The 72,089-nt window shown below is 24.8% G+C and overlaps 4 protein-coding genes across 4 annotated transcripts; all 4 read right to left on the reverse strand.

Moving 5' to 3' along the window:
* Positions 1-6,778: 6,778 nt before the first annotated feature.
* LOC145831783 (uncharacterized) lies at positions 6,779-8,618 on the reverse strand. The gene is made up of 2 exons (XM_082939119.1): positions 8,469-8,618; positions 6,779-7,690 (listed from the first exon to the last, which is right to left on the reverse strand). The coding sequence occupies exons 1-2, from the start codon at positions 8,537-8,539 to the stop codon at positions 7,273-7,275; spliced, it is 489 nt and encodes a 162-aa protein (XP_082795245.1). The 5' UTR covers positions 8,540-8,618; the 3' UTR covers positions 6,779-7,272.
* A 12,134-nt stretch (positions 8,619-20,752) lies between these two features.
* Positions 20,753-36,620, reverse strand: LOC145831506 (putative tRNA(His) guanylyltransferase). The gene is made up of 6 exons (XM_082938783.1): positions 36,454-36,620; positions 32,097-32,231; positions 31,690-31,862; positions 27,302-27,387; positions 25,292-25,405; positions 20,753-20,954 (listed from the first exon to the last, which is right to left on the reverse strand). Exons 1-6 carry the CDS (start codon positions 36,606-36,608, stop codon positions 20,862-20,864), a joined length of 756 nt encoding a protein of 251 aa, XP_082794909.1. The 5' UTR covers positions 36,609-36,620; the 3' UTR covers positions 20,753-20,861.
* Positions 36,621-36,650: 30 nt separating this feature from the next.
* Positions 36,651-39,947, reverse strand: LOC145832727 (elongator complex protein 3-like). Its single transcript, XM_082940050.1, has 2 exons — positions 38,842-39,947; positions 36,651-38,207 (listed from the first exon to the last, which is right to left on the reverse strand). Exons 1-2 carry the CDS (start codon positions 39,933-39,935, stop codon positions 37,652-37,654), a joined length of 1,650 nt encoding a protein of 549 aa, XP_082796176.1. The 5' UTR covers positions 39,936-39,947; the 3' UTR covers positions 36,651-37,651.
* A 19,788-nt stretch (positions 39,948-59,735) lies between these two features.
* Positions 59,736-60,921, reverse strand: LOC145831995 (uncharacterized). Its single transcript, XM_082939352.1, has 3 exons — positions 60,778-60,921; positions 60,295-60,556; positions 59,736-60,110 (listed from the first exon to the last, which is right to left on the reverse strand). The coding sequence occupies exons 1-3, from the start codon at positions 60,867-60,869 to the stop codon at positions 59,967-59,969; spliced, it is 498 nt and encodes a 165-aa protein (XP_082795478.1). The 5' UTR covers positions 60,870-60,921; the 3' UTR covers positions 59,736-59,966.
* Between the last annotated feature and the right edge of the window lie 11,168 nt (positions 60,922-72,089).

Here is a 72,089-nt window from a genome sequence, read left to right on the forward strand (position 1 = left end):
TTTTTGACTTTTTAAAATTAACACAAAAGAAAAAACCTTATGAAAAAGTTGTATAAAAACGTTTAAGGTATCTTTTAACAGTAGCTGTAGGCCTTAATTTTTACATAATTTATAAGTTTTTATTGACTTATTTTAAACTTCAAAATATCAAAAATTTGTTACATTTAAGCTTACATAACTTTTTAATACATTTAGAGCAGATTAGAGCCAAACCCTGTTTTAAAAAAATAAATCCCATCTTTAAACAATTAAACTAAACACTCCGTTTAATTTTTAGTCACTACAATGGATAATAGCCCCTTGCCAGCCCACTGCGTACAAGTAACATATTTTAAACATTTAAAACGTCATCAATATTTTATGACTATGTAAAAATATTATTTTGACCACAACTTTTCGTAAAAATTTTTAATAATATAAACAATGGTTTTCTAAACTTATAACTAAGTCACCTACTTTTCAATTAAGAAAATAAAATTCTCTTTATGATCACAAGTGTTTTTAGCTAATAATTTCAAATTCAGTTATACCTTCTACAGTTTTTCATCAAATATTAAAGTTATTGTCCTGGACAAGACATTAAACTGTATCAATGGTGTATGACTCGATAACCAAAAGGTTTTTTCATATACCAAGTCCTTCAATTAAACTTTTGAGAGGCTATATTTTGTCGCTCATTGTTATGTCGAAACACTCAATTTTGTTACACAGAACAATGTAAAATAGCTTTACTACTAAAAAGCTTTTAAAGTAAGAATGGGAAACGTGCTGGATTCGGACTTCTAAGCAAATTTATCTGTCCTGCAATGTTTTTTATTGTATGTTGAAAAAAAATTGTAAAATAATAATATTGATATATTTTGAATCTATTCTTTTAAAATAGGCTGTTATAAGTTTTTTTTATACAACAAATGTAAGCTAGAATTAGATATTACAGATTTTAATTTCTAAAAAATATAACTTTTGATTACACTGTCATCGAAGTCTTCTTTATTAACAAAAAATAAACCTTGTGAACCTGTTTCTGCGACAAAAAAAGGTCGCCCACACTTGTTCTAAAATTATCAATTAGGGCAACAAAAATGAGTTTAAAGAAGTTTAAAATATTAAACAAAACTTTTTTTTTGTTAGCTATTAGTTTTATGTACTGTAAAACAACATTTATGCACAAAACTTTTAAATATCATACTACCTGATTAGCCTAGATAGCCAGAGTTATTGGCTATCTTATTATTAAAAAGTACCTTTTTTATTGATATTTATAATTCTTACTATTTATTACTATGAGTATTACAACAAAACTACAAAAAATTTAGTATGACTTTTGTTCGAACTTATTCTAATGAGTTTAGGAAAATTGAAAAGTTTAAAAAATTGTTTAAACTTCTAATTAGCTGATTTAAGTTAGTGATAACTAATTTCAAAGTACTAAACCATTTACTTTCAAAAACATCTAGAAACGTCAAACCAAAAACTTGGTTTTCTGTTGAAAATTTACAATATTTTAATATTATTTACGTGTATAATAAAACGTTTTTTTTTTATTTGTTTTCAAATTTTACTTAAGAAATATATAAAAGAATAGCTAGCTAAGATTAATTAACAAACAAAATTCATGATAATATTAATTTAACTAAATCAGTCAGAATTTTAACCAGTAAAATTATTAGAATATAAAATTAAAATAAACGAGTACGCTTAACTAAAATTAAAAAAAGTTTTGAGGTCCAAAACTATAACATTATTTTAAGTAGTCTGATACTTGTATATTACTTCTAGCTCACAATATATTTAGAGTGTGTCTATTGTTATCTTATATATTTTATTGAAGAAACAAGAAAGATTCATAAAAAATATGATTCAAAACTGCACAATAAGTTTTTTATGTTAATATTTTGATAAAAACTGTATTTTTTGTTTGAACGTAAGAAAAGACTACAGAAATATGTTTAGAAATTATGTGGCTATAAATAAAAAAGTAAATTTTTCCCGATAACTTTAACTGTAACAATTTTAAAAACTACCTAGTAAGGTTATTTAGTTTAAACTTTTTTTTTTAATTCTTAAAATTTTACGCTACCTTAAACTATAAAACTAGCCGTTTTATTCACTAACTACAGCAATTTCACATAAAAAATTCAAACTCTTAGGTAAATTACTTTACATAAGGCAAATTTAAAAGAGTGTCTTGCTAAAACTAAGTTGTCAAGTACTTTTGGAGAGCAATAAAAGTCAATGACAGATATGACACAAGTTATAAAAAATAAAAACACTACACAAAACCCGATGTAATCGTAGTTTAAAATATACAAACATAAAAAATCTTTAAGCTAGTTACAAACTATAAGCTTTGCAACCAATGTTTCTTTAGTAAAAGAATCTAACGTTTTTAAATGTATGCAAATTTAACTTTTAGTAAAGTATTGAAATAAGTTTATTGAATAAAAATAAAGATGTTCAAAAAAATTTTGGTCCAAGAACTTAGGTGTAAGAAAAGACGTACATCACACTTATACTATAACGAGCTATAAAAAACCAAACAGTCACAATTAAAACTAAAATAAATTGTATAAAAGAATTGTATAAAAGTAGTTTTAATAAAAAAACTAAACTGAATGCAACAACTCATTATAAATAAATTTAAATGAGTAAAATAGTTCTAACTAAAAAAATCGAAAAATAGAAACCAAGTTATATTAATTTTTAAAAGTTTCTGAAAAAAACAGCTAAATTATGAATAGCAACAGTTAAAACTATGTTCAAGGAAAATGAAATAAAAAAACATAAAAACGATTTTAACGACTTTTTCCAAATTGTAAATTTTAGAATTGTAAATTCATATCTATAAATCAAAATGTAGTTTTTTTACGGCCCTAAAAATAAATTTCAATAAATGACCAAACTTACTAGGCAATTTTTTTAACAACTCTAACTTGTATTTTTATTATCATGTTTTAAGAAGTTTATGAAGTTAATACTTTACAACTTCACAAACCAAAAAAAAAATCTTTTTAAACTTTCAGTTTTTAGACTGATGACCATGAAACAATATTGTATAAAAAAAACTTTACAAACAAAACAATCAATCAACAAAAATCTAAAATTTTCTAACATGTAATTGTTTAAGGATTTCAAAAAATAAGGTTTTAAACAGACCACCGTAAGCAAGTAAATGCAAGTTATAATTAGGTGGCATGTTGATGTGTAAAAACTGGGAACGGATCAAAATTGCACGATGACAAAATTGCACGAAGATACTTTTGCACGAGGGCACAAAATTGCACAAGGGAACAAAATTGCACGAAAACAATTTTGCACTAAGGGTCAATTTTGCACGAGAGTAAAAAAATAATAAAATAAAATAAAAATGGTTTAATAAAAAAAAATACTGACCGAGAGTAAGGGATAGGGGTAACAGTGATAGTAAAAAAATAAATAGAAATAAATAAATAAAAAGTTACCGACCGAGGGAAAGGGTTAGGGGTAACAGTGATATTAAAAAAAAGTAAAAGAAAAAAATATTAAAATTGATAAATGAAATAATAAATACAACTCTTGCAAAATTTTCTGCTCGTGCAAAAGTGTTTTCATGCAATTTTATCCCCTCGTGCAAAAGTATATTCGTGCAATTTTGTACGCTCGTGCAAATTTGACAGCTCCTCGTAAAAACTAGTTACAAAATGTAAGTATAAAAAAATTTTAGCACGAAATTTGTATTAGAGTTTAGAATTGACGTTTTTGGAGTATACAAAATGAAATCAAAATATATGCTAAGTTCAACCAAATAATTCTATTTGTATTATGTTCAAAAGTTTTAATTTTTAATTTCTTGCTAAAACTAATTAACCTCAATATTCATTACTTTAATAAAAATACTTCAATTGTTAGTTTTTTATATTAAGATAAACGCACAAATTTAAGTACTTTATTTTTTGCCTACTAAGCAAAACTACAAACTCAACAAAAATAATAATTTTGCCTATTAGTTCAAGTTTTAAAGATTACTTTTAATACTAAATTTGATAATGTTAAACTAGTTTGAAATATGTTTCGTTTATAAAATGACAAAATACACAATCTTTTATAACCAATAAATTTTGCTTGAAAAAGAAAAATCACAAGCAATCTTAATATTTTTTTTCCAATTTTTTCTGATATAGAATCGTAATACACATAACTATTGCTAAAACTTTTTATTTTCCTGTTTAAAAAATAAAATAGTTTTGCAGCATTAAACTTTAAAAATGCTTGCCTTGTAAATTTTCAATGTGTCTTATTTTACTTTTTACTAAAAAAAATTATTTTGCGTTTTGAGGTAAAAGAAAAACACAAATCATGAATTTATTGTTTGTTTAAATTACAAATTTAAAATCTAAAATAATACGTTTACATGTTTCTTTAATAAAGTGGTACGAAATGTTTATACAACTAAATTGATAAAGCAATAAGAATACTATAAAATTGTTACGCTAATATAAAAAAAAAGATTAATTTTTGTTTAATTTTTTTACATATATTTTTTGTCACTAGCCATACCGATTTTTTTAAAACGAAAAATACAAAATAAACTTTCGTAAACAAAGATTCAAAGTTAGAGCAAAACCGTGTTCTGAAAAACACAAATTCCTGTAAAAACGTTTTATAAAGTTTGACTATAATTTAGTTGTTATTTAATCTGATTTTAAACAAAAAGCCATTTAATTTATGTTTGATAACTCTGGTAAACTGTAGTCGAAATTTGTTTAAAGTTTATAATAAAATTACTAATAGTTTAAATGATAATTTTGTAACTACTCGATAAACTTTGTTTTTTTTTTGTTCAAAATAATAAGTATATTGATAATACTTACAAAATTATCTTAGAATTGAACTAAATGTTTGAAGAAATTTTATTTTATGAAAGGTCAAGAAAATATAGTTGGTTTTTTAAAGTCAATCTAGTACTCGAAGTTTTCCTTAGAAATAATACCAAAATGTGAAAACTTTAATTGAATTTTCATTACTGTGCGAAAGTTCTTGTTTTTAAATAATAAAAAAAAAATTATGCCTTTTAAAAATCTTATTTAAAATTACATTATAACATACCTTACTCACTTCTAATGTGCTACAAACTTTTAAAAATAATCAAGACTTGTGCTAGTTTTTGAGAAAAAAAAAGTTTTATCAAAACTTTTGAAAGTTTTAAAACAAATATTATACATTTTTATGAACATGTATTATTTCAAATTATAAGCTCAAAAAAATCAAAAACATTGTGTTTTAAAACTATTAAGCTTTTTTTTTAGTATTTGGTTGGTACAAGATTTATAATTTTTTTAATCAAAAAAAAAGTTCATTTAAACAAACCCTTTAGGGGTTAAACACAAATAGAGACTGATAATGTTATTTAATTTAAACAAATACTTCTTAAATTTTAGCTCAATTAAAATATTTATATTTTCATAAACTCCAAAATTGTATGTAATAATTTTTTAAAAAGTCACGAAATTATTATTACAGTTTGAAAGGTTGTGTCATGGAAATACAGCCTTAACTGAGAAATTTTTTCTGTTGTTTACTTACTTAATTATCAAGTTTAGTATTTAAAACTAAAAACTATTTATTATCGAACCTATTTTAACAATTCTGCAGTAACCTTAAATGTTGTATATATTTTTATTATGTAGTTACTATTTAAGAAGCTAGCTTTTGAAAAATAAGTAGAAACAAATAAAGTTTTTGTTCAAAATTATTTTTATTTAATTAACTTTGAACTGATTAGTTAAGCCTTTAAAAGTATATAAACAAAACGAAGTGATGAAATTTATAGAGCAGAAAACAAAAACTTCCATGAAAAACTCCTGTTTTTGCAAAGCATAATGTTCATAACATGTCAATCACTCGGCATTCGTGATTGCATTCAACATCAAAGCAAAACTCCGCCCCTCTCATTGTTGCTTCACACTCGCTTGATTGCAAAAAGCCGGCCGATGCGAGCAAACAAAAAACAAAAATAAGACCAAAACTAAGAAACGGCGGGCTTCAGATGTGGCTTTGGGCGGTTTTTCGCGGGAAGCTGGCTTGAATGGATGTAATCGTATTAAATTCCCATGGATGAGTTTTATTTCATAACAAAGAGCGATTAAGTATTTTTTATCATCTTACTCAATAGCTTTACCACCCGTGTGCAAGTATTACACGAGTGAACTTTTAATATTTATTAACCTATAAGTTTATGTAATTTTTATTAAAAAAATAATTTCACAACCTTATTTGATTGAGTTTAAATAGTTTCAGTTGATTTTTAACTTAGCATAACTTTCCAGCTAAGCAAATTTGCTAAATTTTAAACTAGTATACAATGCAATTCATTAAAAAAAATTTTAACTCATTTCATAATAGTTATGTTAGGTTCACAACTTCGTAAATTCCTTCACGAACAAAATAAAAGCTTGACTGGATAGCAAATGTAATTTTTAAACTACTTTTACAATAAAAGCTTTTCAATTATGTCTCTTAAAGAAGCTAAACTGTGTACTTTGAGCATGTTTCTTTCAAGTTGATTATCAGTAATTTGATTATGGTTAACGTTACGATCGATTTTCATACAACTCAAACAAGTGCTGGATAGTTTTGCAATCCACATGACTGCTTGGAATGCGACCAAAATTTATTGAACTATCTTTGTTCTGGCACATCTAGGTAGGTTAAGTTTTATTACTTCAACCTTTTACTTAATGTTTTTTAAAAGACAGGAGTACTTTAAATAGTTCTCTATATGTACAATAAACATAGCTAGTAGATAAACAAATTTTTATTTATTTTTAAAAACTTATTTAAAGTACACAAACACAAAAAAGAAACAGTAATAGTGTCACAATATTAAATTAATAAATAGCTCTAAAGTTGAGGAGAAGCCAACTATTCTTGTTACTTTTTTAACAAAGATATAAAAATATTCTTTTGAGGCTTTAAACGAGTTGTAAGATTTTAAAGCTTAAAAATGTATCAAATGACAGAAAAAAAGGCAATGTAAAAACTTAAATTTAAACGACAAAATAAGATTGACAAAGAGCATCAGAAGTATTTAAAAGGTTTTCTATAACTTAAACGTTTCAGCTCATAATAGAAAACAACTATGACAAAAACAAGAAAACAAGATACAACCACACTTTAAAAGTATTTATGAAAAAATTCAAATTTAAAGATGCTGTCTCGTAACACATTCACTTTAGGCTAGTAAGTAGCGAGTGTATATTTTTTAATTTTTTTAATATGAGGTTGATTCGACCTTTAATTCATTCCAGGGTAGTTGCATTCGATTTCGAGACGCATTTTAGCCAATTGCCTTTTGATTTGTCTGCACACTTCAATTGTCCTTCTGTACGCGAGTCTCTTCTCCATTTCGCTCATGTACCTCCTTCTCACTGGAAATTTAAACTGTACCTGTGCGTTGAAGCCCTGATCTTCAATTTGAAATGGTTGCAGAGACTTGATACCGGAGTTGATCTTTTCATCGGGCAGCGGGTACGGGTTGACAACTTCGAAGCCGGTTCCGAGAGCTGACTTGACCGTTTTCACGTCATTTGGGTTTCCACCGGTGGCTTTGACGAAGCTGGCTCCGGATCCCAACGTGCCGAGTTGGTAGTTGAGCAAGATCTGGTCGGTCGACGGTGAAGTCATTCTGCGATACTGTTTCCTGTTCCATCTTCTATTAAAAAGTTTTCATGTTAATTATTTAAGTGTGTAAACGAAATACCAAATAACTTATAAACAGTACTTTTATTACGCGACCTTAGTTTAAAACAATTTGAAAAAATAAATAAGTATTTATTTTGTTTTGTGTCGATCTGTAGTACTGGTAATGTAGACCCAAGTAGCATATTTCTAAATACAAAAACTTTATTAGTTGGACTTAATACTACTAATAGTTGATTTAGAATTAAATATTCATTTTCTGTTTTTTTAAAAACAATTAGAAGTAAAATCAACTATAACTTTACATTTAAAAAACGATTAGTATTTCTTATGAATAAAGTTTAATAAAACAGTTGTCGACATTAGACTACAAAAAAGTAAAGCTTTTGAAAGTAAAAATTTGTTAAAACTATATAATATTTATAATTAAATCAATTATTGTTATAAAGCTTCTGTTTTGATAACAAATATAGTATGTATTGTTTTTTTGACTAGATAGATAAATTTGTTAAAACACATAGTATAGTGACTTTTAAGTAGTTAATAACTAATATTACCTAAAGTTACACCGAAAGAAATTTCACGTTTTAAACTATTGAATTGGTTAAACCTTCAAAAAAAAAAGCACAAGAGATCATTTTGAAGTGACACAAAACACTATATTTGAATATAATAAATGAAAAAGAACTTTTTGTTATTAAAGTAAAAACCCTTAGTGAACAGTGATATAGGACTATTGATTTTTTTTCTTAATTATATTGTTTCTTAAAGTAAAATCAACAAAAACAAACCTTCGGTGTCTAGCATCACTGAATGAGAACGCAAACAAAACTAGTAGAGCAATGCAAGCAAGACGAGCCATCCTGTAAACTGGTAATTAGGAAGTAGTGCTTGAAATTTACTTGGTAAACTTGTAACTTCAAGTAGTGAGCTTGTTAATGTTAAGACAGCGCCCTGAGCCAATCGCTCTCCTTTATATGCGCTTTGGATTTTCGCGCGGTGCAAAAAACAGAAAAAGGCAGTTTTTTTGTAAAAAGTTTGGTGGTAGATTTTTTTCTAAGGTGGAAGCAAACTTTAAGTGAATTGTTTGTTGGTCTTGCTGGGTTTAGTGACGTCATTATGCGTAAAAGTTCGTAAGCTTGATTTTTATGTTTATTACGAATTTTTGTTCATCTTTAGAACTAGGATGCCAAAAATTGAGTGTAAACTGCCTGCTTAAAAAGTATATTTTATAGTTAATAATTATTGTTACTTAATCATTACAATGAAATTAATTCAAAACTTTAAGTGTATTATTTAACTATTTTTGATTTAATATCAAACAAAATATATTATTCAAAATTCAAGCTTCATATGGGCTATAAAATTAAATAAGTATGGGCTAAAGTTGTATAAATGTCGAGTTTATAAAAAACATAAAACTTTAATGACTCTAAATATTATTACATAAACATTTTTTTATTAAACTTAGCTTTATATCTATTACAAAGTTATACATACTTGGAACTAATACAAAACTTTATTCACACGTAAAAGTTTTATACTTATTAAAATAGTTATAAATGTTTAAAAACATAGCTTTTTTTGCAAATTTAGAATGTTTAAAAAGTTTATAAGTATGGTAACTTATTTTGTGTTTTTTATAAAATTAAAGAAAAATAAAAGGTTCAATCTCTATATATAAAAAAAAATTAAAAGTTTTACTCCTTTAAAAGAGGAGCAAGTATTGTGTTTAGAATAAATGATTTAATTTTCAAAAACCCTTCAAATATGCTTTTCTTTTATATCTTAATTGCATTTACATAGCACATAAAATATTAAACTATTGTTCTTGTAATTATAAAGTACAATAAATTAGTTTATTTAGTTTTTATTTTTATTTGTACGTTTAATTTTTGTATTTTTTTGTATATAAAAGTTAGTTCTAAAAAATATTTGGTTTTACTTATGTTTTTAGTTTTTTTTTTAATTTATCGTTTTTAATCTAAGTTTAAAAACCACTAAGATTGAATATTAAAGCAAATATATGTTATTTTCAGTGTTATATTATCAATAAGTGTTAAAGCTGTAAATTTTATTTTTAAAAGGTTTACAAAATAAACAAAATACTGCAACTTTTAACGAGAATAAACTTTTTACATCTTAATGCAAATTATTCATACTTCAATAATCCTTGCAAAACTATAAATTTGGCAAATGAAATATACATTATTTAATTTACAACAAAAAGAAAAAAATTTAAAACGGCACTTTTAAAATTTTGCTCTTTTGTCTTAAATTTAAAAAAAATAAAAACACATATAAAGGTTTCATCAACAAACATTTCTCGAAAATTAAACAAGTTGTGATTTTTTTAAATAGTGTTTTTGAAGCTCTTGATTTGTAAAAGCAAAACTCTAATTTTATTTAGACTACCTAAAAGTTGTTAATTAAATGAAAATACTTAAAAAAATGTTAAAGTGTAGTTGTAAAAGTTGTTATAAAAAATAGCGAAAATAAAAATGACTAGTGATTTATTTATTTTAATCTTGAGCTTGAATTAATATAATTATTTTGAGTAATATATTGTTTTTGTCTAAACTAAGTAAATAAAACCAATAAAAAAATTATCACAATGCCAACTTTCAACCTTGAGATTATTTCTATAAACATAAACAACATAAATTAAGCTATTAATGACTAACGCACTATAGAACATACCCTAAAAAATCCATTGTGTTAGTTTGTTTAAAACTTATTATTACGGTCATTTTTACTCATTAACTAAATGGCTAATTAAAAATAAATCAAATATAATTTAAACAAGAAAAAACTTTTATTTAAGTTTAGTAAAGACCCAAGGTATTTTTATTGCAAAAAAATATATAAAATCAGGACAAAGATTGACTCAGTAATTTAAGTTATATTTTAAAAATACTGTTAATGAACTGTGTTTTTGAATATATGTAGAAAACTTTGCTAACAATTTTTATATTTAATTAAAGTTTATGGGAGTTTCATTTAATATAAGTAAAAGCTTTACTAATACAGTAGGTATTTTTAAAAGTTTATTGAATCTAAAAAAAAAAAAAATTTTGTAACTTATGACAAGTTATAGCACAACTTACAAGTTTTGTGTACATTAACGTTTTAATATCATTTAAAGGCGTTGTCCGAAAACTACTTTGAATAAGCTGATTTAGGGATAAAAATTGTAAAAGCAATTTTCTTAGGGATTATGCTCTCTAACTTAAAGCTTTGTGGGTCGTCAAACAACAATGGAAATTGAAGTAATAATATCTCACTGTGGTCGTAACCACTTTAAAAGAAGTAATTTAAAAATATACGAAAGTTTTAAACCGTACGTAATCTTTTTATACTTTGCATCATAAATCTAATAGTAAAACTTTAAACTTAGTTTCTTCATTTGTTTAGAAACCAAATTCTTGTTGACTAAACAGTCATTTGGTTTAGATTTTAGATGCAACCTAATTTTTAACCGGGTCATGTTTTTAAAATATGTTTTATGTGTAAAAAAACTTATAGAAAATTTACTGATACTTTAGTTATTTAAAAAAAGGAAGCTTTTTGTATTTTACGAAAACTTTTACGAAAACTTAAACTAGTTACTTGTTTAAACTTTAAAAACGAGTTATATCTAATTTTAGATACACAGTATAATTAATTCAGAATATACATTAAAAAAGTATCCAATTATTCTAACAATAAAAATGTTCTTGGTAAAATTTAACATTAATTTCATTTACAATTACATTTGTTCTGTTGATAAGAGTCCTATACAGGATAGACATCAAGTCAAGAGTACCAAAATATTGCAGACCAAAAAATAACTGACATAACAATGCAATATAGACTGTTTATTTAGTTGTGAACGCTGCTACAGCTCGGGTGTTAAATCAATTTTATAGTTTTAAAACGATGCGAGCAAAATCTATCTCTACAGTTAAGAACTAGTGACATAAAAAAGTGCATTAACTACTTAAAAGATTCACAATAATATCAATGTACAGACACTAAAAAAAATTATAAATTTCAAAAATACCTAAAATAAGTTAGTTTTAAGTTTAGAATTGATGTTGATCGAAGAGCAGAAACAAAAACTGAACACTAATATCGCTTCAGATGCAAAAGAAACTTTTTTTACTAAATAATATTTTTTTAATTCTAGTTTAGTTATTAAACTTTCTGTTTTTTGTACTAAGACATAATATAGCCCAAGCTAATTATTTTTTTTAGCTCAGAGCCATTTCATTTATTCCAGAGATCGGCTGACTTAAACGACAAAACAAACATGCTTGAAAAGGACTTTCGCAGGATAATTTATTTAAAAAACAACTTTTACGGCACACTGTAAGTTTTCTTACCAAAATTTTCTAAAAAATGTTTAAAGACTTTAAAGGTGCGAATTTTATTTTAGCTGAACTTTTGAAACTATAATATAATCCCTTACAAAGTAAAATTTAGTACTAAAATCCTTTAAGTAAGAAAAAAGTATATAGGTCCTTTATAGATACTGTTAGTAAAAAGTGATATATAAGTAAGTTAGATTTAGTTTCTTATGAAATATTTTTGATAAAAAAACACAAAAACTATAAGGTTTTATAGAATAGGTAATGTTAACTTAGATACTTTTTATAGATAAATAATTCGAACTGTTGAGAAGAACAACTAAATATATAAAAAAAACATGTATTATAAAGTTCGTTTAGTTTCGCCTATAACTGGTTGAGTGAAAAAAAAGGCAAACAGTTGTTTCGGTAGCTTTAGTACTTTTCAAAATTTCGACTTATTCTCAGATATTTATTGTACTAAGTTATCTTTTTTTATCCTATATAATAAATTAATATTTACACACACTTTTTATAAAATTTTTCATTTTAATTAGAATGTACATTTGCTAAAGTTCTTTTATTAAAAAATTTATTCGTTACAATAATTGTGAAGAAAAGAATTGTATAAAACCTCATATATTTATGTAACTTTGCATAAATACGTTGAAAATTTATAAAACAATTTCAAAAATCACTAATTTTAAACCAAAGTGTTACTGATAAAGCTTTTTTTATTTTTATACTCAAGTTTTCTATAAAGTTTAACTTATTTATAATCTGAAAATTTAACATGTGTTTTAGTTAAATCAGTGTATTTTTATCAAATGTGTACCGTAAGATTAGTAATTGAACAGTTTAGAACATGCTATCTAGGCTAAAACTTACTTTAAAGGTTTTGTAATCTAAAATAATTCTTTTTTATCTAACTTTAAAAACATTGATGCGCAAAATAAAAATATATAACCTATAAAAAAATAAATTATAAAGTTAGACTTTTAGACCTAAAAACAAAACTAACTTTCCTACATTACAAATAAATATATAACGTACACACGTACGAATTGAATTATGTTTAAACAAAAATTACATCATTCAAACTAAATTATTTTAGTAAATAAAAAAAAGAAGCTTAAATATAAGTGTTATATACATAAATTTAAAGGTGTATCAAACTTGTGGTGTTTAATCAAAGTAATTTTCAATAGCAATTTCCGTTACGATTTCACGCACACTTAATCTGATTAGTGGAAAATTTTTACAATATTATTCAGTTAAAGTTAAACAAAAAACTAAATTTGCACTCAATGAGAAAATGCGGTAAACAAGTTGTAATTCTAAGTGTTTTTACTAGATTAAACTTATTTTTTTAAACATTATATGATGTTCAAAAAGTATTGTTTTGCCTACTACAGTTGAGAGTTTTGTAAAAATATCAGTATATATTAAGTTCTTCTTATTAAGAATGATTTTTGCATATATAGTACAGTAATTTGAGCACGTTTAGTTTTAACGGAATTTTCAGCAGAGTAATTTTTTACATATATAAGTAGGGACTCAATAGATTAAAACTTTTTTATAATTAAAAAAACTATCCGTATTTTACAAGGTTTTAAAACTTCTTTTAAACTTATTTAAAAAATAAATCAATAAAAAAATATTCATGAAGGCCTAGTTAATAAGAGTACAATAGTAGTAGAAATTATTATAAACGTAGAGTATATTATCTACAAAAACTAAAATTTATTAGAATTTGAACAGGCGAAACTTAAATTGTTAGACTTAAGTGGTCGTGCAACCATCTAAATATAATGTATGTGGTTTTTTAAGCTAATATATAGATACATGTTTCTATAGTTTTAGATGTTGAGTTAAACATACCTTTAAGATTTAAAAGCTATATGTTTTAAGACCAAAGAAAACATCGGCGAAAGTCTAACAAAGGCTAAGCCTGGAATTACATTTACCGTGTGTATGCATATTCTAATATAAATAAATTTTCTATAAATATATTAGCAAAATTTATAATAGTTTGGATAAAAGTTTGTATCTTTTAACATAAATTAAAAAATGCTTGACATTTACTAGACTTCGTACGTTTACAGTTAATAATCTTAACAGCCGGTTTTCTTTTTTTTCTAAAATTAAATTTTTAAGTAGTTCAAGATGTTATTTGTAGTCTCTAAAAGTAACACACTTCAAACGAGTGTTTAAGATAGTAATGTCCTTTAGCTTCAAGTGCCGTTATGTCTGCTACATTGCTGCAAACATTTTACTTCCGTTTGGTCCTTTTGTTTATTGAATACAGCTTAAGGTTACAACTTAACGTGAGTAGGTATTATTGTTTAAATTAATAAGTTCTTAAGCTTAATAAGTTTTACAGTGCGGATTAATAACGTATACAAAGGTTATTTCTTCTAAAATATGTTTACTAGGTTAATTAAATCCTTCTAAAGTAATTTACCAGTAGAGGAATTTTTTTAAACTATAATATAGTTTACAGACACGAATTTAAAGCTCAAATAACCTAGCTTGCGTATACGGCTTTTTTATTTGTACATAAAACAGTAATAAAATTTCATAAAGTTCCAGTTTTTAAATAGCAGCTCAGCTAATAATATATGATACAATAAGTTTTAAGTAAAATGTTCATTCAAAATTTCTTCTTTGTACACTTTTCAGTTTAAATAATAAATTAGCATGAAACTAAACCGTAAGATAATCAACAACGATACATGTGAGGATCTGCGACCTGATTTTGTCATTATCGGGTGAAAATTTTTACGACAAATCGTTATATCAGTTAAACTAAACTTTATTATAAAATTTCGCACTGAAGCGTCAATTTTTGGGTTTACGTCAGAAAGAAAAATGAAGCAGCTAAACCAACAAAATTCAGCTTACTTAAAAGTTAATAAAATGTTAATAGTCGTAATTGTAAACATTAAAAGTGAAAAGCTCACTTAAACTTCTTTATTTTGCAAATAAATTACGATTATACAAATGAATAACTTATGCAGTATTTGATTGTTGTGAAGTAAAATCTACAAGGACTTAACTATTGTCATTACTTGGGTATCAATGTTGTTTTTGAAGTAAGAAAAACTAGATTTGTTATGTACTTTTTATAACTAAATTAAAGAATAACGCATTGTACCAAAAATTAAAAATTTTGAGCATATAGTTTACCTTTTCATTATTTTAAATAAAAAGTTGTTTAGTGGACACACAATGTTATGATATTATTAACTTTAAGGAGAGTTTTTACTATTTTAAAAAATGTAAACTGTTCAATCAATACTTCAATAAAAGTCGTAACTATTAAAAGTTTTTTTTAAACGTTCTTATAAATGTCTAGGGTCAAACTACGAACTTCGTTTAACAGATATAAATGTAAGTGACTTTTTGTACTGTCATTTTATTTACTTAGTAAATTGTCTTGTCCTGAACAAGACATTAAATTGTATCCATAGTGGTGTATGACTGGAAAAACGAAAGGATTTTTCGTACACCAGGTCCTTAGACTAAATTCTTTAAGCGATTTTTTCCGTTCAGTAATCAACAACATAAGTTTCACTTTTGTATGATTAAGCTGGAGAATAATTAATCTAGTTATTGTTTCTTGTTAACAAACAAGCCTTTTTTTTGTCAAGAAATGTTCATAAAATAATTTAAATTGCGATGATAACAACCTTAATCAGGTTTGCAGAAAATAGTTCATATAGTTCATTAATAATATATATATATTTATTTATTTATTAAAAATATAGTAACAACAGTTTAAATAGCTGTTTCATATATGAGATATTTTTATCCCATTTAGTCCTTAGTAAAACTTTATTGAAAACTAAATGAGATATAAATATTTATATAATTAGATACCACAGATGTTTTTGTGTCAAAACTTTATTCCGACTAACGGCGTTTCACTGCTCTCAAATAAATTTAAGAACAGATCTACGGAGTCTCAAAAAAGCTCTAAGAATAGCATTTCTATTCTAAGAATAGCATCTAAACTTAGAGCTTTTTTGAGACTCCGTAGATCTGTTCTTAAATTTATTTGAGAGCAGTGAAACGCCGTTAATCGGAATAAAGTTTTGACAGAAAAACATCTGTGGTATATATTCCAATAAGCTTCGCTTATCAGGATCTCCAGGATTTAACGCCTTTAAACGTTACATCTTATGTAATTAAATAAATATTTTGCTCCATTTAAGTAGTTTTAAAAAAAAAACTATCAATATATATATATTCATAAATATTGAAATAAGTTGCTTAACTTAATAAATTAAACTTTTCAACACAGAACCCACCTTAAGGGCTTTTTGAATAAAAAATTATTTCAAGATGCAAAAATTTGCAGGACTCGAGTTTCGTGCACTCCTCAACTGTAAAAAATTACGTCATAATCTAGTTATGCTCAAATTCTAAACTTTCAATTGTATGTTTTGTTGTGTGCTTTATTTTGAACTTTGCAGTTAAGGTATGCACAGGCACAAAACTCAAGTCCTGCAAGTTTTTGCATCTTGAAATAAACTTTTTATCATATATATATATTGAAGAAGATCTAATCAAAATGTTGCAAGACGTGGAGTTCAGAACAAGTAGAAACCGTTTCCAAAATTAAGTGTTGAATATTGTGCGGGACACAAGTAAGTGCAAAAATTTGGTTGTACCTTCTGATAAAACTTCAAACTTTTACGAAATTTCAGTAAATGACTATAAAAAATTATTAAATAACAATATTACTAAAGATTACGAAAAATGTACTGATATAACTTTAAATGATATTAATGTAGAGGCTAAAAATTTAACTAAAAACTTAGAAATAAATGATAGGATTAATAAACTTCCGTTAAAAAACGCATACATAAAGGTCAAAGGCCATAAAGAAAACTTCTTGACACATCTCAAGTGTAGATTAATCAATACTTCTAAGTCCGATGTAGGTCGCGTAGTTAAGGTTAAGATTGATTGCATCAATAAGGCTGTGCGTTTAAAATCTAAAGTTATGCAGGGGACTGATACAGACCAAGTTTTAAACTGGTTAACTGGTTTGGAAAAACAAACATACAGCTTTTTTAATTTTGATGTAGTCGATTTTTATCCTTCTACCAGCGAAGAATTTGTAATAAAATCACTAAAATTTGCTGGTAATTATACTAGCGTACCTATTGAAGACTTAAGTCTAATAAAAAACGCATGTAAATCAGTACTTTATGAACAGGGAAACCTGTGGCGAAAGAAAAGAGCAAGTAACACCAGCTCTTTTTTTGATGTAGTGCAGGGATCGTTCATGGGTGCAGAGTTATGTGAATTAGTAGGACTATTTTTGTTGGACGGGTTGAAAAATATTTTTGGTCTAGAAAGAGTTGGGTACAACAGGGACGATGGTCTAGCTGTGCTACCTAATTCTTCTGGCTTTAAAGTTGAAAGGCTTAAAAAACAAACGCACGCCTTCTTCAAGTCTATGGGGTTACGAGTCACTGTTGAATCACCAATGTTGACGACTGACTACCTGGATGTGAAGCTCAACTTGTATGATCTCTCCTATATGCCTTATAAAAAGCAAAACGCAAAAGTTGTGTATATGAATAAGTGTTCTAGCCACCCAAAAAATATTATAAAACAAATACCAAATTTAATTAATCAACGTTTAAATAAAAGATCAAGTAACGAAGAAAACTTTTTAAAGACAAAGCACGATTACGAATCAATAATGAAAAAATGCGGTTACAATGATAAACTTAATTTTGAAACAAAGAAGCAAAACTAAAACGAACAATAAAAATAAAAGTAGCAAAATATAATTTAGTAAAATCCCCCATTCTGTAGTTCAGTCAAAACAAATATCGGCAGAGAATTTATAAATCTAGTAAAACATATTTCAACAAAAATAACACATTATCAAAGATCTTCAACAAACATAATATGTAAATTAGTTATCCATGTGAAGCGAAATCGGAGAGATAACCTAAGTCACATAATCAAAAGATTTTAAACAATAGTAATTTGATAAATAATCGGTGTAAATCCGCTAGTGGTTGCAAATATGATTTGAAAGGGGGCAATTGCCGTTCGGAGAACATTATTTACAAAGCTACAGTTAACTCTGACCTTGAAAAGAAGTTCTACATCAGCTTAAGCTCAACTCAGTTTTGATTCAGGTATTCTAACCATAAAAAAAACTTTTAAAGGTGGTGTATACGAAAACGAGATTTTGAAGTATGTTTCCGGCCTAAAGCGCAAAGATGTTGATTTTAAATTAACTTGGAAGGTGATAAAAAGAGCACAGCCAATAGCAGATGGTAACAATCCTGTTTGTAGGCTGTGCTTAAAAGAGTCAATAGCCGTTGTGTATGCGTTGAAAAAGGAAGGTTGTTTAAATAAGAGGAGTAAATTCATATCGTCTTGTCGACATATGAAAAAGCTCTTCTTAAAATACAATAAGTTTTAAAGTATTTTATGGTCGCTTAACGGTGGTTTTTGTGAATTTTAGTTGTTTGTTTAGTTAGATGGAAGATCAATTTTTGCACCGAACATTTGTAATGTACAATATTCAATTCTTACGTCATATTGTTTTTTTTTTTTATTTAACTTTTGCATCTTTGTTGACCAAAGTGCTTTTTATTTTAAAATAGAACTAGCTGAAGATTAAAGACAATCTTTTTTGTCTTTATGAAACATATGTTCTAGAATTTTTAAAATCGCATTTTACTAATAAATTATTTAAAAGCCCTCTGTAGAAAGTGATTAAGTGTAAACAATCACTTTCTACATATATATGTATATATATTTAATTTAATATTAAGTATTAACTCAAATAAAAACAATATTAATTAAATATTAAGCTTAAAAAATAGATTAGTTTCAAAGTTAGCCATAAATAATATGACTAGTTTATACTTATGTGAATTTAAACTAAAGTTTTTAATATTAATTTTATAACAAAGACTTAACTTTTGATTATCATTTGAACAGTGTAAGATAAAGACTTGCTTCTAAGTTTTTAGCTTTCGTTAAGTTAAAAAGTTCTAAAACAAAAAAAATCTGGTTTTAATAAAAAATTTAGCCATCGGTATCAAAGTAAATCAGTCAAAGCTTTTGTAACAAAAATACTTAATACTACATTACATTATTTTCGTAACATAAGATATAACAAAAATAAATTTCACTAAAACATAATTCCAAGGGTATTATACTAAATATTTTCTCATAGAGAAAAAAGTAACTTTTAAATTCATACCTTAAAAATACGCAGATTAAAACCATTAATTTTTAGAGTGAAACTAGATTTATGTTTTGTCTGTAGGTTCAAAGAATTTAACTGTATTGCGATATAATGTTAGTTGTAAAAATATTTAGTAAAAATGACATAACTTGTAAGGAGCGATGCGAAACTTAACCACTTAAAAGTAGATAATACCGGCTAAAAATTCCACAGTATCTTGATTGATTGCTGCGATTAAATAATAGTTATTTTGGCTCTTAAATGTATTTTTATTAATTTTCCAAGAAATATATGTGAATATAACTTTAAACTATAACTTAGTTGAACACAATGTCTTTTACATCTTTATAAAAAATAGAAGTATTAATTTTTACAATTATAAAGTGATTATATAATCTTATTAAGTTTAGTTTCCTTATACAAACACTATTAACCTTGAATTTTAAATAAATTATTTTTACATTTTAACTGCGTTTTATAAAAATCTTAGCTTTTTCTCTTTTGGAAAAAAAATACAGTTTAAAATGGTCATTTTTATTCATCATAAAACTTTTTTTAAAGCTTGTTAATTATCACATTTGATTCAGTTAGTGAAACAAGACCAATGATAACTATGAGGATGTGTAAAAATTAAAAGACTTTATTACTAATTTTTGTATAAAGTAGAGAAAACTTTGAATGCTCAGTACCTAATTATTAACGGTTCGGACCTTTGAAAAGTTTAAAAACTAATAACTATAGAATTTAAATATACTTATTTCAGCTAATTTCAAATAAATCTAACAAGTTTTTACTCACAATATTTTCTAGTTTCAAATCCAAACTCATTTTCATACTCGGGCCCTTAGTGGAAAAAAAAAATCGCCTCATTACTTGTTCATTACCAATTTAATTTTTCCATTCCTTACTAGTTAAAGCCCCCTGACAGCCAAAATCGCCCCAAAATGAAACAAAGTTTTAACGTTTTCCACATTTACATAAATTTTATAACACTTCAGTGTAGAATGTTATTAGAAAACAAATAGATACCAAAGATAAGTTTTTTATTAAAACAATGTGATGATCAAAAAACTGATTTACATGTAGAAAATTTTAAACAAGGCTTTTGAATTAAATGCTACAGCTAATTAAAAATACTAAAAAAAAAATGTTTTATAATATTTTAGTTGTTATTTATCTTATTAGTAATAACATTTTTATATTAAAAAAAAGATCAAAAAACGAACCATGGAAACTTTATTTTATTTTCATAAGACACTAAAAAAATTACTGAATTAACGTTACTTCAAAACTAAAAGATTATAAGTTATATTCAAATATTGATTTTTTTTTATATACAAAAAATAATGCTATTTCGCTAAGTTAAAAAGTTTTATCTTTGTTTCGTTAACGGAATGAACATTTTAATTTTCAGTATTGTAACTGTCTTAAACATTAAAAAAAAGTTTTTTAAGCATAATAAAAAACCAACAAAACAATCCATTAAAAATTAACTAGGCTAAAACAATACTCTTGATCTATATAAGTAAAATGTTCTATAAAAAATAAAAAGTTTTAAATGTTTAGAATTGCTGAAAACTAAACACTTAAAAAAACTATTAAAAATTTCCTAATAAAAACGTTAATTATTTTTCTAGCAAGTAACTATTTTCTTCCCAAAACTTTTTACCAATTATATCTTCGTGAATTGTTGAAAAAACACCCGATTTGCTTTCATCCTGTTATTTTAATTAACTAGTTTTACTAAAACACACTTTAAGTTTATAGAACTTTGTTTTAATCTACTAAGCTACTAATGAATATATTTCTGCTAGCTTAAATTGATATTAACATACGATAACTTACAGTTTTCGTATTATATAAAATGTTCAGAAATCTGATTTTTCAAAGTGAAAAGATAAAAATTAGAGAGGTTTTTAATAAACAAATTAGTAATTAAAATGTAGTTGTGATTTTTTTTTGGAAACTGATTAAATAGGATGAAGTAATCTTCCATAAATAATATCGTTATCATTAAAGTATCTAAAATTGGAAAATTTTGTGGCGTCAAAATGACAGTAAGACGACACAACTGCTCAACACTGTGGAGAATTTTTCGGTCGAGCTAATTGTGTTGGGGGTAAACACTTGGATGGCATCAGCAAACAATAGACAGACCCTCTATTAACACGAGAGTAACTAGATTAGCGCGTAAGTTCGTATAGTTTGCTGTTTTGCACTTTTCGTCGAGGATTAATAAACGGTAGCAAGCATTAACCGAGTGGAAAATAAATACCAGAACTTTTCCATGTGACCATTCGTGACTTTAGCTAAAGTTTTTTCGTTTTGTTAACTTCTTAAGTTAACAAGATTATGAGGGTTTAGAAGTAAGAGATGTCTAACATGCAAAATATGGTTAAAACTACGTGCTGCTACTTTTGATGTAATTCAATAATCTAGTATATAACAAAATATAACAAAGAAAAAAAATTAAAAGTTAGTAAATTTACTTAACAATGAATTTTTTTTAACAACCATATTTAGAAACTTAAAAACAGTTTTTTAACACATCAAATATAGTAGAATTATATCTTAAGTTTGATGATTACATACAAAGCAAAATTTGTAAGAAGCTTTACTTGAAATTAGTACGAGTACGTAATAACCGTACATTAACAAATATTTATCAGTTTATAAATATAAAAAAATTTGAAAACTAAGGTCAGTAGTTATCAATCATATTTATATAAAGTTTTTTTTTAGCAAAAACACAACGAACTTTAAAATGAAACGATATTTATACAAAAAGGTAGTAGTTAGTAGTTCAAAACTTTATGATATTAACTTACTAACTACTTAATCTTTTTTGGTAACATAACTTTAAATGTATCAAAATAAAAGTATCACAATAGTAAAGTATATTTTTTTCAAAAACTACTAATTATTTTTCTAAAAGTTAACTATTTTTATTTTTTCATAATGTATCCTTTTAAATTTTAAATCGCAGATTATATAAAGTGCTTATCAACTTTGGTACAGATTGATGATTGTTATACTTTTACTTAGTATTTATTCTAATTTTTATTAATAGGTAATTTTAAATGACCTATAAAAAATAACAAAATTCAAAAATCCAGCTTGTGCAACATTAAAAAACTTATTTATAACGTAAAAAATAGTAAAAGCAGAATGGATTATGAGCTTATTACTTATAAGATTAAAACATTAAATTTTGATACTTTTAGACAACTTAAGATATAAGTTTATAAACTTAACAAATATATTTCGTGCTTTCGTATACAGATTAAAACTTTCTTATCAGTTTGTTAAAAATTTATACAAAACTTGAAAAGCAAAGATTTAAAGTAGAGATATATACTTATTGGAATACAATATTTGTAATTTTTTCAAAGAAGTTAATAAGATATTTTTAAGTTAAACTACAATCTACAAACCGTGCCTTTATACATAACAACTTTATGCAAAACATATTTTAAATTTTACCCGTAAAAAATAGTGCACAATACATTGTCCACAGTTGTGGTATATTGAACTTTGTTTTTTTTTTCTTTTGTCGTATATGTAAATTTTAAGGTCAAGTATAATTTCAGAAAGTTGTGATAAAATTCATAGAAATAGTAAAAGTTTAAAAAATTAATTTTTGCATTATTATTAATTTATTATTGCAATATTACAATTAATAAGAAAATGTTTTGCCATTGATGTTGTCCGGAGTATAACTTCTCCTTTTGATGAGTTTTGTTAACATTAAAAAATAACTTTGATTATGACAAGTTTATTAAGGTAGAACAAAAAATCTATTTTAACAACCAGTTGTTTAAAAGTTTACCCTCTAAAAAATTACTATCTGTAACAAACATAATCGCTAGTATTCAAGTCTAAAGCTTTCAAAGCTTGTAAATGCACATCTCTTCACTGGAAGTGGCGATGAAATTTCACCGCTGATATTTCGCGGTGCGATCAGCTTCCGATCAAGTCCACGTGACACGGCTCGAAGTGTGATGTCATAATCGAGAAGCATTGCGTGCCGCTTCCACATTCGCAGCGCAAAACGAGTTTTACAAAGTTTAAAACCAAACAGTGGTGAGGGGTTATAGCAAAACCTTTTAAAAGCCCACCACAACAAGAACAAAGTGTCAGATGATAACAGATTTAACACTTAACTTTTAATTTCTGATATGTGCCGTTTCGCAGGCATGGCATTGAACAAAAGAAAATTTGTTTTAGATCATCAAGCCCTCGCACAAAAGCCCGCTTGTTTGAAGCGCTCTGGGATTGGGCAAGCCAAAACAAAAAGCCAGCGCCGAATTCGAGCGAATAATCAATTGATTACGTCGTTTCATTTTTGGAACATCACGTTTGATACGAAAACCCCAAAAAGTTTTTTTTAGCAGCGGTTAGAAAGCGAAGGTCCAAAGAGAGAGTTGCCATTGTAATAAACAGCGAGGGTTTATGTAATCCGTAGTAGCATCTGATGGTGAGAGCTGCTAAAAGGCACTGCCAAACACGGAATTCGCCATCAAAGGCGTTTCGACTTCCGAGGCAAAATAATTTTCGCGAGGTGCGTAAATTGCACTGCACTTGGGCACTAATCCCGCCGCACGCTTTAACGGTGACCTAACTGCTCGTTGTTGTTTCAAGTTTTAATGCCGTCATTTGATTTTGCACTTTTTTATGACGTCATGCCCACACGCCTCTGTCACTTGCTTTCCTGTATACTTGGAAATAACAGGTTTTTTTACAAGCCTTGTAGTGCTTTCGACACGTTTTGGAAAGTTTTAATTGTTTTAAGCGGTTAATACGCTTGTTAATTTTCGTAAATTATGCAACTAGTTTAACTATAAGTACCATTGTCAAAAAAGTAGTTTAAGCATGACTTCAGAGCAGTAGAAGTATTTAAGGGTAGAAAAATATACATATTAATTTTACAAAAAACTATCTTTTTTTTCTGACTTTCTTTTAAATTAAGTTTATGATTAGTACGAATCTAAATAGTCCAGATAAAACTCGTTATTAGTTTTATATAATTGTAAAAGTATATATAAGATAAAACAGACAATACTTTTCAACCGTTTTAAACTTGATGCTTTATGTGGTCTTACTGAAGACACGTATTAAACGCAGAAGTTTCAAAACTCTACTCTCACGTTTATAAAACTTTTTGAAGTGTACAAATCTGATATATAACTTAAATACAATAATCTTACAGTTTTATCTATTATTTCAGTGTTGCTATAGAAATTGTACTATTTTTTTAGATCTACTTAAAAAGTTTTATGTCAGTTTTATTTATAAAAATGTATATATAAGAAATAAATATATATATAAAATTATTTTAAGAAATATTTTTTTTAATTTATTCTTTTAATAAAATTAAAATAATTATATTTTAGTTTGTGTTTGAACTTTAATACTTATCATTAAGCAACAGATCAATGACTTTTTACACTTACAACTACCAAGTTAAGCAAATAAGACTTAAGCTTAATAAATTTTTCTAGATCTTAAAACCCAAGGTGACATTTATAAATGATTATAATGATTTAAAAGGTTTAAATTAAAACACAAAATCTAATTTTAATAGTACTAATTTAGCTCTACAAGCAATATGTTTTAGCAAACTTTTTAAAGCGTCTAGGACAACCAGTGTCAAAACTTTAATAGCAACATTTTACGCTTAATTTTTGAATTTATAGTTGTTTTTTGCCATAAACGTTTAAAATTTTTCAAGAAATACTTTACTTAAAAGATAAACATTTAAGCAGTTGCCTACATTTTATAATTCTACAGTTGAGCTAAATATGTTATTTTTCTCGTATTTACTTTGGCATAACATCACACTTTATATAAGCCTGAAAATATTAACAATAAAGAATAGTTTTTATATTCTACTTGAACTTGAATATTTTGGAAATATATATGGTACCTAAAACACAACTCAATAAAACTTGAAAATGTTTCAAGCAACCGTATCTTACTTTTAATTTTTTAAGTGACATTGAAAAATATTAGCTATACCATAAAAACAAAAATACCAAAATAATAAAAAACTAACTTTTTTGTCGTTTCGAACGATGACCGTGCCTTTCCTGAATATTTGTGGCAGATCGTTGTAGTTGATGTTGAATTGCGAAAACATCAACTCATTTTTATCAGCCGAAGATGTGCCCTGCATTGCAGATAGCTTGAATTTATACTTAATACAAAACTGTAGATAGATTTTATGGTTACAGTAACCTCTCGCTTATTTACGTACATTGTGTCCACAGAAAAAAGATGCGTAAATATAAGAGAGATCGTAAAGATACGAGAGGTACCAAATATACTTACTATAATGGTTGTTTTTTGATATTGCTTCTAGTTAAAAGCAGACTGTGGACTTTCCCACTTTTAACACTTTGTTCATTTTATTTTTAAATATTAAAACAAAAGATAAAACTATACATATATTAAAACAAAGGATTTAAATTCATATAAAATAATAATACTTGTAAATTTTTTTTACTAATTTTAGTAGTAAGTAGATTTTATCTTCATTTTTATTTATATGTGACTTATTTGATACTTAACATTCATATTCTATTGTACTTAGCAAAATCAATTTATAGTTAAGCATTTGCTTACAATTAAGAAATAGTGTGGTGTCTATATTAAAAAATTTTTCTATACCCTTTTACAAAAATATGCATTTGGTGCTGTAATGGATTTCTTCTTCTAAAATGCGTAACTAAACGAGAGTGCGTAACGTCACGAGTGCGTAAAGATGCGAGAGGTTACTGTACATGATAATTCAAATTCGGACAATTCAAGTTCCGATAATTCAAATTCTTAAAAAATATTTAAAAGACCATACCTCAAAAAGTAAAATATATTTAAAAAAAATAAAAACAGGTATTTAGATCCTAAATAATATTGATAAGTCATGTTTTCTTGTTTGCGAAATTTCGAATATTAAAAAAAAATATAAAACTATTAGAAATAACTATATTTTTAAACAAATTATGCAGTATCCTTCTTTTATTACACTGACATATGTTTCCGCGTTTAAACGAGTCAACACACTTCTAATTGTTTAACACGCAGAAACAATGTCAGTGTAATAAAAGAAGGATACTGTATAACTTGTTATTATAAATATTCCAGTGAACTTGTTTCGCTAGGTTCTTTTGTTAACAAACGATTAAATTTATATTTTGAATAGTTATATTTCAAAACTTATTTTAACCGTATCACAAAAATATTCAAAACTTTGCAAAAAAAAAAAAAGGCTTATAGATATTATTGAGATCTAAATAACTATTTATAATTTTTTTTAAATATAATTTACTTTTTAAGTTGTGGCCCTTTAAGTTTTTTTAAAGATTTTGAATTTTCCGAATTTTAATAGTCGTGCACCCATATTTTATAGTTAGTACTCAGTTTAAACATGTAAAATTATTCATGTGTATGAATTTTTTTTATGAAAAATCTTATTTTTACTACTGAATATAAATACTAAACAGAAGATTAGGATTCAAAGAAAAATGTAAACATTTAAAATTACTTTGAACTTGTTATGTCACTGCATGATCTAAAACGATAAGTTATACAACATAAAATCAAAAAATATCAAAAGACTAAAATGCATTTTAATTATGCTGCACTTTAGAAAAAATAACTCTGTTGCTCCAGCAAACGGATAAAGTAGCTGTCAGTAGTTATTTTTACATATTTTTTGTAAAAATCATTTAATTGTTTTCTTTATTATAAACTATTCATCGTTAATCCTTTTAGTCTAATAACTTTGAAAACATTAACTTCTGTAGCCAAATTTTGTTTAAGTTTCCTACTGTATGAAATGCAACTTGATGGTTTTAGTTAAGGTGAAAGCTAAAATAAGTACATGAAAGTATTTATTATTGAAACTTATCTAGATTTACTGCTTAATCAGAGCTCTATAAATTAGAGTTTTTATATAATTACTAAAACAATAGTAAGATTTAAAAAGTACATATTCAAAACAACACGTAAAAAGAATAAAAATATTTTTTTTTCCAGAAACATAAATTAAAAAATCTTGTTTAACCTTCAAAACAAGTTGGGCTTCTTTTGGAGTTTTACCAGATTTTACAAGACACCAAAACGGAGTGTTGTACTGATTGTTGATATGACCTGCAACATATAACTTTTAATAGAATATTAACGTAAATAATAATAGTATTTAAGAGTAAAATCAACCAATTAAACAGAATATAGTTAAAGTATTAAAAATATAGTACAGTAGTTGGATTGGTTTCAACAAAAATATTGTAACTAAATGAATTATATAAGTCAACAAGTACTAAGTTCAAATAATAAACACAAAACGAAATAGTCCTAATGTTTAAAATAAAAAACTAACTGTAGCATGTAAAATGTTTGTACCTTAACATTAAGATAAGTTTAAAATGTAAAGACGACTAAAAAGTTTTACTTAACAAATTACTTTTTATTAAAAAAACTTCAAATTACTAACATTACGTTTTATAGTTTAAATCAGGGGTTGGGAACCTTGTTCGGCCAACTCGGATCTAGTTAGTAAAAAAGAGCATACAGAAAAGTATTTTTTCAAAAACAAACCCTGTGTACATTAGAAAGAGTCATTTTCGTCAGAAAATACGTTCGAAAATTAAACACCTACCGCAATTGGCTCATTTTGTACACGTGAATAATTTACATTTAAACTATGAAACAAACATTTCAGAAATGCAACTCTTTACCTATGTTGTAAAATTAAAACTTTACTACCAAATTGTCAACCTTATGGCTAGCTGTTCTACTGATCATTAGATTAAAGTAATTTTAGACTCAGGCTAGTTTATACTCACTCTAGCTAGTTTTTTTGACTTAAACAGTGGCAACCCTGCTAGTTTGAAAATTTTTGAAAATCTAAGGCTGCCTCAGGCTAGTTTAGTTTTTTATAAAAACTCAGACTAGTTTTAAGATTATTTGAAAAACTCAGGCTAGTTTTCTTTTAGATTTTGAATGAGTTTGAGATGATCCAGTTTTCAATATTTTGTGATTTTCTAGTTAGTTTTGTTCAAGAACTTGATTTTAATTGATTTTAGATTGGTAAGGCTATAGGGGGGTCCACCTTGATTTTTACAAGTTGATCTTATTTGATAGATTTTATTCTTAGCTACCAGATACTTTTTACAGCTTAATAAAATTCAAAGTAGTTTTCGAGATACAAGGGGTCAAAGCCGGTCAGCTCAATAGCTTCCTTATAGAAGGTGTAAACTAAAAAGGCGAAAAAAAAAACATTTCATTAAAAATCTATCTCCTCCTACAGTTTTTAAGCAATCTTATTCAAATTTTCAGTTTACTCTTTACTAAATTTTAAGTCATTTGAGTGTAGGAAACTTTTTTATTTTGAGAAAAAGTCCCCTCTTTTCAAAAAAAGGTGTTTTTTTTTTGAATTTTAGACCTTAAATTTGTAAATTTCAATTATTTGAAATTACAACACTTAAAAGCTTTTAAACTGTGTAAGGAATTTTTTTTTTTAATTTGAGGTACCTAGCTTAAAAAACCTAGGAGGAAATAGATTTTTAGTGAAATGGATATTTCCGCGTTTTTAGCTTGCGCCTTCCATTAGGTCCCTGTGGAACTCTTCGGCTTTGACCGCTTATATCTCAAAAACTACTTTGAATTTTGTAAAGCTATAAAAAGCATCTGGTAGCTAAGATAGTATACTATTAAATAAGATCAACTTGTAAAAAAAAATTCACCCCCCTATAGCCTTAATTGTAAACATTACTTAAAATGTTCAACCTTGTGGCTAGCTGTTCTACTGATTATTAGTTTAAAGTAATTTTTTTTTGTCTTTCTAAAACCTCATTCTGACTCATAAAAGTTTATAATCACTCAGGTTAGTTTTTTTGAATCAAAGAGTGGCAAACCTTATAATAGCTAAAATTAGGTGATATTCTGGTTGCCAAAAATCATGGAAAGTTTATAAGTTTAGCAAAAAAGATATTTTAGTGTTTTTTATTGTTCTTTCAATTTGAAGTTTATTTTACTGTTCTTTCAATTTCAAGTTTTTCTTTTGTTCTTTCAATTTTAATAAAATTTAAATGTAAATATTGTTCAAAAAATTAGCAAAAATTTCAGCTACTATTTTTAACTGTTAACCTTAACTAGACCTTAACAACATATCATAAACTTTCTTATTATTTAAGTATTTTAGCAGCAGATTAATAATTTTAGTCTAAATTTTTTTTTAAACTATAATTTTTCAAAATTCAAAAGTATATAGTTAGATATAACACATAAAAGATAAACTTCACACAATTATACTTAGTTAGTAGTTAGTTATATAAAATTGCATTATCGTACATAGTAGTTTTTATACTACTTACATTACTAATAACTTAGAGTATTAAGAATCCGGTTCCGGATCCGGACGGATTTTAATTTGAAAAAAATATCCGTGTCCGGTTCCGGCCGGATCTTAATTAAAAAAAAAAATCCGGATCAGGTTCCGGCCGGATTCTAATTTGAAAAAAAAATCCGGATCCGGGTCCGGCCGGATTCTAATTTGAAAAAAAACCGAAATTATGGGTCCGGTACATCACTAGGTGAAACTGACTCAGGTTAGCCTTTGGTTTACATTGTTAAATAAACTAACTGATAATCTGTTATAAGTCACACTTGTAAATCTTATTTTTATTGAAATCCATGATATTATACTTATTAAAACTATTTGTACTTTTTTATAAACGAACATAAAAGTTGGTAAAAAATCTTTTTTATACTATTTATTAAAATGTAAATGTTTTGAAAATCTTAGAAAACAAGACCAAAATACGATTAGTTTCGTATTAAATTTTATACAATTTATATTAACATATAGCAAAAATACAAAAACCACACAACCAAAAAAGCTCACAGTTTTGCAGGATTTCAAAAACAAAAATAAAAAAGTAAAACATTTTTATCAAAAACAAGTCTATTCAAAATATATAATTTCGTTCTTATTGAATTTAAATTATAGGTACCTTTAAAACTTTTTTCCAATACATTGGAAAAAATTATATTTTCTTTAATCTATTTTAATTTTCAGATGTAAAGACTGTGAAAGAAACACACAATATTAGCGAATGTTTATTTAATGGTACAATTGTAAATGTAGAGCTGTAAGTTGCAGCGAAACAATTGTGATACGATATGTAAACATTTACTATTATGAGTCTTTATATATACCTTAATAAGTGTTTTTCATACAATTATTTGTTATTGATGTCTTAAAGTATATGATCATTTGTTTAAAATGATGCTATACATGTGAAAACTAAGTATAATGTTATAATAAGTACAATATTTTTCAAATTAAACAGGTAATATAATTGTTTTAATTCGGAATAGTTTTTAACAACTAAAACTTCGGTGGTAAAAAGGTATCTAGATAAATCATGCGTTGTAATTTGTTTTCGTTTAACTAATTTTGTTATCTCTTAAAAAATAAAGAAGTATTTTAACTATTGAAAGTTTTAAAAAACATATATAGGAGAAGTTTTTTAAAAATAAAATGAAAATTTTTGAATATATTTATTAGATATATTAGAAATTAGATAGAACAATTTATAAAAATATTAATAATAGAAATTCCAACTAACCTGCTCTTTTAAATCTTTTATCATTATACATCGTCAATAAAAATTATTTCTAATAATATATACAATTATGTAATGTTGCATAAATATGATCTTCAATGATCAACTATGCACAGTTTCTAAACGTTTTTTGATCATTTTATTAAAAATATTGGCAAACATTATTTACAATAAGGTGTAAACCAGGGCGATTTTAGTAAGTAGTGATGCAATAACTCTTAGGGGTCAAAAGGATTGCGATAATTTATAATGCGGCAACAACTAACATACACTAGTTATTCTGAGGTTTGTAATAAAAAGGTCTTACGAATAACTGACGGGAGATTTAAAACTTACACTAGTTATTCTTTTTTTTTAACTAGATTTTTTTTTATATTTATACTTTATATTCTAAGGTTTGTAATGAAGAGTAAAAAAAAGGTCTGAAGTATAATTCACATTTTTAAACTTACACTACATATTCTGGGTTAGTAATAAAGAGTGAATAAAACAATAGCGATACAAACCCTTTGGGCGATAACTAGTAAGACAACAACACTAACTTACACTAGATATTCGAGGAGAATTTGTAATGAATAGGAACGGTTAATTTTAATTTTTTGAAAAGTAGACAACTGTGGAAATGAGTTTGGGAAAACCTGGTGTTAAGACACTTCTTTCACAATATATACTATCATAAAGACAAATTGCTAGAACTTAGAGTTTTAAAATTTTACTTATATGCTTTTTGTTAATAGAAAAGTAAAAAGTTCAAACAAGAACTTGTACTCTAATTAACTTGTATACAAATAAAAGAAACTAAAAGATAAAATAATCAACGAACAATCAACTTGTCTCCAGCTCCAGTAATGCCTCATAACTTCATGTGGGTAAGAAATTGCCCTGCTATCAAACACTGGTGGGTACTGCAGCTTTTTCCCGTCTTCACTGAAGAAATCTTCCCAGTAATAAACGAATGAAGATGTAAACAAAGATACTATCGTTGATGACAGTTTGCTGTACGTACAGAATAAAACATCAAAACTTCAACTTTTTATTAATATAATTAGAACGTTTGAAAGTTTAAAAGAGTTGTAGTTTGTAAAAGTTTCAAAGGTGGGCTACAAGTAGCTACAAACTATATCCTAATCCTAATTTTTAATATTTTAAAACTACAAAACTATTTAACAGAGCTCAAAACCAAAGTACTTGAATGAAACTAGCCTTGATTTTAATAAAATCAACCCAAACCTGGCTCTACGGTTGTAAGCATTCGTTTTCTTTCTAAACATAAATGAATATTCATCAGATTGGCCAAAAGCAAGCACTAAGTCGTCAAATTTTTCCATCACCTTTAATGCTGCGTGGTTCATTAGTTTCAATAACCTATAATTAAAATATCATCTTACTTTATCTGTATCTTTTATTAGGATAAACTATCTAATTTTACCTTACTTATAATAGTATAGTTTGTAAAGTTAACTTTTTTTATTAAGTATTAAGAATAGGAAAGTATATTCAACTTATCCTATTTACTTTTATATGCAACTACTCCCAATATTTTTGAAAAAAAATTCAAAGCTCTAATAGACCCGCAGGACTAAATTAATTATAACTCGTAAAAATTTTGGTGATTTGTTCCACAAAAGGGATCTGCAAACTACGATCCTGGTTGTCAAGCAAAAATCTCCGACCATTGAATTATTGTTAACTTTAAAATGTTTTACAGAATAAAATTTTAGGTATAAAATTAATTTTAACTTTACAGTTACTCTGTTGATTAAACTTTGAGTAACCAATACTACTAATTTCATGACTACTTTAACATATTTTCCATGTGGAACACAATTTTTTATTTGTTTTTCTAAATTTACACAGATACAGTGCCTGCATTTTTTGTGTATTTTACACAGAGTTTAATAATAATAAATGAAATAAGTGGTTAGCTGTCAAATTTGCACAAGCGTACAAAGTTGCACGTGTGCACAAAGTTGCACGAAGACACAATTTCACGAGGGTATAAAATTGCACGAAGACGGGTTTCCACACAATATTTTGCAATTTTAAACAGACAGGCTCAACTTAAATGTTCCCTAATGTTGGTGGTTGGCACCCAATTGGGCTCATAACCAGATGAAACTGTGTAGCCTATTAGTTTAGTTGTAACGGCTAGCCTATGACTATTAGGACTTTTTTTTCAATTTCTAATTATTTAATTAGATATAGTCCTGAAAATATAATAAAAAATTTCAGTTGTCTGAATTGAATTGTCATGTAACTGCCACTAACAGTTTAAAAATTTATAGGTTTCTTATAGAAGGTACCAAAAATAAAAATGTAAAAAAAGACTATTTGACTAAAAATCTATCTCCTGCTACAACTTTATAGAATTTTTTTTTTAACTTTCCTAGTCTAATATTTATAAAACTTAAAAAAATCTACAGGAGGGATTTTTTTAATTTTTAAGTTTATCAGAAATAAACAAAAAAAAAACTTTTTTTTGGTCAGAAAAATTGTCATTTATTTTTTTTCTAAAATTTGTTCAACATATTTTTCTTAGATATTACAAAAAAATTTCATTGAAACTTGAAATATTTTTCTCACGAAAACGTGGGAAAAAATATTTTCCTGGTTTTTATTTATTCATTCACTCCTTTAGTTTTCCTTCCCATAAGAAATTTATTGTACACTCCAACTTTAATAGGCTATATGTTAAAAAAATTGTTTTCAATACTAAAAAACTCTAAAAAGCAATTTGTACTTAAAACACTACAAAATAAAATCAAATGTTATAAAAAGTGACCAACTCGCTCAACTATGCCCTTAATCATTTATTCCAAAATAAAAACTCAATTTCTTTTAGAAATTCAAAAATGTTTAGATCATTTGTACTGAAAAATTTGATACTGATAATGATATTTTCCAACATTGCCTTCATTTTAGTAAAATAATAGTACAGTAGACTACCGCTTAAGTACGCAAATTGAACCCGACCAAAAAGTGCGTACTTAGCACGAGTAGTGCGTACTTTTTGACGACATAGTGTATATAATATAAAATTTAGTTGTTTGTTTTCTTTCTTACAACTAGCCACCAAATAATTAAGCCAAATAAAGAAGTTAACATCTAATGCATAATTCTAATCTGCAATTTTTTTTAATAGATTTTAAAATGATTTATTTTTTCTATAAAAAGTTTCTACATGACTAATACATACGATAAGATGCTCATAAACTTTTTTTTTAACTTTAGTTTTTTGTTGTTTCTTTTTATATGTTTATTTTGACTTTATAAAGCTTTTAACTATTTTTTGTGGTTAACTAGTTTTATTTTATGTCACATTAAAATTTAAAAAAATTGCACCACCAAAGCCAACATATGTCTTCCGTGATAATATGAGGGAACATCTTAGGATTTTCAATGATAAAATGAGAATTGATTCTCGCAACAAATCTGAGAAAACAATTATTCAGGTTATTTTTTTATTTAAGTTTGATATAAATATATAAAAAAATTATAAAAAATATATAAAAAACTTAGAACTTTTTTGTCTTTCTGGATAAGTGCGTACTTAAGACGGGGTGCGTACCAAAAAAAGTGCGTACTTAAGCGGTAGTCTACTGTACAACATCCAAATGCTTTTTTCGAAAATAGTTTACAATTTAACAATGTTGAAAAGAATTGTTTCAAAACTTTTACTATAAATTTAATACTTAGAGGAAATTTTGTCAATATTTCAATAAAAAAGATTTAGACTGATATTGTCTGATGCATAAAAACCCTTTACATATATAAAACAGTACTAAACATAACAAAAATAAATACAGAACAATCAAATGAGATAAATTACCTATTTAGACCTAAGATATAAACTATTAGTTAGCAACTTAAGACCCTTGGGTCAGATCCGGTTAAAACATCTGGTCTGAGATCTAGTTTTTAGCATAAAAGCAATTTGTAATACGAAATTATAATAAAGCTTTTTTTTATGCTATATGAATGCTCAAAACTTGATTTACAGTAAACTAAGTATTAACTAATTCAAGAACAGTAACTTATTAAACGATCATAGTATTACAGTTTTGCTAAGAAATTTTTTTTTAATTTACAGAAAACAAAGTTTTCTAAATTAAGCGTCTTGCCAAGACTTTTTTTTACAGATCCAGCTGTAAAAGATTTTTCCCAATATTTATGGCCTGACGAAAATAAAAATTTCAAACCCCTAGTATAAACAATATTTAAACAGCCTGTTTTTAGTGTATAAAAAGCCAGAAGGAGCATTTTTAAATACTATCGATATAAAGAAAAAAAAATACAAGTATTTTTTGAAGAAAAAGATAGTTTTAAAAACATTTTTGACTTTTTTTATACACTAAAAACAGGCTGTTTAAATATTGTTTAAACTAGGGGTTTGCAATTTTTATTTTCGTCAGTGATAAATATTAAGAAAAATCTTTTACAGCTGGATCTGTAAAAAAAAGTTTTGGCAAGACGCTTAATTTAGAAAATTTTGTTATATGTAGCTTAAAAAACAAACTCTTTCAAAACAAAACTATAATACTATGATTGTTTAATAAGTTACTGTGCTTGAATTAGTCTGAGGTTATTTATCTTTAACGACCTCAGTTTTTTTAAGTTTCTTGTAAAACAAACTTTTTTAAGCTTATTTTAAATATATTTTCACTCTTAAAAGGTAAAATACAAATTCAAGAACTTAATTAAACTTAAAATAAATTTGCATCAGGCATTTTTTTACATTAAAAAAATTAATACTATATACAGGGTTGCCACTCGTTTTTTCAAAATTTTTTCCAGGTTTTCCATATTTCTTCAAGATTTTTAAAAGTACACATTTTTAAGTCTATTTTCAGTTTTAAGTTAATTTTTATATAATAAACTGTGTTAAATAGTATAAAAACATTGAAAAGATACTGTAAAGTTACTTTAAATGTATTTTTTAATAAAAAAAAATTTGATGATGGCAAAAAAATCTTTTTTATATGATAGATTTTTTGTTTCAAATCAAAATTTTACCACTGAAAATGTTAAAATTAATTAAAATTCTAGGTGTTTCCAGGATTTTTGATCAATATTCCAGGTTTTTCCAGGCTACTTTTACCTAAAATGCCGAATTCCAGGTTATTCCAGGTTTTCAAGTAAAGTGGCAACCCTATATATAATAATTATTAAGTACAAAATTATTAATTTTTGATTTATTTTACAATAAACTTAGAAAACTGAAGTTGTTAAAGATAAATAACTTTAAGGTGTGAGGGTAAATAAATTTTTGCTCCGTCTTTCAATAGTACTAATACCTTCTTAACTAGTAAACAATACCAATTTTGAAACTTTTTATTATTCGGACCTAAAACTTTGACCTAAACAAACATAAGTTTAGTGCTACGTCGTACTAGTTCTAAGCTAAAAAACAGACTAATAAAAAAATTATGTAAACTTAAATTTAGTAAGTTAACTAAAGCAAAACATTTTTTAACCAGATAATGTAGTTGAAATGATTTGTTTTTATACCTAAAACACGATTTTAAATATTTATAATCACCTTAACAAAAAATCAAGTTTCTAATATTTTTTACATAAGGAAGTTCACCTAATGTCATTGGGCTTATCCATTTCATGATCCTGAGTAAACTTATGAAAGTTTTTGCCATCCACTCTAACAATAGGCCAACAGTGTGCCATTAATTTGTCATCGAAATGGTCTTGCTCAAATTTCTTCACATATTCGTATCGAGAGTTTGCCATTTTCTTCAAGCATATATTTTGTAATTTGTTATATAGATTCACCTAGTATATGCTTAAAATAGATAAAAACAAAAGCAATCAAGACAAAATTTATTTATAAAATAAAAGCGAGTTCGCTAAATAAATTTTAAGCACACTTTTACTTCACCTAAAATCGCTATAAAAATATTAGTTTAGTTAATTAACAAATGCAATTAAGATATGCATATCGGATTAGAGTTTTCCTGCGCAATATCTGAAGATTACTACTAAATATAATTAAGTCTTTACAATATGTATCACTTTTAGACAAAATTCTTTTATGAACTTGCTGATTAACAAAATGTAAAAATTTTATGCCATTTAAAAAAATATTTTTGTTTTTAAAGTACAAATTGAAACACAAGTTTATAAATACAAAATTTGTTTCTTCATTCGAGTTTTTGTAATAGATGTTTCTCATAAAAAAAAGAAAGTTTAAAAATTTATATTGTAAAAGCAATTGAAATTTCTATATTTTACACTCAGCTTTAGTCGTAACTTTGCAAAATTGTTTATGAGACTCAAACATAGTAGCAGATTAAACTCAGGAAAAACTAATTTTAAACAAAAAGCTATAAAAAATATAAGTTATGTAAAACTTTTATTTTTAGTGTATAGAATAACCTTACAAAGATAACCAAAACTAAAAATATATAAACACAATCAAGATTAAATGTTAAGCACTATTCTATAACTATTAAAAGTTTTACTTAAAATTCACTAAGTGCAAGTATTAAGTGAAATTGTTTTATAAGTTTATATAACTAGCTTTAACAAAAGGATTTAAAGTCATTATAACCTTTGTTTCAAGTAAGTATTTTAATTAAAATTAAACTAAATAGTAGTTAAAAGGTTTTTTCTTACAATAAAACAAAGACTTCATAGCCTGTAAACAACCATAACTTTATTAAGGTGATAACTGACACATAAAATTTACAAATAGATACAATTTAACTATATTATCATTACACTAAAAGTTTTGTAAAAAAAAAATTAAATAAATTCAACCATAAACCAAAGTTTTAAAAAAGCATTTTAGACATATAAGGTCCATCTAGTTCATATCCAAGCTTACTGTAGTAATTTCTAGTACCAACGCCTGATATTACAGCAATTTTTTCAGACCCATGCTCTTCCAAAGCGATTCTCGCAGCTTCTTCCATTAGAAGAGTTCCAAAACCTTGATGCTGAAACTTTCCAGGGTCCTTGTGATCAACAGGAACAACTGATCCGTAGACGTGAAGCTCCCTAACAATAGAAGTTGGTTGCCCGGTTAGCTCAGGTTTAAAAGTTTCAGACGAGCATTTTCTAAGGCGCAAAAGACCAATCAGGATGTCCTGTTTGGGATCTTCATACGAGAGGAATGTTTCCCAGCCCCCATTTGCAGTGTAATCTCTCCTGATCAACTCAACTTCATTAGGTCTGATTTTGTGATGGATTTCCTGAATTCCAGCCTCCCTTGTTCTGACATCACGGCAAGTTGTTCCAAGATCTTTCATTCTCTGAAGCGCTAGTTCTCTTAGGTTTCCATGCTCAACACCAGAAGAAACAAGGGGCATTGGAATATCCCGTTGTACTCTATAAAAATATATGTTTGCATAAAAAAGTTTTAAATTCACTTTAAATAACTATAGCACTTGATTTTTAATTATTTACATTTTTGTAACTCAAAGGTAAATAAATAAAATAGCTATACACTATAACTTACCAAAAAAAAGCTTAAAACTTTTTAATCCATTTTAAATATATCATTGATAAAGTTTTTACTATATTTGAAAAACAAAACTCTTTGAAAAGTCTTTTTTTTTTGTTTTTTTAACAAAATACATTAAAAAAAAATTTTTAATGTACTTAAAAAACATATAAACATTAAAATAAAAAAGTTTTTTTTTACTCAATATAAAACAATAAAATTATTACTCAGTCATTGGGTCATGATAAATCTAAAAACTATAACTTCGTAAAAAACTTTATAAAAAATAGCAAAAAAAATATCTTTTGTCTACATATTAGTATAAAAATCCTTAAATTTTTTTTTGTTAATTAAGTATTTATGACTATGTGCAAAAATAAAGTAACTTATAATTTTAAGTAAAATTAGTAAAACTTAAATTATAAATAGGTTTTATATTGTTTTTACTTATTTTCAGCTCAAAGATTTTCTGACAAAAATTATTTTTAAATAGTTTTAAAGAAATATAAAGTAACTAACCTATAAACCCTAGTCCATGGTGGTACAAGTGCTAAGATTTTAGCAACAAGATCAATAAGTATTGTTGGAGAGTAACTGTTGTACTTCTTTGCTTTCCACAGCTCATACAAACCAGTTCCTCTTATTACAAGTGTAGGGTAAATTTTCAAACCATCTGGCCTAAAGTTAGGGTTTTCAAAAAACTCAACAAACTGCTGAATATCTCTTTCAAGGGGCACATTTGGTAAGTTTGGCATCATATGGGTGACAACTTTAAATCCAGCATCTTTTGACATTTGAAAGGACTCACTCACCGCACGCACAGTGTGTCCACGATTTGTGTCTCTTGCAACATCTTCATACACGCTCTGGACACCAATTTCTAGTCTTGTGCAGCCATATGACAGCATTTCACAAAGATGTTTTTTTAAACAATAATCAGGACGAGTTTCAATTGTAATTCCAATGCATTTTGTCCGACTCCTTTCAGAATACTTAACAGCTTCTTCAACACTTTTACTTCGGTGACCAGACAAAGCATCATGCAAATTTCTAATAAAATAATCTTTGTATGAATCTGTCAAAGCCATGAAAGTACCTCCCATAACAATAAACTCAACCTTGTCTACAGAATGACCAAGCTGACGAAGTTGTTCAACTCTATGAACTGTTTGTAACAATGGATCATATCTTGCACGAATTGCTCTCATTGAAGTAGGTTCAAACCCTGTGTAAGATTGAGTTGAATACTCAAAGTCTGAATCAGGGCCACCAGGGCAATATACACAAATGTTTCCAGTCATGTTTATGTGAGGGCATCTGTGTGGCTTACACATTACTGCTACAACTGCTATTCCACTTGCTGTTCGTATTGGCTTTGCTTTTAGTTTTGGTAGCAATGCTTTCTTGTACTTGTTTGGCACTGCAGCAATAATATCAGTAAGTCTTGGTTGGTTCTTTAAACCATATTTACAGGATATTGATCCTTTAAGTTTATTAAGATTGACATCTTTTCTACATTCATGAGCTGCAATAAGCTCCTTTATAATTTCTTTTGTTGAAATTGCTAACAACTCCTCTTGTGATTTCAAAGGTGCTTTTCTAGACTTCCCCATATTTAAAAATTATTAAGCTAAAAATTTTGAATATATCAATTTAATTTTTTAGTTACAAATACTATTTCTAAACATAACATTATGCTTATACAATATCTCATTTGTTAAGTTTAGTTTTTGTAAAAATTTTTATATACAGTGGCAACCAGGCAATTTTTAAAAACTACTCAAAAAATTTAAAATACAAATCTTCTTGCTATTTTAGAAAAAAAAAATTTAAGCTCAGCTTTAAAAAGTTAATATAAATACTTAAATCCAGTAAGATATATAAATATATAGTATATATTAAATTTAAAATTTACTACATGTAGTATTCATATGCATTAAGTTTAAACAAAGAGACAATTTGTTACTAGTATATTTAAAGTGAAATTTTAAAGGTAAGATAAAACAGCTTTACTTCAGGGGTTTGAGGATTATTTTAAAGAGTTAATTTTAATTAGAATGAACTAAAATAACTAACTTTTAAAGTCAAAAAGTTGCAAAATTACTACTTGAGATTAATAAACAATATAAGGATACTTACTTAAAAGAAAACCTGTAATAAAAATGACTAATTCATCATGATTATGTCAAAAAAAAACTAGTAAAAACTATATTAACATTATACTTGTTTTTTTTTACTTTAAAAATTAAGTTAAATACAAAGGTTACAACAGAAGTATTTCCAATTAGCAAGAGAAAAATTGATAAATACTTCTATAGACTAAATATTGATGTCTTTAAAAAATAAAAACATCGAACAAAGAAACATCTTTAAAACATTACTTCTTTAACAGTTTAAAAATATATTTCAAAGTTTTGCAAAAGTAAAACTAGAAAGTAAAACTAGTAGTTTTGTTTTACTTTTTTTTATGTTAGTTCTAATAATACTTCAAAGACTAATAACTTTGTTAACAAATATATTTGTATATATTTCTAAAAACCATAGATTTAGTAAAATTTAAAAGGTAACTTTAAATATCTGAAAAAAACTGCTTAATATTTTTTCTCTCTTTAGACAGTTTTAGCCAAAATATTTATCAGAAAAACACAATAAAATATCACTTTTTAAAACTTAATTGAATAGTTGTATTTTAAAAAATCATTTTCAAAATCTAGTATTTAAATTTAGTAATAATTTTAAGCTGATACAAAACAACAAACTAATGAAATCTGTGTTTAACTAGATTATTTAAAATTTTAATGATTTCATTTTCAAATATAAAAAGCATAAAGTAAGAAAATTTTAGGAAGTTTCTACTTTAAGGCCATGGGGAGGGGTAAAACACAAAAATTAACTATGTTTTTATATGAAAGCTTAAAATACAAACTACAAGCCAGTTTTTATAAAATTCAAAAATATCATTAAACTTTTAAGATATTTAATTTTTTGTAAAATGTTTCTGATACAAACAGATGGACCGCAAATTTTTTGGAATCAAATTTTAAAATTCACTAAAAATCTATCTCCTCCTTCATTTTTCAAGCAATCTTCTTCAAATTTTCAGGAAATGTTCTTTATATTAAAAGAAAAAAATGTAACTTATAAATTTTAATAATTTAAAAACATAAAAACTCTATGTAAAAAATAAAATAAAAATTTAAGTGCAAAGTAACGTTTTATTTTGATATTGTATAAAGATTAGACTGTTAAAGTTTGAAGAAGATTGCTTGAAAAATGTAGGAGATAGATTTTAAATAAAATAGTCTTTTTTTGTTGTTTTAGTTTTCCCTTCCCATAGGGAGTTTGCTAAGCTAGTGTGCATATAATTTATTTGAGTTGGTACAAAAATTCTGGTAATTAAAAAAATTATAATTTGAATACTGTACAATATCACAATAAAAACAAAATGACTTAATAAATTGAACTAGAAGTAATAAAAAAGAGCCAGAGGCTTTACAAACTCAGTTTTTAAGTGACTGAAAAATACAAAACTTTAACTAATATTCCACACATAAAATGCAAAATATTTTTCAATTCTCAAATTTGTAAAACTATTATGACACAAAACATATCTGACAAAGTATAGTAACCTGCCAAATAGGTAAGCATATTGAACACATCACAAAAGTGCGAACATAGGATATTTGGGTCTTTAATTACCTACATTAAGTCTAATACAAACATATTAAAAGACACAAAATTTAAAAATTACTTTTAAAGCAAAAACTTTTCCACCTTAAAAATTAAACATGTTTGCTGGAAATATTTTAAATTCTTGAATATTTATTTAATATATGAATTTAGATTTCAGTATTTATTTATGTATCAGGGTTGCCACTTGTTTTTTTTTTAAATTTTCAAGTTTTCCAAATTTCTTTCAGGTTTTTAAAAGTACACCTGTTTGGGTTTATTTTTAATTTAAAGTTAAGTTTAAGGTAAAAAGCTGTGTTAAATAGTATAAAAACATTGATAAGATACTGTAAAGCTACTTTAAATATGTTTTGAAATAAATAAAAATTTTGATGACAAAACTTTTTTACTTATATGATAGATTTTTTGAGTCAAATTGAAATTTTACTACTGAACATGTGAAAATTGTTAAAATTCAGGGTTTTTCCAGGTTTTTTAAGTGACTTTTGTTCAAAATTTCAGTTTTTTCCAGCTTTTTTTTTAATTTCTCAAATTCCAGGATTTTTAAGAATTTTCCAGGTTTCTAGGTAAAGTGGCAACCTTGATGTATGTATATATACAGGGTTGCCACTGACTTTTGGCGAATTTTCTCCAGGTTTTCAAAATTTCTTCCAGGTTTTCAAAATTACTTGTTTTTGGGTCTATTTTTAGTTAAAACTTAAGTTTAAGGTAAAAAACTGTGTAAAATAGTATAAAAACATTGAAAAGATACTGTAGAGCTACTTCAGATGTGTTTTCTAATAAAATTAATTTGATGATGACAAAAAAATTTTATCTATGTGGTAGATTTTTTATGTCAGATCAAAAGTTTTCTATATAACATGTAAAAATTGTTTAAAATTACAGGTTTTTCAGAATTTTAATAAATTTTTGTTCAAAATTTAAGGTTTTTCCAGGTTTTTTTATACTATTTTACACAGGTTTAACCCTGTATTTATAATTTTTTTAAAAACAAAGTTTTTTAATCTACCTTGTGTTTCCTTATATCTTAAAATTTACATAATACACAAGTTGTATATATTCAATGAAGCTGGTTTAAAGTTAAAAATTTTACTCCTACTTAATTATTATTTAGCACTTTTTTTCTTTTTAATAAACTTTTAATGTTTATCTTTCAATCATTGGGTACGTAAATGTTGGTTGCACTGTTCTTTTCTTAATTTAATTTTTGTATGATTTTTTTTTTGGTTTATGTTTTAATCATAAGTTAATCAAATTTAAATTGCACTATTCATTATTTTTGTTGAAAAATAAACTTAAATGTTTATTTTATATTAGATTTGATATAAAACTTTTAAGTTAAAAACTTATATTCTGGTTCCTTTAATTTTAATTTATTTATGATATTTTAATTTATTTAAAATTAAGACAGTATAGATTATATTAAATGTAATACTTTTGTCTTACTACTTTCAGGTTTCTTTTTTAAATTTCAAAGTTAAAAAAACTGTATATTAAACACAGAGTTTTTCAGCTAAAAAGTGTGTACCATAAGGGCAGTTTGTACCTAGGAAGTGCGTACCTAATTGGCAGGTTACTTTACTATAAACAACTAATGATGTCAACAAACTTTTCTTATCCTTACCTTATACTCAGGTTCTTTTATTAACAGGTAAGAAAGGTAAAACGAATTTTAAATTGCAAACTAATAATGTAAAATTAAAAATATTAATGAAATATAGTATCTAAAACTATAAGTACTGTTCTTAAAACATCATCATCATAGTTACATAAAAATAACTTGTATTTAAATTCATCAAAACAACTTATTTGGAAAGTGTACTTTTTGTTTTAGATAGAACTGATTTTATCAGGGTAACTTGTGAAAAAAATATCCAGGTTTTCTAATTTTCTTTCAGATTTTAAAATCTAAAATTCTTCTTGTCTCTTTTTAGTAATAAAATAAAATTATAGTAAAAACATAATTTAACAGTTTGAAATTACTGAAAAGGCACTGTAATGTGTTTTAATTGTGTTTTCTATTAAAAAATATCTGAATAATATATAATTGCTCTATTTTATTAAATAATTATTTCTATCCTATGTAAAATTTTTTGAACTTCCAGGTTTTTCTCAGAGTGCCTCTAATTTTTCTATAACTTTTCTCCAGATTTTAAAAAGTACAGCTTTTTCTTTCTATTTAGAAAAAAAATTAAGTTGAAAGGTTAAAACCGGTATTAAAATTACTGAAAATATACTGTAATGCTACTTTAAATTAATTTATAATAAATTTAATGTGATACTTCTTATCAATCTGAAAATAATTGTTTTACCTGTAAATTGTTCATAATTCCAAGTTATTTTTTTTTAATTCTAGCCTTGTTTTTTACAAGTTGATCTTATTTTATAGTTTTTTATAAGCTTCAAGATGCTTTTTATTCTTTTTAAAAATTCAAATTATTTTTTGAGATATGACCAGTCAAAGTCAGCCACATAATAGGTTCCCTATGGAAAGGGAAAACTAAAACAACAAAAAAAGACTATTTTATTTAAAATCAATCTCCTCCTACATTTTTCAAGCAATCTTCTTCAAACTTTAACAGTCTAATCTTTATACAATAATAAAAAAATGTTACTTTGGAATAAAAAAAACTTGTAAAAATTAAAAAAAAAAACTTTTTTTTTAACCTTTGCAATAAAATATTTATATTTTTAAATTATTAAAACTCATAAGTAATGTTTTTCCTTTTCATATAAGGAACATTTTCTGAAAATTAGAAGAAGATTGCTTGAAAATGAAGGAGGAGATAGATTTTTAGTGAATTTTAAAATTTCTGAGAAAATTGACTCCAAAAAATTTGTGGTCTATATGTTTGTATCTGAAACTATTAAAAAAATTTTAAATGATATTTTCGAATTCTATAAAAACTGGCTTGTAGTTTGTATTTATAGCTTTCATATAAAAGCCAATGTTAATTTTTGTAAAAAAAAGTGTTGGACCCTCCCCTATGGCCTTAACAGTGTGCACCAATTAACAGTTAAATGGATAAAACAATGTGGACAGTGGATTTTTGAAACACTTGTGAGGGCCATTGCCTTTATTTTTATATTTGTGGGCCATTAGTTTTGATCTTGCATCAAAAATGGCCCACAGAGAGTTTTTAAAGTGGTCATTAATCAGGGTTGTCACTCTATGAGTCAAAAAATCTTCCCTGAGTGACCAGAAACTTCCCTGAGTAACCTTAAACTTCCCTGAGTTTCCCTGACTTTTTTTCAAACCCTTAAAATATTTTTATTTATTAAAAATTTACCATTTTAATTCTAAGAATATTGAAGAACTTGCTGCAAGGCTAAAAATTTTTAAATAAGCACTTAAAAATTAATAAAATAAACTTTTATGAACAAAATATTGAAACAGGATTAACTAAATGTCATTCTAGATCTAGAAAAAAAATTGCCTGAGATTTTTTTAAAACTTTTAAATTTCCCTTAAAATTTTTAAAAAAACCAAAACTGCCCTGAGTTTCCCTGAATTAAAAAAATAGAATCAAAATTCCCTGAGTTTCCCTGAGATTTTCTACAACTTTAAAATTCCCTGAGTTTCCCTGAATTCTCTGAGTTTCTTGAGTGTGTGGCAACCCTGATAAATTTATTAGTTTATTGAATGACAAAAAAAGGAGCTGAAAACATTTGGTCCTAGGACACAAAGAACCTTGGTAGACAAAGAACCTTTTGGTTTTGAAGTTGCACGCACCTTTCCTGGACAAGACGTAAGACTGTATCCAAGTAGTGTACAACCCAATAACTGGAAGGTTTTTTCATGCACCAGGTCCTAAGGACCAAATGCTTTTTGGATTCTTTTATTGTCGTTCACACTTGGATTATTTTTAACTTTTTATCTAGGACATTCGGACTCCTACTCCATCAGACCACAAACTTCTCTGATGGGGGCGTTATTAAAAAAGTTTGGGGAAGCTTATTTAGATGATTTATGAAAAAAAAAGTCTACCTAAAGGGTGAAACTTAATTTTGCAAATAAAAACCTTGAATAAATAATCGTGTATAAAGTTTTTATAGATTATATACAGATAAAACAAGAATAAATTAGTAGTAGAGCTAAGTAGTAAAAATATGATTAACTCATGTTAAAATATTTTGAAATATTTAACATTCACAGCTATAGTCTAAAAACTCTAAATCAGTTCCTTAATGATTGCTTGTACGACTAAAATGCATGAAGTGAGGTAATATAAGGTAGGCAAGATGACATGCTGAGTGTATTAAACCTCTAACAACAAAGAACAAAACTAAACTACTTACTTATACTAAATACTTAATGATATTTTAGTTTTGTAGAGATCATTTAGTTTTTTTATTGACATTAAATACATTTTAAAGTTTATATCATTAATTTAACAAAACTTTTAATTAAATATTTTTTCGTTTATAGAATAAAATTTTCTAAATAAAATCTATAAAGATCGTTGCATGTTATTTTTTCTGAAAGCAGGAAATTAATATATTGTTATCACTGTTATAATTTTAATTATTATTATTTTTATTTTTATGATTATAGTTTAATTGTCGAGTAACAAAATAGTTTTCTTAACACGAATGTTTTAAAACACTTGCTAAAATTTAGTACAAAATGATTAAAAATCAAGAATTAAAAACTACCATTTTAGTATCAAGTGTAGTAGTTTATGTTTTCTTCAAATATAAAGTATGTACTTTACTTAGTAAAGTTTTACTTTTTATTACAAACATATTTCAAGAACGTATTAACTAAAGGCAAAAAGGTATAAGGCAGCGATAAAAGTGTTTAAATTTCCCGTCAGTAGGTTTTAACTTACTACTCTAATTAATTTAAATCCAACTAACTGGGATTTTTTAACACTTTTAAAACTACTTCTTACTGGGAGCTTAAAACACCTGCAAACCTGCAATTGCTGAGTTAGCAAAGTTATTTTATTCAAAAAAGTACAATTTTTCTTAATCTGTACTATTATCTTTAACATACCTTACTCAAAAATATAACAAACAAACAAGTTTTTATAGTTAGAATAAAAAAATAACATAAAAAAATCTTTACAAAAACTTCCGACTCGGAAAATATGCAAATTAAGTTGCAGGTTTTCAAACTACCCCTTTTAACCAAGTCTTGCTCCGAGTAATTTTTAGGGATACAGTTATTTTCATAATAGTAGTTATGTTTTACTACTGTGTTTTCTGATAAGCTTTGTCAAAATCAATATTTTTTAAACTCGATCATTGTAAATAGAATAAAACTTCAACTTTTAGTTTTATTATGTTTTGAAATTAACAATCTATTTAAACTTAAAATTGCTACATAATACTTTTTATTTTTTATATTTAAACTTTTTTGTTGTCTCCTTTTTGCAAATAAATTGTTAATACGATTTACTCAGGTTTGTACTCAGCATATATTACTTTTAAAAAAAGTACTCAGCAAAGACTACTTTTAAAGTCTTAAATATAAAAGTTTTTATCATGTCTGAATTTAAGTAGTATTAATCTAGTTAATTTTTAATTTAGGACAATTGCTTGAAAATGAGTCAAACTTTATTAAATGAGATTTAGACTTCAGAGTTCAGCTTTAAAATATTTAAAACTTACAAAAATAAACAGTAAATGTAAAATTTTAAGTAAGAATTTAATATTGGTTATATATGCTTTTAAACACACAAAAATTTACCCAAAAGCCACAGTATTTTATTCAAAAAAAAGTCAGAATTTATTCAAGATTGTGTGCTTAATTATATTAAATCTTTAAAAAACTGTAGGCAACGTTTTGGCTAAAGAAAACAGTAAACTTTAAAATTTTGCATTTTATTTGCTTTTCAAATATTGAAAGGATGAGTTATTGCTAAAATGTGTTTCATTGTAAGTTTAAACTTTTATACAACACATGTTGAGTGAAAATCAAAAACAGCTCCATTTAAATCGATTAAATGAAAAAAACAAGTGTTCTTAAGGACTTAGTTTAATTTTTTTTTATTAACCTAAATTTAATTTTTTGCTATTAGGTTGTAAGTTAGGAAACGAATCTATCATAATAAATTTTATTTTATTTTTGTTTAAGTTTATATTACAAAATCGTATATACAAGCCTTCCTTTTGTTTAATTTTTTAGGTTAATGATTATTTTGAATTATGAGTCGAATTTAGTTGCTTTAGTTAACTAAATTTAAAAATATTCGTAATTATCTAAAATGCTTTTTAGACGAAAATTGTTTTTTAACTTTTAAAATACAGCTAATTTAGGAATTATAGATTTTCAAAAGGTTTTTTCGTACACTAGGTGTTTAGACCAAACTTTTTAAGCACTTTTTTCTGTCGTTCAATAAACAATAATTACTAAAGAAGTGGTTTATTTTTTTGTAAATTAAAAATTATCATTTAGCTATTAATTTAAGTTATAAATACTTATACTTTATTAAACTATCATAGCTGACTAAAAATTTATGTGCAAAATAGAGTTTGAAGTTTTAGTTGATATAAGTTTAAATTATCTCATAACGGTTCAATCAACATCTAGTTATCCGTCTGAAAATTAATTTTGTGTTCTTTATTTTATTCATATATTTCTTCAGCAATGTATGTTATTAAGAATAATAGAAACAGTAAAGTCTTAAGGAATTAACAAATTTATATGTGTACACTATTGATTTGTACAAATATATATTTGTAACACGTTTTATTTCGTATAAAAAAATAATCACTAGATTGCACCTTTTGACCATAAAGTACTTATTGTATGGTTGCAAAAACATTTCAGCTTTGCTAAAATTACATAGCAAAAGGAATTCTTACTAATTAAAATTTAAATCACTAATGTAAAGTTTTAACTGGTAAATAATAAAATTAAGTGCTAATAATTGTTAAAAACTTATACTTATATCAGTTACTGAATTCTGAAATTTTCAGTTAAATTTTGGTCATACAGGAGGCCTAAAATAGATAACTTAACTATTAGCTATAAAAAGGAAAAAAGTAATTTGACTATTTAGCTAGTTGTAAAAAAATACTTTATTTAGAAATATTATTTGTAATTATATCTTTTTCAAAGTCTTGTCCTTTATTGCAATATTAAGAACTGGTACAACAGCCAAACTCTATTTTCTAAAAACTGTATTTAAAATTTCCTTTATTTATGTAACAAACTTTTAAATTTTTTAAATATACTTGCTTTGTTTTGTTTCTGAAAAATAAACCGTAGATAAATTTATTGTGTTTTTTGTAAAGCATAAGAAGTGGTTTTCCTTAAATCTTTTTCACAAATGCCCCTTTTTAAATATAAAAAAATAACAACCTTCACTCTTTACGGACCCCAGAATATCTAGTATTAGTTTTGAATTTATGGTGAAACGTATCTAACTACCCAATTATCGCCCCTAAAGTTCGATACTTATAAATTTAATCGGTTTTACACTACCTAATGTGAGATAAAAATTGTCGACATAGTTATTAAAAATAGTTTAAAAAGTCAAAATTTTAAAATATTATAAAAAAACAAACATAGGGACAAAAATTATGGCAACTGTACCTCTTTGTCGACAATAAAAGTTTTAATACATCGATCGAACACAACTCCTTTTCGCGAGTACTCAAACCTCAAGGTTTAAAACTTATTGTTATCCACATAGTTTATTGGATGATTTAAAACTATTATAAAAAGTATGTAAACTAAAAAAATTCTACCTTTACAATTTTTAATTATCAGAAGCGATTAAGATTAATAAAAAAATTATTATAACTTTTAAAAGTTCTAATTTTGCGTCTCATGTAAAATGAAACCGAGATCGGTTTATTATAAAAGCTTTAAATTTAATATACACATAAAACAAGATTTATAAAGACAAATAAATGTAAAGTTGGTGATTTTGTACTTTAAATTTTTGCACTTTAAAAATAATTTCCTTTTAATTTCATTATTACTTTGCTAAATATTACAAAAAGAGATCAAATGTAGTTATAGATTATTTTTTAATCACGTTCTTTAGGTAAATTTACATAGAAACTAAGAAAAAGTATACATATCAAATACTTGCACGCAGGTTTCTATATATGTATACCACTTTTCAAGTATAAACTTATCTGTTTTACTGAAAAAAAATTCAGTAAAGGACAAATTGTTTAATCAAATAATTTTTGTTTAGACTTGAAAAGCTTCATCTAATATATATACATACATTTATACAAGCTTTTAAGAAATTACACATAGACTACTAGACTTATACTTATAACTTATGTGTCTAAATATAACTAGAGTTTTTGCTATGTTTAGCTTTCAAAATTCGTAAAAAGTTTAAAAGCTCTTATAAAATTAGAATATGTTTATCTTTTGTAAAAGTCAAATACTGAATTTTTTCTCTAAAGTTTATAAAATTTTCAAAAAGTAATTTAATTATAAGTAGACATGTCGAAAAATTTAAATAAAAATAGAAAATATTTTGTAAGATTGTTAAAGGTTTTGTTTTAAATTAAACCATAAATAGTTTCATAAGCGGTTTTACAAATTTTTAAATATTTATACAACTTTTTGTAACTACTGTAACAATAAAAGGTAAAATAATATTCTTAAAGAATAAAAGTGATTTTCAGCGAAAGAATGCTTAAAAATTATATAATTTCTTAAATTATGCAACACAGTTTAGCAATTAGTAACAGTCGTCAATTTATATAAAAACAACTTTACGACTACTTGTATATTATATTAAAAGTTTTTTATTTACTTAAAAAAATTCTTTTTTGTTTAAGTTTATTAACACTTTTAGTTTACTGCTTTAATTTTCTAAGACTTTTCTAAATTTTCAACTTTCTACGTAAATTAAGCAAATTTTTTTAATATTCAACGGTTGAATTTTAAACAATATCTACTATTAGTTTAAAAAGTTTGTTAGATTAATTAAAAAACTATTAAAATAAAAAGAAAACTAAGTAGTTTTTTAACTTTTTAACTATTACTTGTCGTGTTTTCAGGGTTTTAATTTTTTTTAACTTGTCATTAAAAAAAACAAAAACAAAAACATTAGTCCACAAAAAGATATTAAAACTATTTTTTTAAACAAAAAGTTATAAATAATGCGTTTTTAAGTTATAAAAAAAATAAGTAGATTTTAAGTTTTTTCATTACTCTTTAAAAGCTTTATTTTGAAGTATTCGCTTAAGTAAGCGATTAATGGTTATGCTTAAATTTTCTTTATAGGATTAAGTTTTTAAATACTTAATGCTTAGTAGGTAAAAAGTGAAACTAAATAACTTGTTTAAAGTTGTTGTCTCTTAAACTTTGTTATGTGCTTAAACTTTAAATTTTAAAGACGATAATGGATATTACAGAAAAACTGTTTTAAAAGTTAAATTTTTTTCTTTAAACTATACCGTTAAATACATTCCACAATATTAAAAAAAATATTATTTAGTAAAACCATTAAATAAGAAGTAGTCTTAATATTTTTTGAACATAGTACAATTAATAGATAATACTAACTAATGGACAAATTCAATACAACGTTTTACAATTACATAAAATTACATAAATACAGGTTTTTTATTTACAGGAAATTTAATGAAATTAACCTTTTTTTATTTCCTAAAATATTTTTTTTACTTATAATGTGATAAATTGTGATACTTAAGAAGACGCAACAGAAATTATTAATAACTGAAATAATTTATTTTATAATGCAAATGTTCTTCAAACAACAAAACACTAAGTTAAGTATTAAAAAAACAGTTAGAATCTTATTACTTCCTGATAAAATACCATTTAAAATTGAAACTTAATATCGAAACAACACCTAAACAGTGTTATCTAAATGTACTTTGTTTACTTACTTAATAAAAATTAAAGCATTAGTGTTTCATTTGACTTTTATTCAAACTAATGTAACAATATTTGATATTGTTTCTTTTGTTGAAAGTTCAGTTAAAAAACGACTTTTATTACAAATGTTGAAAATTTATAAAAATTGTTAGTTAAAGTTATAAAAACGAAATAGTAGCTTGGAATGCTTTTAGCTGGATACTTTGGGTAGAAAAAAATTACGGTCACCTTCCGAATAAAAATGCACCCGCCAAACTTTGACTGCCGTATACAATTGAACTTTAAAGCAAGTATGATTTTTATATTTAGTGTAAAAATGTACCAGTGTTTGCAAAAAAAGTTGTTTATAAATTATTTCTTTATAAGCCAAACAGTTAAATCATGAAACAATTTTATTACTACATGAAAAAATCATAAGTTCTAAACAATGGATTCATAAAGTGAACATGTAAAAAAAATATAAAGTATGTTTACTAATTATAAGTTATAAAAGTTAACTTTTTTAATAGTAAGTATTTTTATTTTCGTGGCTTGACTTTATTATTTTATAATTTAGTCTTGTTAGTTTATTACTGATTCTAGACTACCTATATTCAATTAAAAAGAAAATTAGTGTATTTGCAGATTATGTTTTACTTACAAAAAGTACTTAGTTTATCTATATATTAAACAACAGATTTACAAACATTAATGAAATGTTTGCTTAGTAGTTAGTTAGTTGAACAAGATATATAGATTGACGCTAAAAACATGATCAAAGGACCTGCTCTATAGAAAGACCTATCGGTCATTGAACTATAAACCATAGGTTCAATTAATAATTAAAAAATTACTTTATATGAACAATATGTTTAAAAAACTTATACAGCTATTGTGTAATGGGTGTTTGTTTTACAGAGGAGATTAAATTTGAGTGTAAAAGTTAATCTGTCATTACAAAAGTTTTGCTGCAAGCTTTGCAGAACAGCTATCAAATCAAACTCTTTATTACATAAAAAAGCGGTTTTGGATTGTTATCGTTTGACACGTTTTAAGTATAATTTCTTTGAAGTATAAAGTTGAATTTATTTTAAGGTTTTACCTTTTTTATCAAGCATTAATTGTTTGTTACACCTTACGTAATTTGTTTTATAACCCAAACTATCAAAGAATTTTTTTTTAATAAGCGATCCTTGTTAAAAATTTTTTCTGTGACTAGTTTTAGCAAAATTTACTATTTTATTCTCATACACAACAGAATTAATTTACGTTACTTTGTAATTAAAGATTAAGTTGCTTTTCAGTTTGCAATTAAAAGATTTCAACTTTTCAGACTTCTTTTTTTTCTCATAGCATTTAAGGATAAAACGTATTGCAAATCTTCTTTAAAACAAACTTCTAAAGTTATTGTTGATAGTACTTATTTTGTTGTACAATAACACTTTTTTTTCTATCGTATAGAACAAGTATATCTAAACTTTTAGTTTTTAATTATTTAAACTAGTTCTCAAAGCTTCACTCGTTTTAATTGAATGGTTAATAAAATTTTATGTTTGAACTTCTATGATTTTATTTTCATCTGGCTAAAAAAATTCTTAAAACCTTTGAAAAGTAGCATTAAATCATGACTGCTATAAAATTAACCTTAGTAAAATAAATTTTATTTACAGAAAAAAAATTAACAGTTTGAACTTTTATTTGTTTTTTAATTGTTTAGGTTTAACTTTCTTTGATTATCCTTCCGAAACTACTACTTTAGTAGTGAATCAACTTTTTTATATGACAATCTATACTTTTAAAACTAAAAAAGTCCAAAGTTGGTAATTTAACTATTTAAAACAAACTTGTTAGCAAACTATAGTTTGCAGCTAATGAAAGTTCGTAAAAGACTAAAATTATGCTGAATAAAACACGTGTATAAAAATTTATATTCAATTTAGCTTTAAAAACATTTTTCCAACATATAAAAAACATTAGTACTCTTTTTAAAATAATAAAGAAACTTTAAAAACCATTAAGTATAAAAAATAGTTATACTTTGATTGTTTTTTATTTATAAAATAACGTATAGGTCTTAAAAAATCGTAGTTTTGAGACACTATACATCTTTTTTAGACTATTTTTACTATTAAAAAAAAAAATTATTTTGTTTGACAAAATCTTAGAGATAGTTAAATTGAAAAGATAGTTTAAAAAAATTTCATTAGATAATAACTATATTGATAGTTAAACAAAATCTAAAACTAATTAAAAGTCAATTTGTTTTAATTACTTTACAGTATCACTTTTTAAATGACACAATAGTTTTAAAAGTATATGTTTAAGATAAACTTTACTTATGAACTATATATTCGGATTTAATTCATAAAACTAGTTTTTACCTTAAAACTTAAAGAGGTAGTATTCTACATATATTATTTTTAAATTCTTTTCATCGCGGTTTAGGCAAAAGAGATCATTAGTTACAAAACAATTCTTTTTCAGGATAAACAGAAAAACGGTGTCATATTCAAAAAAAAAAACTTGACTTAAGGGAAAAACCTTATATGTGAAAACTTCTTAAAATGTTCCTTAAACTTTGAACTGTTTATAAGTCATAGCCCTTAAAGTTTTTTGAAGTAAAAAATAAGTTGTATATAATATAAAAAAAAAAAAAACAAACCAATTTTCTTAAGCATATTTTTTTTAATTCTCCATAGCACAGTGCGTACGTGTGTTCATTTTTCAGTACCATAACTACAGAGCTTGATAAAAAACTTAAACGTAAGTAAACAGAAGTTAAAAAATATGTTTAATATTCTAACGAAAACACCCTGTTTGCTAAGTTAAATGGTTCGATAATTTTTTGTTAAACTTCTCAAAACTTTTATTAATTTTTAATGGCACCTTTAAGAGAACAAACAAGCTTCAATAAACTTGAAAACTATCTTCGTGTTTAGCATCAAAATTATATGTTTTATAAACATCTAAAATAAGAGATTAAAGCGGAAATAAGATGTAATGCTACAACATAACACGTACAACAGGTTTTTCGTATTAAGCATCAAAAAGAGCAAGCAGTTTTAAAAAGACAATAACTCATTGTGCTGCAAAGCGAGAGCTAATCGCTTTACACCTGTCATCATTACTTTTTGTTTTGCCTGTAATGTGGCTGTGCTCGCTTGCCTCACAACATTATTGCCGGAAGTTGACCGCTTGTTTACAACAAACTTCCCTTTTCAAGCCATCAAAGCTTTGCTGTGGTCTGAATTGGGATGGCAGCTAGCGTTCTCGCATAAAACCTTCAGCGCTTTGTTCGTACGCGAAATTACGTCATAATAAAGAAAACGATCGCTTTGCGGGTTCAAAAGTTTACTCTTTTTGAGCGCACTCTTGACACATGGTTGACAACAGAAAGTTTTGTAGTACATTAATTTGCACCGGAATAATTAATTCAATCATGTGATAATTGACCGTGGTCTGTGTGGTGGTGTTAAGTTTTTTTTTTCTTTCAATTAAAAAACCGATGACCTTATTTCGTTATCTTAAAATAGAATCTTCGTCAGTGTTTGTTTCTGAGAATTGAAAGGTTTTGTATTTAGTAATAGTTTTATGATAATCGTTGTTTTGAAAAATAAAACTGTATTTGTAATAACAGAACTGAGCACAATAAAAATAATAAACTAAACGCTGAGAGTTTAAAAACTATGAAAGTTAACATACAAAAGTTTCTTTCTTACTTTAAAAAGCGATAAAATAGTTTACAATAATGGGAAATGTTTTATATATCTATATATTGGTGTTCTATAGTTCTATGTGTAGTATGTAGTTCGATGATCAACATGTCTTTCTATATATCAGGTCCATTGACCATTATTTTGAGTTTATTGTATTGTGATATTTTTTTTTTAAACAAGTAATGTTAGACTTTTTTTTAACAACCAGAAAACTAATGTTAGTTGAAGAAAATACAATAAAATTTTGTTTAACATTTCTTAATTAAAACAAATAATGTTTATATGATAAAATTTCTTTCTGATAAAGTTGTAAATAATTTATAAATCTAATTTTATAATACTACTTTCGTTTACATTTTATTTTTACAGCTGTTTTCAGTTACTTTTAAAAAAATTTGTTTTTTATTTACTAAGTTTTTTTTCAATAATCGCTACACAGGTTTTACACTTTATAAAAATTAAAAAAACAGATTTAAATTAAATAAACAGTTCGTTAACACACAGAAACATATGTTGGTACAATAAAGGAAGATTACTGTATAATTAATTTTTATCATATTCCAGTGAACTTGTTTCACTAGGATCTTTTGTAGGCAAACGATTAAATCTATATTTTTGAACAGTTTTTTTGATTTATAAGTTTGTTAACATTTTTTAAGTTTTATTAAATTTAAAAAGTTCAACAGAAAAGAAGCTTTCAACACGTTATCTTATAGGATTTGCAAAGAGAAAAACTTACGAGAAAATTTTTAATTTTGGTATAACAAATTTAAAGAATAATTGTTAAGCTATAATTTTGTTTGTATATCTTTAAAACTCTATTTAAATAATTCTAAATGTGTTCATGATTTTCAAAAAATGAAATCTTTTTTCTAAAGACTTTTTATGTTAAACAATTTTTATAATGCAGTGGTTTTAACGGTGTACACTTGTGCACAGTCCGTGAGCATAAAAACTATTTTGCTGTGCACATAAAATTTTTTAGGGTCTAAAAATTTGTTTCAAATGACGTTTGTTTTGTCTTTTTCCATTAGTAAGAGCTAACTATATAGAATTTAACAGTTCTTAACATGTTATTATATATTAATATCAAAAGCTTTAAAAACTGATTTTAAATAAAAAAATATAAACTATAAGTCTAGTGTTTACAGAATTAATTTTCCAGTGTTTATTGTGATGTGCATACATAGGTTTTGAAAAGAATGACTACCACTGCTCTATTTAATATTTGTATGCTTATAAGGTACAAATTTATTGATTATTTATAACTTAGTCGTCAGCTTAAATCTAGAGGTATTTGGAACTGTTATAAAATGCTTAATAATAAAAAGTACATTTTTTAAATTTAATTTCATAAAAATACTCTATTGCTTTACTTGTTAGCTTTTAAATTATAGTTAATTTTTTAACAATAGTTTGAAATATTATAAATATATGTAAATAAATAAATAACTTATGAAACATAACCGATTAAGTTCATAATTTAACTTACTTTAAACCACGAGTAGTTTTTATCAAGTTGTTCTATTTAGAAAGTTAAGAACAGTAAACTAATTTTTATAAATCTAAGTTATAGTTTAAATAAAAAACTTTTAAAACAGTACGTAAACATCAAACTTTTTACTCAAAATATTTTTTATTGCTTTAAAGATAAACTTGAATGAGTTTTTAGTTAAATGTATTTAAGATATAAAATTTATATTAATGTTAACTTATATTAAATGAAAATTATAATAGATAAGTGAGTTGAACATTAGGTATAAATAGTTGAAATTTTATACTTGATAAAGAACTTATAACTAAAAAAATATTACTATAAAAATAATATGCATAACTCAAATGTGAACTACTGTTTCATGAATATATATTTTTTCATTTAAATTACTTAGCAACTAAATTGTTTTCTTATAGTTAACACAATTCACATAAAAAAATTGATATCTTTCAATCATTATGAATGATAACATTTGTTTAATATCTAATTGAAGAAGTTAATATATAAAATTGATTGTGATAAAGCTTATAAAACATCAAGTATCATAAAATTTTCGCTGCAATGTTTCAAAGTTTTTATGTTTTAAACGTTTCTAAAATCAAAAATACTATACTTTTATTTAGTGATGTTACTTATTTTTTTAACGGCAAAATAAATATTTTCTAATGAGTTTCGTACCTGTGAGTTAAATCTCAGAGTAATTTGAAGTTTACTTTTAGTATTATTTATGTACTTTATTTAATTATACGTCAAGAAATCAACATTGTTTTAACAAAACTTATTAGTTTTTAAAGCCGGGCTTTTACACTTAATATAAAAATGTGTTATAAAATCTGTTTAAATTTGTTATAAATACTATAACTCTATGTAAGCAAGTTTAATTTTTTTTTTGTTCAAATAGTTTCGTGTTCATATTTACGACTTAACCTTTACAGGCTATAATTTCTAGCTGTGCAATAAAAAAACTGTACAGTGTCATTTCAACATGTTGAATGTTCTTAAAAGTAGTCTTCTATAAAGTTAGCCTAACATAAAATTATTTTATAAATCTTAAGGTAAAAAGTATGTTTTTAAAAAGTTTATCTCGCACAAAACTTAATTTCTCTTTACGAAAGTTAACAAGTTTTTAATTAATGCTAAATGATATTTTACAAAAATTTAGACGTATATACAAATCATTAGTTTTTAAATGCTAAATTTAATTCAACTTTAGTAAAACTAAATTGGAATAATTGTAATATACAAACTATTGTGAGCATGTTTAATAATGTTAGTTTTTTTTTTAGGTGACTATAATTTAAATTATTATTTTAACCTACAATAAAATGTTTAAAATATTAATTCAAATGTATACCTTTAGTGATATGTTATTCAAAAAAGGTCATCATGTAATATTTAGGTACTTAAAAGCAAGACGTTACTGGTTTGCTTATAAAAGCTACCATAGAAAGGTAAAACAAAACTACTACCTTACTACTTTGGAGTGATTTTAGACTACAAAAACAAACTAAATGCTGAAACTAAGCTATCTTTAGTGCAAACTCATTTAAACTTTATCTGACCACAGTTTGAAATAAATCCAATCAAAGCAACTTAATTTTTATTCCTAGGAAATCTATCATAACAACTTATTTAGTAATATTTTCCAACAAACTATTTAGTACACAGGTGTTTTAGATTAATAAAAAAGATATTTCTAGTGTATATTAAAATAACTAATGATACAACACTATAAGAAAAAACTTTACGTTAAACTACAACTGTACTTTTACGCAAACTAAATAGTTCAAGTAGACTAAAAATTTAGATAAAGTGTTTTCAAGCAACTTATTCATAAAACACGTCTTTAAAAAAGCTTTAATCAAACAAAATTTTTAATAACTTTATTATTAGTTTGATAGTAATTTACTTATTTTTTAAATTTTCTAACAAAACAATGTTTTACTTGTTTGAAATAAACCAAACGAGATCATCAGTTCAATAACATCTTGTTATTGTTTATTCTATTTGAATAAAATTTTATTCAACTGATGATTTTGTTTTTTATTATTGAAAATTGATTTATTGGTTTATTTCAAACAAGTAAAACATTGTTTTATTCATAAAATTAAAAAATTGTTTTTTCTCCTTTTCATTAAGTCGAGAACTTTTACTGTGACCTATTAAGTAAAAAGTACATAATATTAGTATACATCAATATACCAAAATTAGAAAACAGCTTGTTTACATAAATCTTTTTATTGTATAAACGAAAAAACAGCAATTTAGGCAAAAAACTTAAAGTAATAAGTAAATAAATAGTATTCAAAAGCAAAATAATCAAAATAATCTCAGTTTTCACAATCTAAATACCAAAGTTTAAAAAATTATATAGAGTACAAAAAACTTTTTAACAGTTTTGTTTTTGGCAAGGCTTAAAAAAATGTAAAAAAAATTGTTGAACAGTAATAAAACAAAAATCTAAAATAATGTTTTATAGCGTAACAATGTACAAATAGACAAATTTTACTTTAGTTAAAATTACTTTAGGCAGTGTAAACAAGTTTAATTTCCTTACAAAAAAAATTAGGTTTTAAAATGAATCTACGAAAAGTGAGTACGCAATGGAACATAAATAAATTAAAACATAATCTTTTTTTCATTCATATCTTTCTAAAAAATCATTGTGTTATTAATAAAGTAATTCTCGATTTTCAGGTTAAAAAAATGATTTCTGTTAAAAAAATGATATGATCTTTGTTTAAATAAACTTTATTAGTTTTTGTTATAAATTTTATATTTTCATCACTTTACAAAACAAAAATTTTAATAACTTAGAATAATTAGAAACTAAATGTACAAAGGCGATAACTTTCATTTGAGTTTCAAATGCATCTTACAGTATAAAAAAATTGTATAAGTTAGCAGTGGTTGCTGAAACTTATTAAAATTAAACTTATTAAAAATCACATTTGTATTCAACTGAGAGCTCCAGTAGTTTTATAACCTCAATAATCTCAAGACATCTTTTAAACTGTTCTCTACGGCGTTTTTTGGAAATTTTCTGATGTTTCAACGAAGGCTTATGTTTTTTAATTTCGATCTGTAGTTATTTGTTTTAGTATAAAAACAGACATAAGGAAGCTTTTTAATCTATAAAATGATATGTTTACAAAATTTATTATTCAAATAAATCCTAAAAAACGGTGTAGAAATAACGACAGTTTATGTTTTAAAGGAAGTAAAAGTACTATTTAATTTTAGAACTAAAATATTCTAACAAATACCTCAAACTGAAGTCCTTCTGACTCAGTTGGAATCAAATCTTCAACTAATCTGAATCCCCCATTACCATCTCTTTCCATTTCGTGATGTAATGTTTCTCTTTTACGGAGTTTTGGCATGACAACTGTATCGTCCGTCTTTGTTTCCCATTTTCCGCTATTCAACTCATCAACCTTTCCTTTCAATACCCTAACTCGATCATTGTGCACTTTTCTTGACATCGCTCTGTTGTGAAGATCTTGTAGTGCTGTTCCTCTTTTAGTTCTGTAATTAACAATATACGTCTCAATGTAATAAACATTTTATTCTATATGGGTAACGACTCTATGTTGTACGAATAAATAAATATTCTATCCGGCTAAAGTTTATAAAAGAACTATTTTACTGTATAATTATTTAGTTTAATTTCAATTTTTTTACATTAACGGTATTAAAAGCATTATTGTTAATGCTATAAGATTTAAAAACAGATTAGCTTAACTAACCTTGACAAGCTTTTTCCTTCACTCAAAACAATCGCACAAATTGCAATGAAAACTAGTGTTTTAATATTCAAGCTTGAATTCTTAAAAGTCATCTTTTCTTAAATTGGTTTAACTGATAGCTTTATCAGGCAATACTTAAATATAGTAAACTTAGAAATCGTTATGATGTGTTCTCAAAGCAAACACCTTTTATACTAAAACTGAGATACGTTGAAGAAAAAGTGCAATGACATCATTCTACTCATGCTACGTTTTTTGGTTTTCTTCGCGTACGTTCGGGTTTTTTTCATTGATTTTATTATTCTTAGAAGATCTTTACACGCGCTTAATGAAGTGTAGTGCACTAAGTGTTACTAAGTGCAATTATTAACTTGTATTTATCAATAAAGTTACTATGATTTGAAACTAAATTAAAACGATTAATAAAAAAAAAATTCCTGTTCTTTTATACAAACTAGACCGTTGGTTTTGTTTATCGAGGGCATTTATAAATTTAAAAGAACTTTATACTTTTAGAACATTAAATTTATAAAATTACGCTTTTTTATCTGAGGTTTGTTAGTTTTAAACAACTTTATTTAGATGTTGTACCAAATAAAACGTACAAAATACTTATTTGAATGCAAATAGTATTCTAAAGTTTAAACTTAAAACTGTTGTTTTTAGTATACAGAAGTGGTTTTTAAACATTTTTGATAGCTTTGCACACTGATGATACACTTTTGTGAAGAACAAATTCAGTTTTATTAAGACAAAAACTGCAGTTATAGTGATTAAGTTCCTTTATTATTAGTTTACAAACTTACGACGTACTAATACTTAAATAAACAACTTATAAAGTTCAAAAATCTTTGTAATAAAATGACTTAAGTTTTGTAATACTTTTTTTTTTATCAAAAAAAATGTTGATAAATATTTAAGTAATGGTGACTTGCTTAGTTTTATAAAGTTTGTGAATCTTTAGTATAAGTTGAACTAAAAAAGAAGTAAAATGAACAAAGTTTTGAGGTTATAACTTTAAATATCTCTAATAAAAGGCTTAATAGTTATACGTAAAAATTCGTGAAAAAGACATAGAGACTAGTGAAAAAGTTGTATTTTAAAAAACCGCAGTTAATACGAAAACCAAACAGTTAGTTTTTGTTTCGCATTCTAAAACTAAAATTCTGTAAATATAATCATTAACATCAAAAACAATGACGTTAAAAAAACAAAAGAAAAACTTTAAAAAAGTAAAAAAAGAAAAACAAATTTATAAGATTAAGTTTAAAAAATTCATATTTAATATATTTTATAACTTATTAGGTCCTGTTAACGTAATTTAATGTATATACATACGAGTTCTAATCACTGATAACATTAAAAACAGTATGATAAAGTATAAATTTATTTTAAAAAGCACAACAAAATAAGTTGTTCAGAATACCTTTTCTTAGACAAAATTTTTATAAAACACTTACTTTCTATACATGTTTTTTTAGATTACCAAGTTTTAAAAACTTCTCTTTTTGTTATTAGACTAAAAGAAACCCTTTTTCGACTAGTTATCCTAAAAATAAAAGCTCTATTTTAAGAAATTGGTACTGTTAAAACTATGGTGTTAAACATTCATCCTTTTTATCGTAAAAAGTATAAATATAGTAGTTAATAATCCTAAACTACGATAAAGCTTTAAATAATCTATTAAATATGGTCATTGTTAACTACATATTGAGAAATCTTTTTTTTTTACAAAACTAATTTAAAAATTTTCTTAATACAAAGAAGTCAGGTTAAATAATTTTACATGTTTACATGATAGTCGTTTAATGACTTATATGAAAATAGAAACATTTTAAACCAAATATAGATAGTATTACGCTAGTTGAAAAAGAAATAATTTCTCGATTTAATATACAAGCTTAGAACTATTAGCGCTATTTTGTATTTTTTAAATCTTAAACTTATTTAGCCGTCTGTGTTTTCTATACATTTGTAAATATGTAAGTATATGTATTGTTTACTAATAATTAGAAAATAATTATACTTCAAAAAAGATATATGCAGTTTAAAATCTGTTTGAATAAATATGAGTTCAAACATTCACAAGAAAGTCAGACTAGCTGAAATATGTTAAATTATTATAAACCTAAGGTTTTGTGTGGATCTAACTTAGTGCATTTTTTTTCTATTGAACAGATTATAATAATAATAATAAAAAAATACTTGGTTTTGCAATAATTATTAATAGATAAATTACTTTAAAACTAAAACAATAATAGATTTTTAATGTTTAATTTGATAAAAGATATTTTCAAAAGTATTTAAACAATAGAGTAGTTTCATTATTAGCAATAGTCGATAAAATTGCTTTGATTACTAAAATATATATCCTAAAAAACTTGCAGCGAACTTTTCAGCCAAAAAAAATAAATACTGCTTTTTATCTTTCAAAGATATTATTTTATAAACTGTTTTATAAAAACTTGGTAATGCAAAAAAAAAAAGTCTAAAGTTTTTCTTTTACTGGATTTATCAAAACTATAAATAAAATTGTTCATAATTTCTAAAAATTTTGTTACGAAATGAACTATTAATCATACAACAAAAATGTAAGGTTATTTTGAACTCTAAATATACTTAGTTATAAAACAGTACTTCAAAATGACTAACAAACAAACAAATAATTATGTTAAAGTTTTAAATGAAAAAGTTTTTTGTCATAAAATTAAACATATTTTCAATATTTTTTTGTTTTAGCTTTACTTTTTAAGTTTATGACACGATATAAACATAATTTAAGTAAACGATTTTAGTGTGCAAAGCCTATCACTATGTTTAATTGGTAACCACGTTATTTCTATAAGGTTTATTTACGCACTGAGCATACATTGTTGCACGTTGAACAAGTTTAAATGGTTGAACTTTGCAGATTACTAAGGATTAAGAAATGAAGTGTTTTACGTAAGTGAGCAACAACATTTTATTTGATATACAAAACGTTACAACAAAGCTTGTTTTTATTGTTACTAAAACATAAAAAAATTAAATTATTTTTTATTCAAGTTATTACTTAACTAATTTAATAAGTTAGTTTTACAATCTAAAATCGATAATAATCAAAAAACAAAGGCCTAGATTTAATAATCAAATTACATCAAGTTGTAAAGTAACACTACCAACTACTTACTAGTTAATAGTTTTACTTTAACCACGCTAACGCTATTTATTTTAATTAAAGCGTATTTGCATACGTCATAATATCTTAAATAAATTCTATAAAATTTTTAATCAGTATGTAATTTTAAATTTATTTTATCACTTGATAACGATTTAAAGTATATGTCGAAAAGCTTCATATAAAACAAAATCAAGAAAAAAGAATTCTTAATGTAAAAGTTACTTTTTTGTTAAGTTATATTAGTTTTAAAACTATATTATGTATACATTAATTTTAATATAAAACAATCATTAGGTTTATTAATTCTAAGTTGCAACGAGAATTAAAAAAATTAACATAGTACTACCGTTGAGGTTTAAAAATTAATTTTCTATTTTATTTTACATCACACAGTTTTTAAATACAATGTTAACTGTAGTATTATACTAGACTCAAAAGTAACTAGAGGTATAATTGTTTACTACTTTTGAATATTTTACAAGTCTTATTTTCTTCATAAATATTACTTTTAAGCTTTTAGATAAACTTAAATATTTTTTTTTTAGTTTTTATGTGAATTACTTTAAATAAAAAAGATATTAAGAAAGTTTAAGGTTCGTTTATTTCAAATTATACAACTTGCTTATATTTTACCGTTGCCATTTTAACAGTTTACTGATTCTACACTCTCTGTTCTATGCCTATAAATTAAACTTGATAAACTATGAACTCAAAAGAAAATATATTTTTAAAGAAGAAAGTACATATAAAGATATTTAAGACAGTATTAGCTCTTTATTTTATCAATAATTTCAGTTCATGATTTAACTGTTTATTAGATTATTTATTAGACTAATGGTGTAAACGATAATAAACAAACAAAAGTAATTGCTACAATAGAGAGTAAACGAATGTTATTAAAGCTTTATCAATATTTGTACTCATTAAGGACTAACTTTAGTAATAAAAAGAGTATCATTAAAACTTTATTTATAACTTTTTTAATATCAAGTATTAAGCTAAAATATTTAGCTTAGACTTAAATAACATTAAAGTTTCAATCAGACAAATTTACATTGCAAAGAAAAACAATAAACGATTGGAATCCTTTTAAAGGCAAAAAAAGACTATTGTATTAATTTTATGTTTATTTGCATACTGTCAATTATTTTTTTAAACTAAGAAGAATCATTGCAAAAATTAAGCAGAATATTTAATGACTACTTATTAGATAAAATAAACAAAATTTGAAACTTTTGAAACCTTTAACTTTCGGATGTATTTTTAAACGTTACTGTATCGTAGCGTAGAAATTGACCAATAATCAGATTTGTGTTTTCTATAGCTTTTAAGCTTTAACGATGAAACATAAAAGTTTTAGATTAACTTAAAGCAAGGTTTACTTTGATTTTAAAACCACTTGATAAAGATTTGCTTTATTGTACTTATAAGACTTATTTATAAGGTATAAATAGTAGATTTATAGTTTATTGTGTTAAAGTGTATACTTTTTAAAGTAGGTTTTAAGAAAAGCTAATTATTAACGTTACTTTAAAATATATAATAACTATTTAAAATAGTCAATTTAAAAACTGTTTAAAGCACATGATTTTCTAATATATACAAAGTAAAACTTTAAAGTTTAATGTATTTTTACACAAAACTTAAAAAAAACATATTGAATTAGATTTTACAAAACTAAGTTTCTTTAAAAGGTTTACAAGTAAAAATTTAAACTTGAAAACTATGTAAAAATTTTTAAAATGCATTGTAGATTGCATTTAAAAGTAAAAAGAAAATTTAAACAAAAGTTTTTTTTTTTTTTTTAATTTCATTTAAATAAGTACTTAATAAAAACTTTTACAAGAATTGTTTTGAATAACTTTTTCTATTTTAAATTGTTAGAGTTAGCCAAATAGAATTTTTTTATTTATAGAGTTTATTTCTATTTATGGATATAATACATTTTTTAAGTTTGTCTTTATTATTGTTGTAGACTAACCTTAATTAATGCTAACTTAAGATTATCTGTTTATTCGCTCTAACACTTATTTATCACAACATAAAAAGTACTATAGTTTATTAAAAAAAAGTTTCGATTTTTTTTGAAAATTAAGATAAGTAAAACTTGATTGATTTATATCTTGTCCCGATTAAATAATTCAACAATTATTACAGACTGCGCGTCACAGAATAGTTGTTGGTATTTTTGTTACAAAACGATTGTTACAAAACTACTCTTTGATTTTTTTTTTTTTATAATTGAAACGCAAACTTATATCAAAATATCTTTAAGTAGGACCTTGCAAAAAAAAATTGATTTTTAAAAATACGAAAAAAAATAAAATATTCAAAATTCAAAATTGAATACATTAGAAATATTTTATCAAGAAATGTGTTATTTAAATGAATTAAGAAAAAATCTACACTTATTTTATAGTTTAATAGAAGTTTTCAAAGTATTCAAATGAATTTAGAAATCTATCTTAAGTTCTAATCTAAATTTATATTCTTTATCAAGTACAGTTTAATACATTTACTTAAGAATTAGTAATTTAATTTAGTTTTAACCATGTTCTGTTCACTTGTATTCTTATAAAACTTAGATTTAAAATATAATGCTTTAGGTTTTAAGATATAAATTAAAAAGGTATTTAATCTTAGATATCAAAACAACATTGGATGATCAAAACAATAGTTTTGTAAGTAAATATTTCATGACTTATAACGTTTCGCTGCTCATAAAATATGATCAGGTCTACAAAGTAAAACTTAAAAATTTATGTTTTTGTAAGTAAATATCAAAGCAAGTTTTTTCAATATTAAACTTATTTAAACTAATATTTAAGCAATAAAAAAAACATTCTCGCTTCATTAGCTAAATTTAAATTTTAATTTTGTACTTTTGACGGCATTGTAACATTAGAACCTGTAATGTCTAACAAAAACTTGGAATATAAATTGTACCTTATAGCAAACTTTAGAAGTTGCTAGTTTGGGTAATAATAATCAAGTTTTAAGTATTTTTGAAAGAAAACCGAATACTTTTAAGTTATAAAACTATTAATTTTTAAAAAAATTAAAAAATATTATATAAGCTTACTAGTTTTTTCGAGTTAAGTAAATCATTAAGTCAGTATCCAGCAAAAATTTAGCTTGTTTATGAATTTATAACACCTTATTTATCAAAACTTTATAATTTTTCAGGTCTACGTAACACTTTTTTAATTACAACTAGGAAATTGTCTTTTTTTCTGCAGTAATAATATACTACATAAAGAATTTCTGATACTTCATGCAACGCTTTTGTATTGTAATTTTCAAAAGAAAACTTTCAGTTAAGCCTTTCATCAGATTTTTTCTTTAATTATTTTTTGTTATTTTAAAAATCTAGATAAGAGATCGTTTTATATCGATCGATAAGTATAGGTTTATAGATCGATAAGTAGTTGGTCAGAATTACTTAAAAAAGTTCCTCTGCTGACCATTGAAAAAAGTCATTGCAAACAGATTTTTATTGAAACATACATTAATTAAGTACTATGTTTACTTGAAATCAAATTAAGAGCATATTTGTAAATGCATATTATAATTTTTTTTTTGTAATTAACCAAAAAAGTATGCCGTAGGTCGGATCTAGCTTGCTATACGTAACTTGCCGTTCTCATTTAGAAATATAAAAATCAAAAAATGTTTCAGTTAGCTTTATACTAAAGTGATTAACGTTTCAAACTAGTTTTATTTCAATTTTTTCGGAATGCATAGTACAAGTGTTTTAATTTCAAATAACGCTAAAATTTTATCAATATTTTTAGAGTGTAATTCTACATTTATGGGTTAGGTAATTTATTAATATATGATATATAAGCGTATATATGTTTGAATCAGGGGCGTAGCGTGGGGAGGGACACTGGCGCACTCGTGCCACCTAAAAAAAAAGAATGTTTTATCTTTATCCTTTATTATTATTTTTTCTCTGCTTATTTTGCTTTTTTTCAACTACGTTTATCTAGTATTTGAAAAGTTAAACAAATTTTTGAACACCAATTACCAAATATACTGATTCGGTGCGTAAGTGTGTACCGACTTTGATGAAAATTTCAATAAGAAAAAAATTATAAATTCATAAACTTCATAAGAATTTAGATTCAAAAAGAACGCAACTAATGTAGTGCAACACAGTAGTATAACACTTATGACAGATTTTTCTAAAAGGACAAATGCTAACATTTTGTTAACAAACCATAAAGCTAAACCTATCTTATAGTGATAGTAATTCAAGAATAAACAAATTGTAATAAAAATAGCAATAAATAACTACTAATAAAGTAAAAATAAATTAATAATAAAAATATTAATAACATAATTTTATAAAACTAATAATAAAAAGCAAAATATATTTATGACAAATAATAAATATAACAAAACAAATTATAAATAAACAATTCATACTGGGATAACAGTTTAATCTCACTATACAAAAAGTTTTTTTTTTAATTCAGTAAGCTTGAAATTTTTAGTAAAAGTAGTTTTTTTTATTAAGATAATAAACAAATCAAAGTACTTTGTTCTATCAGCAACAGAGTTAAAAGATTTATCAACTTTTGTAGCAAGTAATTTTAAAATTTGTTCAGTCACATCAAGAATAAATTTAAAGCAACTTGTAGAAATAGATGGTATTTAAAAAATCTTCTTTTTACCAACTGTTTGTAAACTATTTTAAAAATGCTATTCCCTTAAGGTCTTAGATAAACTGATTTTAAGATAAGGGAAAAGTTATATTTTTTGTAAATTTTTAAAAACTTGGAAAAATTGACCTTTAAAAACTTATCTTTTAAACATTTTGTTTTTTATTAGAAACTTTTAGTGAACTTTTACATTGAGGATAACTCAGGATTTTATGAAGTTTTTTTTTTAACTCAGGCTGACTTAGGATAGCTTTGATTTTTTATTAAAAAACTCAGGATAGTTTTAATGTTTTTATAAGCTTTCAAGTGATTTTTTTTATTCATTATGAATGAGATCTAGTAAATTTATTTGCATTTTATGTTGTTTTCTAACCAATTTTGTTAAAGAACTCAGTTTTTATTAGTTTAAAAAATAAATTTCAAAGGAATTTAAAATGCTCATGACGACTAAGGACTTTTTTAAACTAACTTAGGATAGTTTTTTGACTCAAAGAGTGGCAAGGAGATCCTGGTATCTTTAAACTTAATTGATTTTTTTATTTTATAAAATGTATACTATAATATTTTAGAAAATAAGTAAAAATTTGTTTTGATTAATTTTAAGATTGTTACTAAAACAAATATGCAAAGTACCAAAAGTAATATTGTATGGAACGTTGCAAATCTAGAAAAATGTCAGATTGGAAAATTATCTGAAGTTGAAAAGCTCAAATTGAAAAATAGCAGACCAACACCAGATATTGCTATTATTCAAGACTGGAATTCAAGTTATATGAAAAAAAAATTTTTAACATTGTTTATATTTCATATTTTCTTCATTTGTTAAGATTTTTTTCTACAGTTTTATATAGTAATATAGCAAAAAATATATAAATTAAGACAACAAAAAACTAGCCTTTCAGATTTCTTCAAAAAAAAATTAAAACTTTCTATTTTAATACCGAAGATTTTAATTTTTTAATTAAAAAGTTTACCATAAAGATGAAGTATATTAAAAGCTATGATATCTAAAAGTATAAGATATTTTGAGTTTAATACAATTCTATCTTATTGACTCAAGATAGATATTGATTATTGATATTATAGATGTTATTATTTTTGAAATATTTAACTCTTTTATATAAAAAATTTCGCTTTTAAGTATTTATTAATAACTTTGGTAATGGTTTTCAAATTAATTACAATAGAATATTTTTTTGAATAAAAATTAATTTGTTAAAAATAGATTTTTTCATGTTTTTTTTTCTTCATTAGATATTTTGTATATTCTTTTAGATATATTTTACTGTCATTAAGTCTTACGTTTCAAGCTTACCATAAAACGGTTTTCCACTATGTCTTGTGTTTTACATTTGTCATTTAATATGTTTCTTTTTCGACAACTTTTGATTTGTATGTAATAAAAATTTAAAAATATGCAGTAAGCTAAATTCATCTTGCTTTAATTTTGTTATAATTAAGATTTAATTTTTTAATTTTAATACCTAACCTACATTAAAAAAGCAAACAATCTATTCTATTTATAAAATTTCACTTTTTTTTTTAAATTTTTTTGTTTGATGTATATAATGTGCAATGAGGTGCTGTTATCACTGTTGTATTGTATACTCAAGAAATTGATATATTTTTCGTTGAAAAAAAAGATACTTTCGTTTTATTAAATATATTAACTTTTATATATATAAAGTTTACTGTAATAAGTAAAAACCAATTTTTATTTAGTAAGTTAATATTTGTGCAAGTATAAGTAATTCTAATGAAGTTTAAATTTTTTTAAGTGGTTTAATTTTGAAATATATAGGTATTCTTTAGAACAGTAACTTCGAATTTACTTTATTTAATAAAATTACTTCAATTATATAACTTAAAAAAGATCTTTTTATGGCTAATTACAAAAGTCTCAAGTTAGGGGATTTTATTAGAAAAAAAATTTGCGCATCCCCTGACCAAAGTTTCGCGCTACGCCACTGATTTGAATCACTACAAAAAATTTAGATAAAAGAACAAATTTTAAATGTAGTAAAGATTATTTTTGCTATGATAATAGGTTTAAATTAAAATCTAACTTACTTTAGTGGATCATAATGATACTAAAATAGGAGAACTGTTTGTAAATAAATACGGGTCAGTTATTTTATGGGTGTCAGTCGTATTTGTAGAATAACACTTGCATAAAGCTATTACATACTAGTTTCCATTCTAAAACAAAATGTTAACAGTGTATCTTAAATAATAACATCTTTAAAGTTAAACAAAGTTATAGAAAAATATAACTTTTAGTTTTAAGTAATAAAAAACGTTTACGCTATTAAGCTGAGGATTTTACACTACTAATTAAAAGTAATATAAACACATTTAAACTTTAAATTTAGTTTGATGATATCTAAAATTTCGAAAAAAAATGTTTTAATATTTTATGATAATTTTAGAAGAAAAAGACAAAAAAAAAGTTTAAGATAAACTCCGTTGCTAGTAATTTTAAACAATCGTTGTTCTTAAAAACAAAAAAAATATTACTTTTGTAATTATTAGTATTCTTTAAAGGTATAGTAACAAGTAGTTTTATAAAGTATTATAAAGTATAAGAATGCAACAAACTTATAAAATGATAACAAATACAATACATAAAACAAAGTAATATACAATAAAAGTTTTGAAACAAAGAGTTACAAAAACTCCCACAATTAAATGAACTAAAAATAATTAGTTTTGATAACAAAAACACAAATGTAAAAAAATACAAAGATTGAAAATTTGTAAGTTCATATAAAACACAAATGTATCAAGTTTTGTTAGTTTGGTGCATTTAGTACAGTATATAAAGCCCATGTTACATAAGAACTTAAATTTTTAACGTTTTGTTTCTTTTTTAGTTTAAAAACTAAACGTTTAATTTTTCATACATGATGTTTTCCAAACATTTTTATCGGGCTCTTTGTGTATTTATTTTTGTTGCAATTTTTGTGGTGCCTTGCTACGAAGCAAAAATTTTGTCTAGGTAGTCTTTTTTTTTTCGTACAAGCTACTACTGTAATAACTATTGTGCTGACATTTTACAATAGTTTAAATAAAAAAATGCAGTTTTTCTACGATTTATTTTTTGACTTAACGTCATGAATGTTTAATATGATTCAAAATAGACATAAAGTTAAAGTGTTATGTATTATTTTATAAGTGATTTTTAACATAATGAATTATTTCAAGGTTTGTCTAAAAAATAAAGCCTTAATATCGCTTAGCTAAGTTGTCATTATTTAATTACTATTTAGAACCGTTGAAGATGAAAGTTAAACTACTAAAGCATTAAATTTATTTATACTTTATCGTACAAATAATTCAAAAAAAACCGTTATTGAAAAAAGCCTTACTAAAAATTAAATAGTTTTTAAATCAAGAAGTTTAATTACAGCTTATTTGTTTTAAATATATACAAGTATGTTAAAGTTTTACAAAAAAAAATTATAATGAATTAAAAAATACTAGTC

This window comes from Thalia democratica, chromosome 3, assembly GCF_965202585.1.
Source record: "Thalia democratica chromosome 3, ktThaDemo2.hap1.1, whole genome shotgun sequence".
Taxonomy (NCBI): Eukaryota; Metazoa; Chordata; class Thaliacea; order Salpida; family Salpidae; genus Thalia; species Thalia democratica.

Excerpts from the sequence above, each read along its gene's own strand:
- LOC145831506 (XM_082938783.1), bottom strand. The coding sequence starts at position 36,608 with ATGGCAAACTCTCGATACGAATATGTGAAGAAATTTGAGCAAGACCAT. Across the intron at positions 27,388-31,689 it reads GAGCTGGAGACAAGTTGATT|GTCATATCAACAATCAGTAC; the intron begins GTTCGTTGATTA and ends TATATGTTGCAG. Across the intron at positions 20,955-25,291 it reads TCGTTCGAAACGACAAAAAA|GATGAAAGCAAATCGGGTGT; the intron begins GTTAGTTTTTTA and ends TTAAAATAACAG.
- LOC145832727 (XM_082940050.1), bottom strand. The coding sequence starts at position 39,935 with ATGGGGAAGTCTAGAAAAGCACCTTTGAAATCACAAGAGGAGTTGTTA. Across the intron at positions 38,208-38,841 it reads CCATGGACTAGGGTTTATAG|AGTACAACGGGATATTCCAA; the intron begins GTTAGTTACTTT and ends ATATTTTTATAG.
- LOC145831783 (XM_082939119.1), bottom strand. The coding sequence starts at position 8,539 with ATGGCTCGTCTTGCTTGCATTGCTCTACTAGTTTTGTTTGCGTTCTCA. Across the intron at positions 7,691-8,468 it reads AGTGATGCTAGACACCGAAG|AAGATGGAACAGGAAACAGT; the intron begins GTTTGTTTTTGT and ends ACTTTTTAATAG.
- LOC145831995 (XM_082939352.1), bottom strand. The coding sequence starts at position 60,869 with ATGACTTTTAAGAATTCAAGCTTGAATATTAAAACACTAGTTTTCATT. Across the intron at positions 60,557-60,777 it reads GAAGGAAAAAGCTTGTCAAG|AACTAAAAGAGGAACAGCAC; the intron begins GTTAGTTAAGCT and ends TGTTAATTACAG. Across the intron at positions 60,111-60,294 it reads CAGAAGGACTTCAGTTTGAG|ATCGAAATTAAAAAACATAA; the intron begins GTATTTGTTAGA and ends AAATAACTACAG.